At 41.6% G+C, this 72,089-nt stretch overlaps 3 protein-coding genes and 1 long non-coding RNA gene across 4 annotated transcripts in view; 2 read left to right on the forward strand and 2 right to left on the reverse strand.

The window, feature by feature from the left end:
- Positions 1-5,456, reverse strand: part of LOC131308134 (uncharacterized) — a 5,559-nt gene extending 103 nt beyond the window's left edge. The window contains exons 1-2 of the long non-coding RNA XR_009194327.1: positions 4,871-5,456; positions 1-1,097 (exon numbers count right to left, since the gene is read on the reverse strand). The exon at positions 1-1,097 is cut by the window's left edge and continues 103 nt beyond it. This is a non-coding gene — a long non-coding RNA (uncharacterized LOC131308134). The remainder of the gene's footprint in view (positions 1,098-4,870) is intronic.
- Positions 5,457-19,626: 14,170 nt separating this feature from the next.
- Positions 19,627-20,934, reverse strand: LOC131306757 (uncharacterized). The gene is made up of 2 exons (XM_058333179.1): positions 20,154-20,934; positions 19,627-19,997 (listed from the first exon to the last, which is right to left on the reverse strand). The coding sequence occupies exons 1-2, from the start codon at positions 20,932-20,934 to the stop codon at positions 19,627-19,629; spliced, it is 1,152 nt and encodes a 383-aa protein (XP_058189162.1).
- A 21,444-nt stretch (positions 20,935-42,378) lies between these two features.
- Positions 42,379-43,281, forward strand: LOC131306758 (uncharacterized). Its single transcript, XM_058333180.1, has one exon. It carries the CDS (start codon positions 42,379-42,381, stop codon positions 43,279-43,281), a length of 903 nt encoding a protein of 300 aa, XP_058189163.1.
- Positions 43,282-69,050: 25,769 nt separating this feature from the next.
- Positions 69,051-71,124, forward strand: LOC131306759 (uncharacterized). The gene is made up of 4 exons (XM_058333182.1): positions 69,051-69,697; positions 69,785-69,872; positions 70,020-70,340; positions 70,591-71,124. The coding sequence occupies exons 1-4, from the start codon at positions 69,051-69,053 to the stop codon at positions 71,122-71,124; spliced, it is 1,590 nt and encodes a 529-aa protein (XP_058189165.1).
- The last annotated feature ends 965 nt before the right edge of the window (positions 71,125-72,089 follow it).

Genomic DNA, 72,089 nt, shown 5'->3' on the forward strand with positions numbered 1-72,089 from the left:
GCCCAAGATAATATAATATGTTTATTAGATATGAAAGAACAACATAGACTACAAATCCTAAATTCAACCTAGCAATTTTAGATCAATCAATACAATGCAACATAAGTGGACTCCATTCCATCATCTCAATGGTTGCACCTCTAAATCTTCTTCGAGCACCTGAAAAGGAATAGAAGAATGAGATATGTGCAACACATAAAACACAAGTTAGCATAAGTAAACTTCAATTTTAGACTTCTCTAACAAAATTCAGCAATTCAAACCTTAACCAGACAATTGTAACATGTTAAGTAAAAAATCAAAGTTTGTATATTCTAACTTCTAAGTGCAAGATCATATAATAAATCTATAACCCCATACACATCACTTACATCAAACGGCATTGGGTCCAGTTTACAAGAAGATGAATATAATTCACGCAAAATCAAAAGAGCCATAGAATGAATAACTTTTCACTTTCTCCCGACCACGTCATCATCAATGCCCAATAGGCCAAAATGAACATGGTTAAATAATCCCAATTTGTGGATGCTAGTTTAAGCAAATACTTTAACCTCTACATTAGAAAAAGGGCTGAAAACTTCTAGGCATGGCTTATCAAAGGGATTTCTCACAACATGCTATAGCTACATTCCATTCAAGCAATAAAAGGGATTTTCCACAATATGCTATATCTACATTCCATCCAAGCTACCCCAAGTCAGTCTCGTAACAGTTTTTTTCACCTTTTTTATCCCCCTCTCTGAATTGAATCTCAAGTTAAAGACTTCAAAAAATTGAATCAATGAACATTGGTTAAACTAATGATAATGTAACTCCAAGCTGAGATACCTCCAGACATGCTATAGCTACATTCCATTCAAGCAATAAAAGGGATTTCCCACAATATGCTATATCTACATTCCATTCAAGCTACCCCAAGTCAGTCTCATAACAGTTTTTCTCACCTTTTTTATCCCCCTCTCTGAATTGAATCTCAAGTTAAAGACTTCAAAAAATTGAATCAATGAACATTGGTTAAACTAACGATAATGTAACTCTAAACTGAGATACCTCCAGACATAATTAAGTCCAGCTACACAAAATTGGTCCTGGTCCTGCAATATTAGAATAAGTAATTTGTAATTGTGTCTTGAATAATGCGCCACGGAATGGCAGAGATCTGTCTAAGGGAAATAATGTGCAGTATGGTACACCATGTGTGTAATAACTAAGGAGCATGGCTCCCATGTATGGCTTTTATTATTCTGTAATGTGTAAGCCTTATATAAGGCACATTTGTACGCCTGTTATGTCGGTGAAGAAAAATCCAAAAACAGTCCCTTCCTTTTAGTCTCTCTCATGCTCTTCTCTCATTCTTTAAAAAATTACTTATCTTGTCTCCCCTTGGCCTCATACACCAGTCGGTGTATCACCCAAAATTCACCTTGTCCTTTACCAAAAATCCACCTAAATATTTTGCACCCAACATATTTTTGGTATCAGAGCCTAACCCCTTTTCCTTATACTCCATTCCTTTGTCATACTCATGGCATCAACTCAAAATAATGCCATGTTTAACTATGCTTCAAATATGATACCCATATTTGATGGCAAAAGCTACAGTTATTGGAGCATTCAAATGAAAACTCTCTTCGTTTCCCAAGACCTATGGTAAATTGTTGAGGATGGTTTTGCAGTCCCAGAAAGTGTGAGGTCTTGCCAACTTGGACACAAGCCAAACAAAAGGAGTACAAGGAGAACGTGAGAAAAGATGCCAGAGCTTTTCTCAACATACAACAGGGGGTAAGCAAATCTATTCTCCCCAGAATCATTAGTGCAAAATTTTCTAAAGAGGCCTGGGATATTTTGAAATCTGAATTCAAAGGTTCTGAAAAAGTGATCTCCATCAACCTCCAAACTTTATGGTGTGATTTTGATAATCTTGCCATGAAAGAAAATGAGACCATTCGACCATTCTCAACAAAAGTTGCGGAATTAACAAATCAAATTAGAGGTTACGGAGATACCATTGCACACACCATGATGCACAGCAAACATGGTACCTGGACAACAGCTGCAGCAACCACATGACTGGAGACTTGAAGTTCTTTCCTCAAATGGATAGTCAATTTGCTTCCCAAGTCAAAATGGGAGATGGGAAGGAGCATCCAGTAAAAGGCAAAGGAAGGCAAAGGAACCGTTGTCGTAAAAACCAAGGGAGGTAACTCTAAGATAATTGATGATGTCTTATATGTTCCTGGTTTAACTCAAAATTTATTGAGTGTTGGGCAACTAATTCAAAAGGAGTATACTGTAAACTTCAATGGGGATGAGTGCAAGATAAGGGACAAAAATAATTTGTTGGTGGCTAATGTAAAAATGCCACACAACAAAATATTTCCCCTCCCTATGCCCTTGGATGAGAACTGATCGTGGAGGAGAATTCTTATCCAAAGAATTCATAAGCCACTGCAACAATGAAGGAATCAAACGTCAGCTCACAATCCGTTACACTCCTCAACAAAATGGTGTAGCCGAAAGGAAGAACCGTATGATTGTCGAGATGGCGCGGAGCATGCTCAAAGCAAAAGGCCTTCCTAACAATTTATGGGCCGAAGCCGTAAACACGGCAGTTTTCATCCTCAATCGGTCCCCAACAAAAGCAGTCATCAACAAAACTCCTTGTGAAGCTTGGCACAATAGCAAGCCGGTGGTAAATTTTTTAAAAGTCTTTGGATGCATTGCCTACTCTCACGTTCCTTCTCAAAAAAGGGACAAATTTGATGAAAAGGGAGAAAAGTACATTTTCATTGGCTATAGTGATGAATCAAAAGGCTATCGACTTTTTGATCCAAAACTCAACAAGTTGGTGACTTCCAGAGATGTGCACTTTGATGAATTGAAAGCTTGGGAATGGGAAAGCAAAAACTCCTACGAAGCTGAAAATTTTATACAACCAAGCTTTGAAGAACCAGATGAAGGCGAGCCAAGTTCTCCTACCAGTCCAGCTTCACCAATGGATTCACCAAATTTCCAGCAAAGTCCATTTTGAAGAAAGTGACTCAGAATCACCAATAAGGAAGGTACGCCCACTAAGAGAAGTTTATGATGCATGTAATTTTGCATTTTTCTCTTTTGAGCCTCAAAACTTTGAAGATGCAGTAAAAAATGAAGTTTGGAAAAAAGCAATGGATGAAGAAATTTTTTCCATTGTCAAAAATAAAAAATGGGACCTTGTTGAATGTCCTCCGCAAAAAGACGTGGTCGGGCTGAAATGGATTTTTAAAACCAAGCTCAATGAAGACAACTCAATTCAAAAATGCAAAGCCCGTCTTGTTGCAAAAGGCTACTCGCAACAACCCGGAGTTGACTTCAACGAGACATTCGCACCAGTTGCTCGGATGGAGACCATCAGAACAGTCTTGGCATTGGCTACCCAATTGGAGTTGCCAATCTACCTATTGGATGTAAAATCAGCATTTCTTAATGGCGAACTAGACGAAGAAGTGTACGTGGATCAACCTGATGGATATGTGGTGAAAGGAAAAGAAAATATGGTCTATCGACTGCGAAAAGCACTCTATGGTTTAAAACAGGCCTCGCGTGCTTGGAACAGTAAAATAGACAAATATTTTCTCCAAAATGGTTTTCACAGGAGTCCTAGTGAGCCATCATTATATGTCAAAAAGGGAGGTACCAAGGATTTTCTCATTGTATGCCTATAAGTTGATGATTTGATTTTCACTAGCACTAACCTTGCAATGCCAGATGAATTCAAGAAACCTATGATGAGAGAATATGAAATGACTGATCGATCTTGGCTTAATGAAATACTTCCCTGGCTTCCAAGTGAGACAAAAAGAAGGAGAAATCTTTATTTCTCAAGAAAAATACACTGAAGACTTGCTGAAAAGGTTCAAGATGTCGACATGCAAGGCGGTCTCAACACCAATGGCGCTATATGAAAAGTTGCAGCTAGAAGATGGAGCACCGAAAGCTGACCCAACATTGTCCATGTTTCTACTTCCTTAATATTTCTGTAGACAAACATGTATAGTATGCATATATTGACACACCAATGCATACTACCTACTCCAAAATATTCACGTATGCTCTCAGTCGCTTTACTAAGGAAAGAAAAATAAAGAGAGATAATGCAACATACGAAACAAGTTAGGGTTTGAAAGAAAAGAAAAGGCCAAATACCAAACACAATATTAAACAAATTCCACAAACGCACTTGAGTTCCACTAGTTCCCCTAACAATATAAACAGGAATAGATAAACAAGTTGTTAAAACACCACATTATAAAATTACCAATTTTTGGATTTAGAAGTCAAAGAGATCAATGAATCAGTATTACAAAACTCTTTAAATTACAAATAAACCAATAAACCATATACTCATATAGGAACGTGCAGATACATAATAGTACTAAAATTCCCCTCTCGTTTGAGTCTAGAGACTTCACCCTAGGTTTTTGTCTCTACGAGGAACATAAACTTTAAGCCTAGCTCTATATTTTGTTTCTTTTGATGAGAAACCTATGGTTTTTTTTTTGTTTTTCTGCATAATAACGGAAAACACAAATGGGTGCAAACAAGATATATACACACACACGTGGTGAGAGAGTAAGGAGAGCAAACGATTCATGTCGGCAAGCAACTGATTCACCCCCAACCCCAGCAGCATCCACAACGGCACCCCTGTCTTGCTTAATTCTCTCTCTCTCTCTAAAATGGTACTACTCCTATAAATAATGGGGAAATGTGAGACAAAAAAGACCGATTGGGTTGGGCTAAAGAAAAAATTGAGCTGGGCTAAAATTGATTCGGCTACAAACATACGTATGAAATTTTTTATTTTTTTGGTTTTTGAAAACTTTACCTGTGCTACAGCCCACTGTAGTCCCTTGTATGTTCCGCCCTTGGTAGCGAAGGCGTGGTGTGGTCGTCGGAAATCCCTGTAGTAGTCTCGTCGGAAATTGCTGTGGCCGTGGTCGTCGTTAATTATGGAGCTCTCCTTGACTGCGATTAGCAGATGAAAAAAGTTAGGGCAAAAGAAAAGGCATAAGAAACGACGTCAAGACGATGAGAGATTCCTGTGGCCGTGGTTGGCGTTGTGGCTCTCGTTGTCTTCGATTAGCAGCTGAAAAAAGTTAGGGCAAAAGAAAAAGGGGTAGGAGACGATGGAGAGACGATGAAAGAGATAGGAGAACGATGACAGAGATTTGCGGCTTTTGGGCAACATCCCCTCCAGAAAATTAGAACTTCTTTTCGTCCCCCCGCCAATTCTATTTCAGTCGTACTCTTTTTTGGCTTAAAAAATTATTATTTACATCGGGGAGTATTTTGCGGATGCAAAAAAAATCTATTTGCCACGACCTTTTTGCGATGGAGACGTGGCGGACGCAGTTTGATAACATTTGAGACGGGATACAATGCGGACGCAATTAAGTAGCTTGTTGCGACAGCATTTCTTGCCGACGCAAATAAGTCGACGAAAAAAGCATATTCTCTTATAGTGTTCTTCAAAAGATTGAAGAGAGGTTCGCGGGTGGCTGTGAGTTTGAAAATGAACCTGCTGATGAATTGCACTTTTCCCAAAAAACTCCTTACTTTCGTCTTTGTCTTTGGTGGTGATATCTCTATGATAGCCTGTATCTTGGAAGGGTCCACTTCGATTCCTCTTTGAGTGATAAGAAATCCTAGCATCTTTCCAGCGGTTACCCCAAAAGTGCATTTTTTAGGATTAAGACGTAGCTTGTATTACCTAATCCTCTCAAAGAACTTTTGGAGTGCTTCATAGTGTCCTTCCCTTTCCTTTGATTTAACTATCATATCGTCAACATATACCTCCACTTCTTTGTGCATCATGTGGTGCAGTAGTGTTGTCGCCATCCTTTGGTAAGTGGCTCCAGCATTCTTCAACCCGAATGGCATCACTCGGTAATAGTAGGTTCCCCATGGCGTGGTGAAGGTGGTTTTCTCTCTATCTTCAGGAGACATCAGAATCTGATTATACCCATAAAACCCATCCATGAAAGATAGCAATGCATGTCCTGCGGTGTTGTCCACTAGTCCGTCTATGTGCAGTAATGGAAAGTCATCCTTCGGACTGGCCTTGTTGAGATCTCGAAAATCTACACAGACCCTGATTCCCCTAGTTTTCTTTGGTATTGGACGATGTTGGCTACCCACTATGAATATTCGGTGACTTTGAGAAAACCGACGTTGATTTGCTTAGTGACTTCTTCTTTTATCTTGACGACCCAATCAGGGCGCATACGTCTTAGCTTTTGTTTAACTGGTTTTACATCAGGATGGAGGGGAATATTATGCTGAACAATTTCAGCGTCTATTCCAGGCATGTCCTCGTAAGACCAGGGAAAAACATCTTTGTATTCTTCTAGCAAAAGGGCTAGTTTTTCACTTACTTGAGAAGATAGCGTTGCACCAATTTTAACTAGTTTGGGCTCATTTTTAGAGCCTATGTTTGCCGTGATTATTTCCTCAGAAAAAGGTTTGGCGTGCCTCTCTTCTTCTCTCTCAATGAATTCTAGAATTTTTTTGAAATTTCTTCCTCAAAAATTGGATTGTCAGAATCCACACAGTTAATCATAGGCAAAGCGAAATACTCTAAGTCTTCCTTCTCATTGCTAAAATTGTCAAAAGACATTTCAGAGTCAAACTTAAAATAAATGTTATGCCTTGGCGCTTTGGCCGAGCTTTCCTCACTAGACTCAGTAGTTTGAAAAGATGAAAAGCTAGACTCAGACTGGGTTGACTCGGAGTCAGAATTAGAATCGGAACTAAGATTGGAGTCAATGTTTTTTACTTTTTATTTTAGAGTGTGTTCCACGGTCCAATTTGGGTAAGCCCTTTTTGCAGTATCCACAATCAGCTCAGAGCAATCTTTTTCCTCACCAAGGTTGATCATCAGCACTTCACTGTCATCTTGATTCACACTTTCATTATTGTCACCATGTAAGTCTTGGAGAGCCATTTGGTTTGCCACTACCGTTGCATCTTCTAGTCAATTTTTGCTTCATCGCTGTTGTCGGATTTTTGTGTGCCAACAAATCCCCACCTGTTGCCAAACCTATCCGTGATGGGGTGGATCACCCTTATTTCATAATTGGTAACCCCCTCATCGAAGAGTAGGTTTAGCAACACTTCATCTAGTGGATTATTATCAACAGACTCTTCTTCCTTAGCTTCTTCAACTTCGAGGTTGTCGACCTCATCTATTGGCCAGTAGTCGTTAGTAGGTGCATAGGGGTCATAGAAGTAGATTTGGACCCTGCATAGCCCTTCTTCTTCGATTATGTCCTCTACCTCTTTATCTTCGATTGTTCTTGTGAACATGATGTGGTTATCCTCAGAGATAATCATTGTAGGCTTTGGTTGATCCACCAGAGTGGCGTACTTGGAAGGGTCAAGAATCTTGGCAGCAGGATGGAATGGGCCAGACAACTTGGTGACAATTTGAAAGTGCGAATTGAATATGAACAGTGATGCAACCATTTTTACCTGAAATTTTTTCCTTTAGTAGCTTACCCCCCCCCCCCCTTCTTTTGTTTTTATTTCAAAGCCCCTAAGGTTTATCCTGCAAAGGAGAATTTTACAACTTACATATGTACAATGGGTGTGAGGAAGAACCTTTTACAAATAAATGCAAGTAGGTTCCTAGCTTGTAGGTTCCTGTCTTATTTTGAAAATTTCTATGGCTCTCTAACACATGTAAGGTTTGGGTGGTCTCGAGGGTGCTAGGTACAAGTGACTGTGGAGTTTGCTGGAACCCCTAACATAGCCCGTGACATGCCGGGGTATTAGGTGAACTCAAGGAGGTTGCCCACTTCGATGCAAACGATATAAGAATTAAATAAAGAAAGTATTAGTCTTATGTTGAATTTTCTGGTTATAGCTCACAACTCCCCAGCAGAGTCACCAAAAACTGTAGACATCTCCCAAACGGGACATCGCCATACAGATTGATCGCGTTTGTTTGCTTTCCATTTCATAAACCAAGATCATGGATATTCCCATTGCTAGGAACATCGCCACACGATAATGGTTATCATCAAAATAGAGTCGCCACCTAGTTTTAAAAACTAAGAAATAGATAGAGATTCCGGGTATGGGAGCCAAGAACACAATAAGGGGAAGGTGTTAGGCACCCCTCTTTGCCCAGTCATGTGACTGGCTCATAATCATTCAACACAAGATGTATACTTGCTTTATTTAATCCTAACACGTAATTGATTATTAATCTTTAATAGTTGATAAAGTGAGCCAAAATAGTAATGAAAACATGCATCAAAACAGAAAACAAACTGTCCCAGAGAATGGATCCCTCGGCCGGTGAATAGATATCACGGCCGAGGAATCCTTTTGGATTGATGTACCGGCCGAAGGATCGAAGATCTAGCCGATGTTCTTCCTCACACCAGACTAAGCGATTAACAGAAAATCAAAATACTACGATTAATGTATAAAAGCATAAAAGAACCAAAGCATAGGCCCCTGGGCCTCACCACCTTGATCCCTCAGTTGCTTGATTGCTTCGGATTGAGGGCGATTGACGGATTTGCTTCTCGAAAACCCTAGGATTAGGGTTTGTACTTCTAGGGTTTGATCGTCGGATTGCGGTTGCCTTCGGAAGGTTAGGGCTTTTGTAGAGAGAGTATGTGTGCAGAGTTTCGTGGCTAGAGAGGGTGATTGATGATGTGTATTATTGTATTTACGGAACCCTAAGTGCCTCTTTATATAGGCAATTGGTGACTCACTCCAACCAATCAAATGGCGTGAATCAATAAGGAATTATAGGGCAATAAGATCTCTAGACAAATCTATTTTCGTAGCTCGAACGCATCAGAATTTGGCTGTTAGGGTTTTGAGAAAGGATCAAACGTTTAACAGAACATTCCAGAATCTAGAAAAAAGACGATCTGGCGGCCGAGTGATAGATGTGGTAGCCGAGAAATCGATCTGGCTATCGAGAAATCAATCTCTTAGGGAGATTTTCAAACAACATGTTTTACGGGTGAAAGAATGAAGTTGAGGCCGTGAGATCAATGTTACGGCCGATAGATGGATTCTCCTAGGATACTGTATTTCTATCTGAAAGGCTATTTGGCTCTGAATTGGGTTCTCTAAGTGGCTAAAAGTACTCACCAAAAGTCCATGGGTTTACGAGAAGTCAATCAGCAATCATTGTATCCATTCATCATTGGGATGGTCCCCAAGGTGGGACTTGAAATAATCGTTAGGCCAAATTGGGGTGTCTACAGTGGCCTTTGTCAAAACATGTCTAGCGCTGGACATTAAGTCCTTTGCACTGGGGACAAGATTCCTGGGCCAGGTTCAGCTGAACGATTTTCTCTTATTTTCCTCCCTTAATCCCTTGTTCGCGTTAGGGCTCCCATTTCTGCACTTGATTGTGGGGAGTTCTAGTCTCTCTCTCCAGTCGCTCTCTCGACCTATTTCTTTCTCCCGACTGCTCCTCACCGTTCTTCCTTTCCTTTCACAGCCATGGGGCGTCCCATAGTTTGATTGGTTAGGGTAGTGGGAAACCGCAAAGTTTCGGCCTTGTCTTGAAGCTTGATTAGCTCTCCCCTCTTACGGGTACAGATCATGTGACAAGGGGTGCCTAGGGTGATGGTTTGATATGGCATGGTGTCTCTTTTGCACCTTGTGGTCATCCTTTTGAGCCAAATCCTGGGTAGGCTCTCCCTTTTGCTGTCATGTTCTAGTGGTCGGACCACCAGAAGCTTCCGCAGGCTCCCCCTCCCTCCTTCTTCGCGGCGGGTGCCTCGTGCCTAGGGTTCTCCTTTTGAGCACATGTTTGCCCTTGTAGTGTGTAGGAGTACGGATAGCAACCGAGCTTGCGTGCCCAGGTAGCTAACTTGCTTTTCTTTTGACATGTATCTTGGCTCGTGGTTTTCAATGGATATATGAAAATTGCACTTTCTTTTGTTCATTTACTATTATTTGGTTAGAACAACCTTTTGATATCTTGCAATGGCAGTAATCCTAAGACAAATTATTCTGCAACTGTATGCCCTGACTCAGCTAGAAAGAAATGGATAGAAGAATAAAATAATGCCTCTCGAGATTCTGGCGAATTTTATGCCTAAAATCTTGAATTCTTTCATTCTAAAGAAAACAACATTTGTGGCTAGTCACAAATGCATATCACGACTTGTACGAATGGCTGAAAGTTTGGTAGAAATGAATTTGGACATGCCATGAAGGTATTTGAATGGAAAAATGACACCTTTGGTACCAAAAACCCAAACTTCACGTAAACCGATGAAATTGACACTTCCACATAGTCATAAATACATAATGTGACCAGCGTGCGATGCCCAAATGGCCAAAAGTTGCTCAGGAACGAGTTTGGACTTGCTACGGGTTCATTTGAATGGAACTATGGAGTTTTTTATACCAAACCCTTGGATTTTGGTTTGGTCAGACAAAGGACACTGTTGTGAATTCTCATTATCTCATTATCTCATTAAAACATGTTAGGACAGTTGGAAATGAATTTGGAGGCTTAGAAATGGTTTTGAGCATTCAGAACTAAATTCTGCAGAAAATTGCAGATTGGTGTCCAGTGTAAAGCACTTACTTCTTTGCACTGGGGAGTGATGCTCAGTGCCAAGATGTTTCTGAGTTTATTTTGATAGGTTCTACGGCTTCCAACTTATGCATGGTTTTAGGTGGTCTCAAGGGTGCTCCGACGTCAAAGAGTATCAACCGTTTCGTCAGCCCATCATAGGTGACAGTTAGGTGATATCCTTTTAGATATACCTTTTAAGGTATAGGTGACCATGGAGTTTGCTTGAACCCCTGCCGGGATATTAGGTGAACTCAACGAGATTTGTCTGCTTGATGCATATGAAAGGAATTAATTAAAGCAAGCATTGATTTTATGTTGAATTTTCTAGTTATGGCTCTCAAGTCCCCAGCAGAGTCACCAAAACTGTAGACACCTCCCAAAAGGGGCGTCGCCATACAGATATCCTCAAATACTCATTTTCTTTCCAATTGTTGAGATCGTGGATATTCTCATGCCTAGGAACATCTCCACATGATAACAACTTACCACAAAAGAGTCGCCACTTAGTTTATCAAAACTAAGAAAACAAGGCAAATATTTTGGGTACAGGAGCCAAAAGTACGATAAGGGGAAGGTCATAAGCACCCCTCCTCACTCGGTAGTGAGATCGGCCAATAATCATTCAACATACGATTATCGCTTGCTCTAGTTAATTCCAAACAAGTAAACTGGTTTTAGCCTTTAAACAGTTAAAAAGGTGAGCCAGAACAATAAATAAGGCATGCATCACAATAAACAAAAGAATGACAACCTATCCCAGCAAATAGATTCCACGGACGGTGAATAGATGTCACGGCCGTGGGAGCTCACTAGATTGATGTACTGGTGTAGACACCCCAATATGGGCTTCCAAATTAGTTTACTTTCGATTTTGATTCCCCAATGATGAAACAGATCAAGAAAACCTGGGAATGTCGAGTGTTTGAGCTTTGAGTGCTTGCAAAACCCTTGAAACTAATCTAGCCAAAGCCACTTCAAAAGCCAAAAACCCTATTGGCACGCGTTGGTTGAGAGCCTGCGCGCGTAAATCAACTTTATAGGTGTTGGTCAATGGTCAAAGCTTGACCGTTGACCAACGTGTGAGTAGGTGGTACACGCGCGCGCTGCTCCCAAACCCACGCGTGTGGGTCAAGCTGCCAAGTGTGGTCAACAGTCAAAGCTTGACCATTGACCCACGCGCGCCAGCGCACAACCAGCGCACACCAGAGCGCAATGCGCGTGCACCGGTCGAAGCCTGTCCCCATAACCTTTATGGGTTGGTATGCTTAACCACCAAGTAACCTTTAGCCAGCCTCGTGGACTGGCTGAGCTCCTCTCTTTGCAACTCCATACCTACCTCATCTCTCCCTATATATACCCCCCATGGTTCTTCCATTAAAAGGGTTCCAAAATTTCAAAGGTTACAAAATACACACTTTGGGTGACATACAAACCCTAATCTCAAGAGCATAGTTTGTTCTTCCTCCTCCCAACACCTCAATCAAACCTCAAAGCTCAAAGCTCAAGTACTCTTTGAAACTCAATCTACGTATAGCATACCTACTGTTTTCTGTTCTGATCCCTGAGGGGGGCTGGCAGGGCCAAGGCTGGTAATCAATACTAGTCTTGGTCCTAAAGCTGATAGAGTTTTAAAAACCGTAGTGGTAAGAACTAGCGCGCGCCAGGGTGCCATGCGCGCGCGCCGGTCCATAGTACGCGTGCGCCACTCTGTGGCTGCACAAGCATGTCGGCGTAGGGATTGGTGTATTGCTGTTTTTATGCATTTCTTTCCATATTCACCACTGCAAGCATGCTAACAACCAGTTTACTGCTTTCTTTTGTTAGAATTGCTAGTTTTAGTTTAATTTGTATATCTGCTGCTGTGGAGTACCTTTGGGATCATTCTGGATCTGTCCCAGAACCCAGAAACATGAAAACCAAACACTGGTTAAATGGCTTAGACTCGAGCGCGCCGAAGCGCCATACACGCGCGCCAGTCTGTCTCTGACCAGTGAGTGGCCTTGTATGGGTAACTTGGCCTTAGGCCGTTATTTTGTCCCCACACTGTTTATGGGTGTTTTGTTAATTTGTAGGGTTTTTCAGCCTTTAAATTGTATATTATAACTCATTGGTTTGTCCTGGGTGTGCACTTGTCCTTCCAGAGCCTAAAGGGTTTGAAAATAAGAGCTGTGGGCTTAGGCTTACTGGCGCGTGCATGTCTTGTAGTAGCGCACGCAGGTCTGATTAGCATGCAGTGACTTGATCAGTGCATAGTGGTTTCCACCTCCACACGTCACTCCAAAACAGCAACCTTCCAGTCTGTTTAAACTCCCACAAGAGTCTATTTTCATCCTATACTAACTGTTCCATGCTATCAATCACATCATACAAATCGTGTTACAGCTTTAATCCCCATTGAACTGTTCCCTCGCCCTAAAATGGCTAAAGAATTGATTAATCAAACAGAACCGCAAACGTTTTCGCAAATGCCTAAGTAGAGACCGATCTCCGGATTGGGCGAGAGGAGTGCCTTAAAACCCTTCCCCTCTCGTAACCTTGCTCCCAAACCCAGATATGGTTATGACGGACTGATGCTTTCACTTTTTCAAATCAAACAGCGCGACAAGTGCTTCGAAATACGGTTAGTTGGGTGTCGAACCTTCAAACCCGAGTGGTGACTCTGTATTCCGAGCACTTGCCATTTGTGTTCGCGCTCCCTCGATTATGGGCCCTGCTTTGGGAGGGAACGGAATCCTTCCTAAGGGCATGCTGCCCACAACCGGCTGTGGGAACGATGTCCTAGCCGGTGTTCTTCCTCACACCAGAACACGAATTCTCAACAGAAGATCAGAATGTTATTATTATGATACAAGGGAAAGAGATAAACTAAACCATAGGACCCTGGGCCTTGCCACCTTGATCCCTTAGTGCTTGATTGCGTCAGATTGAGGGTGATTGACTAACTTTCTTCTCAAAACCCTAGAGTTAGAGTTTGTATTTTGGGGTTTGATCGCTTAGATTGTGGCTACCTACGAGAGTTTAGGGCTTTTGTAGAAAGAGTATAGGAGATGATTTTTACAAAGTATTAGCTCACGAGATGATGTATTGAACGTGTATTTTAGGACCCTAAGAATGGGGTATATATAGGCTTCGGATGACATCGCTCTGACCAATAGGAATGAACGGTTCAAATTGGAAATATAGGGCAACAAGAACTCTGCATGGCAACTCTTTAGGTAGCCCTAAAGCATCGCATTCCAGAATTCTAGATTAATCGATCTAGCGGCCGCTCAATGAATCTCACGGCCGAGTAATTGATCGCTCGGAGAGATTTTCCATAGCCAGATTCCACCAGCGATAGAAAGATGTAGCGGCCGTAGGATCAATGTCACAGCCAGCCAATCAATTAACCCAAAATGCTGCATTCCTATCTCAGAAGGCCAACAATCACTGTGTCGGGGTTCGATTTGACGGGACCTTGTCCTGGGCTAGGGTTCTCCCTCCGCTGATCCGCTCTCCTGCCTTTGGACTTGCAACAAGTCACTAGGGCTAGGATAGCCCAGTGACCCTCCGACGATCAAGTTAGATCTTAGGGGAAGGCGTAGATCTAGGGTTTAGGGAAGAATGGCATACCTCTCAAAGATGAGTATCCCTTTGTATTTATAGACCTAGGTTTACTTGTCCTTCAAGCTAGCGCATGAAGGGTACGCTCGGGTAACCGCCTTGAGTGACGTCGTATATGACGTCGAAACGGTTACGGAGCACATAACCAGATCTGACCACAATGATTACATTTGCCATGTAACCCTTTTGGTCCCTTCTGGCATAACAAACTCTCTGATGAGCTCTTCGGGAACATTCATACAAATACATTGCTCGTTGTCGGCAATTACCGAGGCGGGTACAGAAGGATCGATACCGAACGACTGTCCGGACAATACCTCGTGGTCCGGTTGTACCAACTTGCGGACCGAACCTTCACGAGACCTCGGTTAACGATATCTGTTAAGGTTATCGAGCTCGTAACTGAAGCCACCACACACTGTATCCTAGAGATCACTCGAGAGGGAGACCGAGTTGCTCAAGCCACGTATTAGCTGAAAAGCAAGGCTTGCTACTGGTGGGAGTTAATGGAGATGACTCATATTGTCGCAATAATGACATTTGTTGAATTTGAGCACATATTTCTAGACAATTACTTTCCAACGCAGATGAAACAAGCAAAAGTGCAGGAATTTCAGAACCTGCAGCAAGGTTCGATGATGATAGCTCAGTACACTGCCAAGTTCGAAGAATTGTCTCATTATGCCAAAGCACGACGTTTTGAATGGAGACTCTGCTCATCTCGCACAACGGTGGCTGGTCATGCGTTTCCCACTTATTCTGAAGTGGTGAAATTTGCATTAAGACTAGAGAGAGAAAACATGCACTACAATATAAGGAGGTCGGGACTAGCACTAGAGGGCCATTCAGAACCGGTCAAAACAACAACACCAATTCCGACAACCGTGGACCATACCCTGTGAAACCATTTAACTCGCTACCAAACAATCAACCCTGGAGATCTGTTGGAACGACTTAGGGCCAAGCTCAAGGGCCACCACAAGGAATTGGTTGCGATATCGCAACAGTGCGGTGTTATAACTGCCAAGAATGGGGATATTACCAGAATAAATGCCCACACCTTCAGAAGGAGAAGAACACTGGGGCTGGAGATCAAGCACCAAAAAGATCAATTGAGTATGGTGGCATTAAAGAAGGAGGATGTATTTTTGCGCTCCATGTAGTGGAATTCAATGCCGAACAATGTTTTGAAGAAGAGGGAGAAGAAGAAGAACGTAGTCAGCATAAGTAGAGCTACCCCAGTACTTCTTTATTTGGAATAAATATAATTTAACCATCATCGATTAGACTATGTACCAACGTTGTTAAGTTTCTAACAAAAAAATTACAAAACTATTTAACTGATCCATGGAATCGACATGACGAACCTCGACATTACCTTAGAAATAGATCAACATACAAGTTTTATTTTTATTTTAAGGGAGATAGACGAAACACTTCATTCTGCTGACTCGATGAAACTCAATCCAAGATGGTGAAAGGAGTGCAGAAAAATGAAGAGCACACAACAACACAAAAGGAAGGATGATCGACCTAAAAGAGTTGGAGCCAACTACACCAATCAGAAACAACGTTCTAATTTCGAGGGCAAAAATATTTTAAGGGGATAGGTAGTAACGACCTGAAATTTTGGCCAAATTTTTTTCGAATTAAATTAGACATTTTTTTAATTATTATTTTTAATTATTGTTTTTATCCGATTGTTTTGTTAATTATTAAACTTAACCTATACTTCTTAAACTTAAGAAACCCTAACCCAAGACTAACCTATTGTAACGATCCTAATCTTAGCCAATAAAAAAAAAAAATGAAACGTCTAATTATAATATCTTTATATTTAATTATCATTCTATTAAATTTTCGTGCTATTATGATAGCTAGACATAACTAACATAACCTAATGAAATTTAAGCCATAAAACTAAGTATATACGTACATACATGTATATAATTATTCTCTAGTATTATTATGCAGGTGGAAAAAACCTAGACTAGTTTTCACATATATACACATGCTCATTAGACACATGCATGCATACACACACCATATCCTATTTTCCTCTCCATTTTGCCTCCTTCCTGACAACAAACCTAGTCTAGTACCTAAACCCTTAATTTAAGGAAATAGCCATGATGGCAAATATTTCTATAACGCCCCGAATTTTGGAGACATTATTTAAACATTAAAAAGAGATTTCCGAAAATAGTTTTCCTTTTCGAGGGATTAAAATTTCAAAAGCCTCACCAATTCAAATGACAATACGACATATCGATTACAACTGTACTCTATAAAAATACTTTGTCGTACATTATCAAAATACTTAATTTACAATACAGAGCAACTAAGGGTACATCATCCAGGGTTTTACAAATTCTTCATCGGTCAACGTCACTTTACTTTTTCGTACTACCCTTCTGCTCTGTCTTCAGTACCTAGCGTTCGAGTTACCAAGGCAACATTATACTATGAGCGATGACACTCAGTAGCCAAAACCCACCCGAAATCCATAACTTACAAACAAGGGCATGTACAATACTGTTAAAGTAAGAACAATTAAAGTAGCAAGCTATCAATTTCAATTACTAGCCTTTAAATTTGCGAAATCTAGAATCTCAACCCTTGAGAAACGTCCTCCCATGTTAACCACTAGGACTATGGCCACTCTTGATACCGCTCCCCCTTGCTTGCCCTAAGGGGAGCCCCGATGAAATGGCCTAAGTTATTTACTTAGTCGGAGTTATCGACCGCCTCACAAGGATGAATTCCCCAGGGAACTAACTGTAACCACTGGGCCCACAAGGAACTAACCGTAACCTTTGGAGTATATAGAGCATAACCCAGTACAATAATACATATATATCACCCTTTTATCTCCTATTCAAAAAGAGCAATCACGCAATGCCATAGCCTAAGGTCCTGGCTTCATTTCTCTTCTCCCAAACTGGACTCCATGGATAACCTCCAACAGATCCAGATTCACTGGATAGCCTCTAAGAATCCCATTTAAACATCATTCCTCTGGCCAACCGCCAATCACATCATCTCCTATCTTCGAATTTCCTTTAACTTAAAAATCGTCTATGTGATATTCTATCTACCTACACCAAACCCCAGTGAACCTAATGTCCAATCTACCAGCACAACAACATTTTACATAGTTCAACATTTTCACGAAACATGTTAACAGGCTAACAACAGTTACTTAGCTCGTGCGGTAAAAGCAATCCATGTGATAAATTTTTTTTTGGATAAGCACTTTACTTTTATAAAGCTCAAACTCATGTACAAACTCTAAGGGGCATTCTCCCGAAAAAGAAAGGTCCCAAGAGACAAGCCTCAGCATACCACAAGAGACATTTAAGAAGAAAAAAAAAAGAACCAAACAACTCTATACAAAGAACTCCTATACTAAACAGTGAGGATCAAAAACTCTAGTTGAAAGGCCCCAACTACAACACAACTCTATGTTCTTATGGGATTTCTTAACACCCCTTTTCAAATTCAGCAAATCCCGAATTGTGGTTACAGTCTTGAGGATGACCTGATCTAGAGAAGAAACCTTGTGTTGAAAATTCTGCTGATTCCGCTCCATCCAAAGGTTATAGACACAAGCAGCAAACACACTTTTCAAAAGCCAACTCTTAAGCCCAGACCCTTTAATTGTCTGAATATACCATGCAACCACATCCGGTAAAGAGGAAGGGATTTGATCAGTCAAGCATTTTTTCAAAATAGTCCTCCAAACTGATTGGGAGAATGCACATTGGAAAAACAAGTGTACATGTGACTCCTGGGCATTAGTACATAACACACAACCATCCTCCACACACATACCCCAGCTCAATAATCTATCCCTTGTGCTTAATTTCTGTTGACAAGCTAACCACAACACAAAAGACCATCGAGGAACATTTCTATTGTACCAAACAACACTAGACCAAGGCTGAATAGGTAGCTTAAGCCTGATAGCCTCCCAAGCAGAAAACACAGTAAAACCAGCAGGATGAGGGAGCCACACGACTGAATCCAGCGTATCACAAATTGGTTTAAAATCAAGAGGGGTATGATCCATGATAAATTGAGTGACCCTATTCATTTGTCTAGGTCACCTCCACTCCCCTTCATGGATAATCGAGGAAACCTTAGAATTCAAAGATCTACCAAGATTATAAACAACACTCTCACCAAATTTATGAAAAGAGGGCCAAGAGGATGCCAATTTTCAAGCCACAGAAAAGTATCTTGTCCATTACCAATCAAGTATTTTATCAGAGATTGACCCACACTTCTTAGGGTCAATAGCTTCCTCATAGTCCATGAAGCCTCATTTGGGATGTCCATGGACCACAAACATTGACCTTTGATAAAGTATGTATGAATCCACTTCACTCAAAGGGTATCTGCTTTATTGCAAAGGGCCCAAAGATGCCTAAGCATTGTTGCTTTATTCCATTCCTTAAGCCTTTTGAATCCCAACCCTCCTTCCTCCTTCCTCATAGTCCACGTGATAAAATTTATCATGCAATAACATTACTCATACGATAAAATGAGTCATGCGATAAAGTTAATCATACGATAGGATTAATCATGCGATTAAATTAATCATGCACTAAACTTTAACATGCGCTAATATTTATCCTGCCATAAAATTAATCATGCGATTAAACTAAGATTGAACCGAAACTAATTAACTTTGGGGCTTATAAAATCATTTTCTTATTCACTAGGGTGGATTTATGAGCTACTCAAATATGAAGGACTAAACCGTGGTTATACCAAACAAAATGTTAAAATTCCAGTGGCTTAAGTTTTCGGGAAAAACAGTGGGTTTTCGGCCCGGACTCGACCGGTGACGTCATGTCTGGAAATCATCATACTGCACACTAAAATTAATATAGACACGTTAATATATGTAGGGAGGCGAGTTCGGACTACCTCTTGTCTGGCGAAATGGGATTCAGAGAGATTGGGTGGTGGGCAGGGACATATTCAGGAAATCCCAATAGTGGGGCACCAATTTCTACTACTATGAACAAAAATTTATCGTCAAGCGCAATAATATTAAACCAGACTTCGCAACATGTTCTATAATATTTGCATGCTTCCAAAAGTTCGTAGACATAAGCACAATACTTTCAAAAGTTCCTAAACATAAAAGCACAATGCTTCCAAAAGTTCCTAAACATATATAAGCACAAAAACTAACATATTCATCCATAAGTAGTTCCATTTTTCCATTTGCATTCTCACAGTTGTCCCCGCCGAGTTTTCATATCTTGAAAGTGTTGCATGATTGTTTCATTAGGAATTCCATCAAAAACATCTCTCTCTATGTAGACCACCAAGCTATCATTCAACCATTGATCACTCATCTTGTTCCGCAACCGATTCTTCACAATGTTCATGGCTGAAAATACTCATTCGACCGAAGCGGTTGCAACCGGTAAAAGTAATGCCAAAGTTAAGAGCAAGTAAACTAAAGGATACAGTTTCTCTCTTCCCGTCTCTACCATTTTTTCAGAAAGATCAGTGAGTCCATTCAACCTCAAGAACTCATCACTACTGTACATATCAAAAATGTACATATCTAGTTGATCATAAAGTACCATAAGGTCAACCGGAGAAAATTCTTTTGGACAAAATTCGGCAAGACGAAGCAACTTTTTCTTGTCAAAACTAGAAAAGTAGTTGCGTGGATCCAAACATGCCACACAAAGTAGCAACTCACTGTTAGCCTTGGTCAAATGATCATTCAGTTCTTGAAGTTGCAAGTCAATAACAGTGTATACTATCTCAAATCAATAATGATGCAAGTTTGTTGTTTCTGGAGCATTACGTCTTCCTCGCCCTCGAAGTACAAACTTGTCATCCATATTGGGGATATTAATTTTCTTTATCACACAAAAAGATACAACATCCTCAAGCAAAGATTAATCCCACCCACTGTCCCTCATCATTTGGAGCCTTATCTTGGACATTTGAACCAAAGTCAGAGCATTCACAATTTCTTGATCTTTTTTTCGTAGAGCTAGTGATAACTTCGACGTAATAGCCAAAACCGCTCTCATCAAATGAAGATTGAGTACAAACTCAAAAGATTGCAAATTGTCCATCAATACATTCCACTCTGCTTTTTGGTCTGTGTTGGAACCTTCCTCCGAAATAATTTCAAGAACATGAATCACTGAATCAAACATACCCATCAATCTAACTAAAGTTCTATAATGAGATCCCCAACGTGTATCACCAGGACATTGGAGATTGGTTTCTTGGTTTAAGCCTTGCCCACTTGAAAGCTCTCCAATGCAAAGTGCCTGAACAACTGTTTCTAGTTGTTTCTCCCAAAGAACACCACAACATTTACATGACACACCAACAACAATCACCACTCTATTAACAAAATAAAAAAGCATGCCAATTTGCTCTTGTTTTTTTGCCAAGCCCACAAGAGCCAATTGCAATTGATGTGCAAAGCAATGAACATAATATGCACATGGATTTTCCTTTAGTGTTAGAGCTTTAAGGTCATTAAACTCACCTTGCATATTGCTAGCTCCATCGTACCCTTGTTCCCTCAATCTGGATGTGCTCAACCTAAGTCGACAAAACAAATTCTCCATAGCATCCTTGAGTGACAAAGCATTGGTATTGGCAACATATTGAATACCCAAAAAATGCTCAATGACATTCCCTTTTTTGTCCATGTATCGTATCACAATTGCCATTTGCTCTTTGACTGATACATCACAAGCTTCATCAACTAACACAAAAAATTGTGCATCATCAAGTTCTCTCACAATCACTTTGATAGTTTCACATGTCCGCAACATTTACAATATCCTTTTGGATAGTAGGAGCTACCAATTTAAGATTTTGCGGAGCATTGTCGAATGTAACACCTCTCACTTCTTCATTGTGGTCGGAGAGAAACTTTAGAAGTTCAAGGAAATTTCCTTGGTTACTTGAATCGTCAGACTCATCATTACCATGAAATGGAAGTGGGCCAGAGGATGTGCATATATACTATCATATATGTATCAGTGTATCACAAATTCACATCTCAGTATACAAAATTCCTATGTATCGTCGACATCACCATCCGACCGTCCGACACATAACATACATATGATATAAATATATATTATATATAAATACATACAAAATCTGGTCCAGAAATAGTGACAGTCAGAGAGATTGAGAGAGAGGAGGAGAGAGAGAACTCAGTGGTGGCTTCCTGCTGCCTGGTGGGTTGGGTCGGCCACGGACGACGGCGATCGGTAACGGTGAGTCTTGGGTTGGGTCAGGTGGTCGGTTGGTGCCTATGCTCCTTTTTTTTCTCGAACGAACGAGAGAGAAAACCTGAAAACGTAACCCACTTTTTGTTTCTTTTTGCTTGCTCCCTGTGTCCGTCCGTCCCTGGCGGTGGGTCGGAGCTCGGGTCATCGGATCAAACACACGGCAACGGGGCTCTGTTGGTGGCCAGTTTGAGATTGTTTCCCGGACTGTCTTGCACCTGATACCAGAGCTTGAACGAGGAGATTTTTCGGGCTGTTTTGGAGAGAAAATGAAGCTGTGTTTTGGAGTTGGAATAGAGCTGATTTCAGAGCTCAAATGGATTGATTAAAAGGTGGGTTTCGGTTGGAGAGTGTTCGGTGGTGGAGGCTGGAGGTGGTGATGGTGGTTTGGACTGGAGGTTGTGCTGGCTACCTCTTCTCTCTCTCTCTCTCCTCTGCCGTGTGTGTGTTGGTCAAAGAAGAAAAAGAAGGAAAGAAGAAAATCTTACCTGGGAAGGAGAAGAAATGTTGGTGGGGTGGTGTATATAAAATGGGTTTGGATAGCATGGGAGGTAATACCTCCTGGGCAAAAATGATGTGTCAAATTGGGAGAGAAAAGAGGAATAAAAGGTGGGATTTGGCTCTCTCCAATCTCAGCCGAAAATTTACAAAATGGGGGAGGGTTTGCTCCGGTGCAACACATGCATACACTAGGAAAATCACTTGCCGGATATACATGCACACAATCGATTACGAAATAAAATTTGGTGTGACGTTGAAAATAATTTTTCGCATTAAATAAACTAACGAGCAAAATAATATTTTTGGTTTTGATATTTATTAGAAATACCGGGTCTTTACAACCTATCCCCTTAAAATATTTTCGTCCTCGAAATTAGAACTATCAGTTGAAAAAAAAAGTGGGTAGTTTGCATAAATCGAGTCTTCTTGTTCCCATGTTGACTATTCGATTCCTCAATGTCGCCAAGAATTTTTGACTCGGTTTGCATGTTCTTCTCTCATCGATCAAAAATTTGTGCAGGTTGCTCCTCAAAAGTTGTGTCTTCGTAAACATCCCCAGTTGAGAATGTGAGCAATGTGGGCCCTCTACTCCCACAACATGTACGAAAGGAATACATTGCGAACCATAGCGATTTGCGGCAGCTCTGCTAATCGATAAATGACCTCTCGGATTCTCTACAGAATCTCAAACAGCTAGTTGCAACTCAGCGAGAGCTTTCCTTTCATTCCATAAAATGATACCACATTCTGGCTTGATCTCTAGGAAGAAAATAAAATACGTTAAAGGCAAACGGTCTAGTCTTCTTGTCGGCGTGGCTCTTTATTGGCTTTGAGAGATCAGGAGTCGTCAATGTATCGCCTTTCTCGGTTAACTCTTGAAAGTTTGGTACTTATCTCTTAGAAGGTGGGTACTCTTCTCCGAAAGAAACGAGAGGATTACAAGAATTTTCAAGAGGTTCAAACATGAGTCAAATGTTCAAAGGTCAAAGCACCAAAAAGAAAGTACGAACAGATTCTCTTCTGCGAGTCGAAGTACTAGTAGTTTGAGTTGAGTTGGAACACGAGGACAACGAGAATTAAGTTAACCGAAGTCAAACTCAATGATGATTTGAAATTGGAGGATTTCATCATTGGAATAGTGTTGATGAAAGTTTAACATACGAATGAAACACACAAACGCTTGGGCTTTCAATCATTGCAATGGAATAAAAAAAGGGTTCTTATAAAAAAAAATATAGATCTACTGCGATAGGTTTTGAAAAGATTATGAGGTCCAACAATGAAACCGAACTAGATATTTGTTTTGCACCCCATCAACCAAGTGCGTTTCAAGCATCTAACTTCGGTTATTTAAAAGAAGGGAAAAAAAAAATGGAAACGAGTTAAGAGTAAACAATGACTTTCGAGTCCAAAAATAGAAAAAATCATTAGTAGAACAATGATTGAATCTTACTAGCTCAAGACATGATATAAAGCTCAAGGAAAGTAAAGCATAACAACAATATGTGCGTCAAAGGACTTGACAACTTCAACATTGAAAATCGAGCTAGGTTTGCAAATTTAGAGTTTTGAAAGGTCCAAAGAACATTCCATTGTGATATCAAAAGAATTTGAAAGTTGTGAGTGGTCTCTATACAACTAGAACCAAAAATTATTTAAAACCGCTGAGAGCGCACTAGATGAAGTTAGACGATGATTTCACTAAGCACATAGTTTGCGAGGGATTAGGAAGGTTATGCTCATATATAATTGAGTAAACTGTTGGCTTCACAAGCAATCTAATCAACTAGAGAAAAGTTGAGACAAGATGAATTTTAGGGATACCCAACTCCCACAAGAAAATGTCACAAGAATTTGATGTTTGAAATATACAAAGAGTTCAATGATTTGGGATTTAATCGAATTTGTAGCTCCAACAATGAAGAGTCACAACGAAGGTGATTTTAAGAAGAGTCAAGAGAGATTGAATAACAACGAGAGGTTAGAAAACAATCGATCGAATGAGAAAGGGAATTTGATGAATAATCGTCAATAACTCTTCTATCTCCCTTCAAAGAGTAGGACTACCATTGTAGAATGAATTTTTGCCTCTCTGATAGCAGCTACTAATGGTGCGAAGAGTGGGTAGTCGATCCATGTCCAAAATCATCTACTCAAGAATAGTGCCACAAATAGAGTCCACGTTTCAGTTGCTTGATCACGTATCACTAGTGGTTGACCTTTCCCTAGATCGGGTAAGAGGCCAAATAATGCATACCACCTTTTTCTCTGATGTTTGAGAATTCCAACAGCTTCTCAATTTGCTTAACAACGATTCCCCTCTCATTGGGGTGGGCTCTCTGTAGGACGTAGGTAGTCAACATTTGCAGAATTGTGATTACATTGTGCTCGTATTCCTCGATCTACTAGCTTGAGGGGTGTACAACTCTTAAGGTTTGGGTGTCGGTGCATCTACGACGGTGATCGCTCGAACAAGTTGCAAAATCTCGAGGTTACTCAGTATCACATTGAGCTTCGTGTTGCATTGACCTCGACATTGATGATGTGGGCGGCAATGACGTTGGCATTAGCGTTCATGCAAAGTTAGGGTTAGGGGTTTGTAATTACGGATTCATAGTAAGGATTTTTGTAACGCCCCCAATTGTGGGTACGTTAATGAGGCATTTATTACATAATAAAGAGAGTCTGGCTTATTATTACATCATAAATACGTCATAAGTAAATGGTACATTTATTCAACAAGGAAGGAAACTAGGGTTTCTAATACTCTCTGCTTGCTCTTCCATCCTAGCAAGCTCCTCTGCTCCAAAAGCTTCCACGATGAACTGTTCGTCTTGAACATCTACAAGGTCTGACACATTATACCAGCGTCGCCACCGATATAATATGTCAGGGTCACAAAAGGTAACACCATGAGCTACAAAAGCTCAGCAGAACAATCCCATACCCGCTAACCCATAACTTACAAACAACAGGTTATACAATCATCGATTTCCACATGATACATGTATACACAGCTAACAATGACACATCCATATTCGTTAATCAACTATCGTTGGTGTCCAAGATTTTTTTGAGTTTCTCCTACGCGACGTGTCATAGACCGCGTCATCATTTTCATATACCGTTCAACCTTTCCAAAATCATTTTTGAACACACCCAACCTTGGTTCTGCCGTTCCGGGTTCCCGAGTATTCTCATAATGGTTCCGCCGCACCGGGTTCCCATTGGCACACAATTGCATTGGCTCCTCTCCGCGGATAACCAAGCCACAATTCAAAACCCTCGGTTCCGCCGCTCCGGGTTCCCGAGTATCCCACAATGGTTCCGCCGCTCCGGGTTCCCATTTGGGTTTTCGAAAATTCATCCCTCGGTTCTGCTGCTCCGGGTTCCCGAGTATCTCCACAATGATTCCGCCGCTCCGGGTTCTCATTGGGATTTTCACAAATCTTTCTTTTACACACGCACACACACAACTCACATTATGCAACCAAAATCGGTCATAATGTAGTTTCAAAATATTTCCTTCCTCGGAATACATTTCCTTTCATTAATCACACCCTAGGTGCCATGTTTCTACTTTCTCGGTTCTCGTGTCTCGTTTACATGCAAAGACTCCACGGTAAGACAAAAGTAAGCATGAAACATTCTAACAAGATCATCCAATTCTATAATATACCACAAGTAACACAATCGATTCATGTATACAAACTCATACTCCTTGAAATATCAAAATACGAATACTTCGATTCACATGGTAACGTTTTAACTTTCGAAAACCGTTCTTTCTTAGAAATTCAAAACTACAACGTTATACATGAGTAAGTAAGTAAGTAAGTAAGGATTTCCTTACCGTTCTTCTAGGCGGTAGTAACGGCTTACGGACGGTAATCGGCGGTCGGACGGAGTAACTTCCTACGGGAGCTTCCGGTAGCTTCGATAGAGAAAGGTTTCTCTCGAAACTTGACCTTGGCTATTACTACTACTACTTTTGGATCGAAGGGTAGTCGGGTGGCGGTTTAGTGGCGGTCTTGGATGAGTTTCTTGAAGAACACAAGAAGAACTCAAGAACAAGAAGAACAAAGAATTTCTAGAGAGAGAAGTTGTAGAATGGAAAGGTGTGAGTTGAATGGCATGGAGGTGGCTCTATTTATAGCCAAAACTTTGGCCCTCTCTCCTCTCTCAAGGCCCCCCCCCCCCCCCCCCCCCCCCCCCTCTCCCCATCTCTCAATTTTTGACACTTGTCATGCAATCTTGGAAGATCAAAGCCTAACCCTAGGCTTGCATGGCTAAGATTTGTACCAAGGATTTGGTTATGGAAGATTTTGGAAGATTTGATGGAGAGAAAGGATAAATTGTACAAGATTTGGTCTTTAAAACAAACCAAGAAAGGACAATTGGGAGGTAGATTTTGGCTGGGAAGAATATTTACCCATGGATTTGAAAGGATGAAGAAGATCATGGTGGTACAACCCAATCTTTCTTTCTTCTCCCTCTCTCTCTCTCCCCCTCCCTCTCTCTCTCTCTCTCTCTCTCTTTCTCTCTCTCAAGTACGCTACATATATATATATATATATATATATATACACATATAATAACATAAAAGTACAAAAGTATAAGATTTTCAAATCCAAATACCCTATTAAAGAATTACAATTAGGCACATGCCTCATTAAACTAATAGATAGAGTACATTTAGGAAATCTAGGGCCTATATATAATATTGTATATGCACACATGCCTATATATACATAGGTACAAAAAAAAATCAATTAAATATAAGGCCTAAGATTTCCCCATAAAAAAATAATATAGGTACTAGTACTATAATATTAAATAAGGTACTAAAAATCTAGGGATTAGATATACTCCAATATTTTAATGCATAAAATCACATGGGAATCCAAATCTTGATTATTTAATAAAACCTTGTACCTTGTTGGAAGATTGGGGCTATTACCCAATGGATAATAATTCCCCTAATGGTTAATAACCACTGGATAATAGAGGGGTGGGAGAATACCCAATAAACAATGCATATATGTACTTTGCACATGTGTTGAAAACATATATAATACTATACTATATTTATGTACTAATCCACATATTTTAATAGGAGGCCTATTGTCCAATGGACAAAGATTACCCTAATATCTATTGACCAATGGGTAAAGGCAAAAGGTTCAAAAGGTTCATCTAGTAACTGGGTGAGTTTGGTTGCTCGGTTCCTCCAAGTAGTCGGTTGGAATCTAATTTGATTGGCCCCGAAGGACTAGAATCTAATTACGACGGACTACAGAAAGTAAAAATAAGTAATTCAAATAAAATTCAAATATTTAACGAAATTTTTACCTTCCAAAAATCAGGGCTGTTACAATTTTGAAATTGCAAGAATAGAAGAAAATTTGAAATTTCATATAGAACGATGTGCATTGTATTATATATATATATATATATATATATATATATATATTTAAAATGAGAAAGACAATTAAAAGTAGCTATGTAGAAAGTACCACATATCTATGCAGAAAGTGCACATGGCTAGACTCGTTCTCACTACAGTTAGCTCTAACTACTCGTCATACATGCAAGACTTAAGTTTTCTCACGGTACGTTCTCACAATGGCCCTAACCTTTCCAATCAATCGCTGATCGTAGTCTAAACGGGGAAGGAAAATCCTCTTTCAGCTTGTACTCAATCTTCTAGGTAGCCTCTTTGTCAACCTCAGTCTCTTCTCCCACGCTTATCAAGGTCTTCATCTTTGAACTGCCACTTTTTTGACTTCGTTGATCGGCTCTATATATACAATGGAAGCAAGTTCTTCTATCTCTTTCTTAGGATTGTGGGCTTCAGTACTTTGATGGAATTGATTTGAGCGACGGCTACTAACATTATTATATGCCACTTCTTAAAATAGAATCGTATAGTAGCTAAGATAATAGATGTGTTTCACGCTTAACTACCTAGGATAACACTCTTGGAAAGTGATCTACCCAATCTACCTGATAAGCACCCAAGATTGTATAATCTTGGTGCTTAAAGTCCTCTAATTTGCAGCGTTTCAATCCTTAATTCATCATTTTTAGTCCATTTTGCACGTAAGGTTTTTTTTTGTTTAGTTTCAGGTTAAACGTTGAATTAAGGCAATTTTTGTTGCTAAGGATCGCTCTCGGAAGCATCCAAGAGTCAAAGGCTATGTGGCGGCTACCCTCCAAGTCCCAACGGGTGTGTTTTATTGAGTGGCGAGAGGTGATCGGGTTGTCACGGGCCATTTGGTACAAGGGCAAGCTTGAAATAGTTTTCTGCTGACCTTGTACCGGTACTGTGAATTGCCCAGTACCGGTTCCCACTGTCCAGAGTTGGGATTTTTCAGCATTTTTGAAGACCTTGTACCAATACTAGGAGTTGGCCAGTACCGGTTCAGCCTGCAGAAAAATCCACGTTTTTGCTACTTTTTCAACCTTCCACTTTTGGGATATTTTCTACTTTTGGCTACTTTTAGGATATGTTTGAGATACTTTGTGAGAGAGAAGAGGCCACCTTGTTTTTAGAACTCCATTAAAAGCTACCAAGCTTTTGTCTTAATTCCGTCAAGAACTCCTTAAGGTATTTGTTGTTTGTTAATTTCTCATTTATTAAAGTTGCTTGTACGGACTAGATCCTTACTAATATCAAATTTATTTTCATTTTCGTTGGTTAAACATGTTCACCATTTCTAGCATGAATTCTAGTCTTTTCAATATGTGTGAGTAGTCGTTAGGCTAAGTCTTGGGGTAATCTTTCTCGAGGACTTAGGCGGTTTTTTGGTTCTCAAACCTTTGGGCTTAAAAGCATGGTTTTCGGAATAGGGCTTAACTTGCATTTTTGGTCTAAACAAGGGGTGTTAACTCCTTGGTAAGGAGCTTAGTCAAGCGGTCTTGGCAAGTGGCTCCACCGAGGACTCGTGGCCTCCTATGTGTTCGATTAATTTGCCAAACAAGATATGTAACGCCCCCAATTTTCGGGTACATTAAATAGACAATTTTATTGCAACTTCAAAATAGAGTCCGGCTCATTATTACATCACAACCTCTGTAAGAGTACTTTCATTACACAAGGGAAGGAAAACTAAGGTTCCTAACTACAGCTCCGCCTGTTCTTCCATCTTAGCCAGCTCTTCGGCTCCAAAAGCCTCCAAGGTGTACTATTCATCTTGATCATCTACAAGGTCTGATACACTATACCAGCGTCGCCACTGATATAATATGTCAGGGTCACCAAAGGTAACACCGTGAGCTACAAAAGCTCAGCAGAACAATCCCATACCCGCTAACCATAACTTACAACAATAGATCATATACAACAGACAGTAACAATAACACATCCACATTCGCTATTCAAACTATCGTTGGTGTTCATGATTTTTTGAGTTTCTCCTACGCGACTCATCGTAGACTGTGTCACCATTTTTCATATACCGATCAACATTTCCAAAATCATTTTTCCAGACACCCAACCTCGGTTCCGCCGTTTCGGGTTCCCGAGTATCCTCACAATGGTTCCGCCGCACCGGGTTCCCATTGGCACACAAAACTTGCATTGGCTCCTCTCCGCAGATAACCAAGCCACATTACCAATGAAGCTACCACGTCCGGCCCCATTGGCAATCTTCACAATGGGCTACCATGTCAGGCCACATTGCGGTTTTCACAAACATTAAATCACCTCCAATGAGACTACCACGTCCGGTCCCATGGCAGCACACACCACACAATGAGCTACCAAGTCCGGCCACATTATGGTTTTCAAAATCCTTACACACAATGGGCTACCACGTTCGGCCACATCGCGGTATCAAAACACATATTTTCATTAACCTCACCCTAGGTGTCATGTTTCTAACTTTCTCGATTTTCTTGTCTCGTTTTCATGCATAGACTCCGCGGTAGGACTTTTCACAAAAGTAATCATAAATCATTCATTGTAATCTTGAAACTAAACTTGCAAGATCATCCAACTCTATATTAATCATCATGCTCAAACCACAACTTAAAGCATAACGCCACATGTACGGACGCCTTTGGAGTGAAAATCACTTATGCTTTATCACACCACAAGTAATACAAGCAATTCATGTATGCATGCTCATAACCATCTTAAAGATTGAAATACGAATACTTCTATCAACGATAAGTCTTATCTTTCGGAAGCCGTTCTTTCTTCCTTTTTGGCAAGTTCTAAACAACATATGTTTATTGAAGTAAAAGTTCCTTATTCAACACGTTCATACCATCATTAGCAAAACGAATTAGTTTACCATCATGTATTCTAAACATAATGACGATAGATAACCTTATCTACTTAAAAATACTTCAAGTTATACTTTGAACTAAGGAGTAGAGACATCCTATTTTTCAACATATGGTTCTACACTATACTTGGGTTTAGTGGACGAGGGACTCTACAAGATCGTAATTTCATTTCAAGATTTTAGTAAAACGAGCTTGCTAACTATTTCTAACACATTAACTTGCCTTATCTTAAGCAAAAATAACTAAAGTTATACTAGGGAGAATGAGTAGAGATTAATCTACCTTGATCCGAAACTAGTCGGGGCCGAATAAGCTAGTTGGAAAATTCGACGGGTGGTGAAACTCGCAAATTTGGACCAAACTTTGAATGGCAATAACTTGATCAATCTTTGGCCGAATATGATCGTTCTTGGGTCGAAATCAAAGCTCTAGAAGCTCTCTACAACTTTTGTGAAGGAAGTTGATCCTAGAAACTACTTTAGGTAGGAGAAAATTGGTGATAAAGGAAGAGACAGTGTGCTGTCTGGAACTGGAAATCCGAGATTTTTACTGAACTTCGGATGTCAGTATCTTTGTCATTTCTTGACCGATTAGCGTGGTTCTTGGGTCTAACTTGAAGGTCTCGAAGTGTTCTACAACTTTCCCGAAGGGAGTTGGTTCTAAGAACTACTTTAAGCAGGAGAAAAATGAGGATTTGCAAAGGGCAGTAGGCTGTCTGGAAAACGAAAATGGTTTCTAGAGAGAAGTGAGAGCAAAGGAGTGAAGGTGTAAGAATGGCTTGGAATGGCCTTGTATTTATAGGCAAGGCATGTCCCTCTCTCTCTCTCAACCGAAAATTCTCTCTTTCTCTCTCTCTCTCTCTCTCTCTCTCTCTCTCTCTATCTCATCTTTTCCTCACTTTTAAATCTTGATTGAAAGCTTGATGGGTTAGATTTTGGTACTTTGGATTGGATTTGGAAGGATTTTGTGTAAGAAGATCAAATCTCTCCCATATCTCTCCCTCTCTTTCTCGGCCCATCTCTCTCTCTCTCTCTCTCTCTCATGTACTAGTACGTATATATATATATATATATATATATATGCACAAGTAAATATATATAAGTACATGCAATCTATTAAATCCTCTTTTACAACAAACCAACAAGATAGCGTAAAGATTTCCTAATAATCTAATAAGCACATGCTCCATTTAGAATATTATATTAGGGTACCTAGTTCATATATTTAATAACACAAGGGTACTAAGTACACACACACACACACACACACATATATATATATATATATACATATATATATATATAGGTACATTTAAGTACTATACAATCTAGTAAGATTTTCTAATAAACTAATCAAATAACCACATGTTCCTATGACATTATTATATTTGTGTGCTTATGAAATCTAGGGTAACAAATCTACATGGTACATCTATATACATATCTTTAAGTATATAAGCACATGAAAAATCTAGGAAATGAATTATTTAGTAAATCCTAGTACTTGTTGGAAGATTGACCCTATTATCCAATGGATAGTATTTTCCCTAGCGGTTATGGACCAAAGGTTAAAGAAGTAAAGTAATCTATACTTGAATTATATATGCATGTACTTTAGGCATGTGTATATACCTATATATAACTGTATCTTTGTACTTTAACAAATCTATCAAAAGATCTTGGATGAAAAATCTATTGTCCAATGGATAAAAGTTTTCCTAACTTTTATCGTCCAATGGGTAATGGTTAAAAGGTAACTAAATGGATTGGTAGTTAGGTTCTTCCAATTAATTGGTTAGAATCTAACTATGCTTTGCGAAGTAGGATTTCTAGCCAAGAAATATAAATTTTAAGGACAAAAATTTAAAACGGATTATAGAAATTTAAAAGCAATTTTAAAAGTAAATCCAAGTAATTTCAAATAAAATTCAAATATTTAACGAAATTTTTATTTACCAAAAATCAGGGTAGTTACAAGATGGTTCTCCTCCGATTAATCACATCTTTTTATAAACATAGTCTTTAAAGCCAAATCTTTTGACCGTGAGCACAAGGTCGTGACTCTCGCTTGAGTTATAATCGAGAACCGATAGCGGCCTTTGTCAAGGGAAAGACGATCCCTAGACTTGCCTCTTTTAGTTCATAAAGCACATTTCTAGTCTTTTCCTTAGTTTCCACTTTCAAAGCAAAACTAAGTTGGCCGTCTTAAACACCGCAATCCACCATATAAAACCTAGAATCCGATTAAGCTATTTTCGATTTTTTGTGGCTACGATCCCGGACTTTTTGGTTATTATGCTATCGATGACCTAGCCTTGCGCTTGGAGTTTTCCAACCTTATATTTGAAGGCGAGGTTGCGGAGCTAAGCATTTTTGGCGCCGTTGCCAGGGATTTCATAATATAGCTTATTTGGAGGTTCGACAAACCACTGTAAGTACTCCATTTATTTTTCTTTGTGTAATTTGAACTCAACTTAGCGGATACCTCTAACCGAGCCACCAATTCGACTTGAGTTCTAACCTCCGTTAAGGCCAATGGCAGACCAACCGGCAGCTCGTACTTTGCATGATTACCCAACTCCGGAAAGAGGTCCGCAAGTGTCACCGATAGCCGTTCCAAATTGCACTGCTGTCAATGCGTTTTCTTTCAAGCCAAAATATCACCGGGTTATACCAGAGTTTCGGGGGCGTGAACTTGAGGATCCTTATGCTTACATTCGGGAATTTAAGACCATTGTTAGCACCTTTGTGACAGGGCCGGGGCAATTAGACCAAGCTCGCCTGAAGTCATTCTCTTTCTCGCTCAAAGACAAGGCCAAGCAATGGTTCCACTCTTTGAAGCCCCAATCTTTGCTCATGTGGGGGGAAGTGCAAGATGTGTTCACCACAAAGTTCTTCCCGGTTAGTCGAACCAAGCTTCTCATGGACCAAATTCAAAATTTTAAGTAAAAAGATGGGGAGGTCTTTTACAAGTATTGGGAACGGTATAAGGATTTACTTGCAGCTGTCCCACATCATAATTTTTCCATGTACTTGGTGATTAATTATTTCTATTTGGGTTGTGATTGGGAGTCCAAGTAGCTCCTTGATACAATGGGAAGCGGTGATTTTATGGGGAAGGATCCCGATGCCGCTTGGGAATTTTTAGATGCTTTGGCAGAGAGGGCTCAAACATAGCAATACATAGATCCGGGTGAGCAAGCAATGAGAAATCAAGGCCTAAGTGGCTCCGGCAAGTTTTCAGTGAGCGAGCATAATGGTCTCGAGACAAGGTTAGACAAGTTATCGACAAAGTTGGACAAAATGAAGTTGGACGTGGTCCAAGTGAAAGAAGTGAAGGAAGTTTGACAAGTGGAAGAAGTGTGTGTCATTTGTGAGACCGTGGGTCATTCTACCGATAATTGCCATACTATCCCTGCCCTTTGGCACCATTTTAGTCAACTTCCTCCGGAAGATGTGTGTGCATTGAACCAACGTTAGGATCCGTACTCCAATACTTACAATCCGGGGTTGCGGTCCAATCCAGCTTTCCGTTGGGGAAATCAGAATGAAGCGGGCACTTTGTCAACTTCTCGAGCTCCCCCTCCCATTCAGAATCTCACACTTGGCAACAACCTCAGCTTCAAGGCCTGCCATAGTTTCCTATAATTCAAGGCCTACCGGGATTTATTCCATCCGGCCAATTTCAAGGACAAAACCAGTTTCAGCAACAACAAACACCTCCTCCGCGATGATCTTTGGAGGATACTATGAATGCGTTCTGTCAAATGCAAACCACTACCAATGAGCAGACGGCTCAAGCTATGAACGACATTCGTAATCAAGTGGACATATTGACGACCGCAATTGGTGTGTTACAACAAGAGAGAGGGAAGCTTCCTACTCAACCTTTGGCAAATCCACAAGGTCAACATTTGATTGGTAGCTCTTCGGTGACTTTCCTCGAGCAAGCCAAGGCCATTATTTCGTTGAGAAGTGGGAAGACGGTTGATAATGCTCAAGTGGAGCCACCAATCATGCCAATCTTGCTACCATTTCCGACACCATCAAAGCCGACAACACCAAATGGGGAATCTCCCAAGCCAGCTCCTATGGAAGAAGAGAAAGGGAAGACAAAAGAGAGTGATGTCCCATAAGCCTTCACTGTTCCCGCACCATATCCCAACCGGTTAAGGACGCCGGCCAAACCCAATTTGAACACCAACATCTATGACGTGCTCAAGCAAGTGACGGTTAACCTTCCCTTGCTCGACGCTTGTATGCCAAGTTTCTTAAAGACTTATGTACAGTTATGGGTACCACTTATATTGTCGTAAGTGTATAGGTGTAAGTATGGACTTTAGTAAAAGTCTATGTAGAAACAGTATGAAGCAGGAAAAACCAATTATATGTAATACTATTCAGTGATGTAAGTTATGACGCAAGCTACTCCTCCTTATGCCTATAAAAGGAGGGCTTTACCTACTGTAATAACCACGTTAGTACAAGTCAGTGTAAATCAGCGTGTTTTCTACAATACATCTCCCTGTGGTGTTCTCTCTTTGATGGTGTTCTCTCTTTGATCCTAACCTATTTTGTGTTTGTACCCACTTCGTGTCTGTCCAATTTGGTATCAGAACCATGGTGTCTATTCTAGCTTAAACCGCTTCTAGGAACTTCTTTTCCAAAACCACTTCAAATCTTTTCTAAAAGAAAAATTGAAGCGTATGCTTTGTGGTTGCCTTTCAAAGGATCCTCCACATCAGAAACTTCATTAACTATTTTGATTAAAGAATTTTGTATCAGTGGGTTAAAAGTACCGTGAGACTTTGGCTTTTGAGCAGTGTGTCTCAGTTTAACTACCCTAGTATACAGAATTTTATTAATTAAAATTAGTTAAAGATCTCATATTGGAAAAGAAAAGATTTGTTGTATGAGGAAACGAAGAACCCATATTTTTATCTAAAGAATGAATTATCTGTTTTCTTCTCATTCCTCTGCCACCTTATCTCTTGTTTCGTCACAATCATCCACCAGTAGAAATTCCTCCACCTCTTCTCCTAATCTTGAGTACCTGTATGAATTTGAATATCTTCCTGATGATAGTAAGGTTCCTCTTACTGATCTCCCTTTCCTAAACCCATTTAATGCCTTTGTTAGACCTCAAACCTCTGTAAAAAAGACCGTCACCCAACTCTTCTCCACAAAATGACCAACTTTTGTAAAATAGTATGTCCAAGCCTCCCAGTTTGATCAATGTTTCATAGCAGCTACAGAAGCTAAACAACTTTTACCCTTGGAAATCCCAGTTGATTTGCCTCTCCTTTGGCAACAACAAGGATTTACTCACCTTCACTTTGGAGCAATCAAACTGGCTATCACTTTCCATGGCAGAAAAGGTTTACCTGTTACTTCTAGACTTGCTCTGGTAGACACTAGGTTTATACAGTATCAGCACACATGTATTGCTATAGTCCAAACCACGTTAAATGCTGGAACTGTGGTCTTTACCTTTTACCCCAATTTCAACATGCCACTAGTAGATCCTCATCTGCTAACAGCTCTGAAGGTGCAAGTTCAAATTGGTGGTGCCTCCCAAATTTCTACCACATATGCAGCAACCCTTCACTATCAAATGGCCTATCGCCTTTAAAACCATGCCCTAGACATGTCATTGTTGGGATTTTTAGTCCTTCGCCGCAACGGAAGCACGCCACAAAATTAAACAAGCACAAGAAAAAATAAAGAACACAAGATTTCCGTGGTTCGGTCTCAATACCTACTCCACAAACAAAAGAGAAATTCCACTATATTGATCGAGTATAATGAGAGAAAAAATATTAATCCCCAAGCCCACGCTCACTAATATTTTTTATCTCTCCCTCACTCTCACAATATATTTTTTCTCTCTTGCTTTCACCAATTGTGTATCTCTCACACACATTGCATATATCTCATACCAAACCAAGGTATATATACATGCAAACTATAACAGCCGTATGGAAGGAAACCAATATATTGCATGGCTAACCAATTTGGTATTTCTCTGATTCTCTTTTCCTAATTAGACTTGGACTTGGTCTCCAAGCTTCACCAAGATTCCAATCTTTAAGGAAACCACTCCCAAATCAAACACCACCCTTGGTAGATTTTCATGCCAATAGCAATTCCTTGCTCACTGCCAAATCACGTGAATACATCTTCCAAACCATAGGAAAATTATCCAACGTGGGTGAAGCACAACAGTCATTTCCTTCCTCCACAGATGAAGCCCTTTTTCTAACTGTCAATGCACCTCACCAAGCTTCCTGTGTCCATGTTCCACATCAGATTTTCCGTCCTGAGCTTCTCAAGCTACTCCTAGAGTCTTGGGTTACAGCTTATGAGAAAAACCAACAAAAGCCCATGCCAGTTCAATCCTCAAATCCAACTTTCATCCCAAAACCTGATGGTACAGTGGAGATTTCATTCCCAAGAGAAGTCTCATCCTCATCCTCCACCCATCATGTCATTTTTCTCTCGAGAATTGACATGTTCGTAGATGGTTCTAGACCTGGCCCTCCAGTTAAATATTTTCAACCCAATGGCCTTCCAGTCTTCTATTTCAAAAATCCAGAAACAGGTCATTGTTATTCTGATGCCTGTGACTGTCATGAGTGTCTAGAAGACAGTCTTCTAGAAGATGAAGAAGACTTTGAAAATCCATGTCCCATATGTCCTCTGTCACCTTCCACTCCTTGTAAATCTCCACCTCCTCCTCAACCCCCATCTAATAATGGTCCTTCTGCTCAACCCAGTTCACCTCATCCTATTCCTAGACTGAAGCAGATTTTCCTCCTTTGGAGTTTCATAATTCTCAAGAAAGAACGACCCATTGTCATAAAATTCTAGACTTTACTACCATTCTCCCTGATGGTAGCACCAAAGCAGTGTCAGCAGCGGAAGCAACAATAAATTGGCAGTCAGCAAATTCTCTAGCTCAAAACAAAATTCTCTAGAGAATTGCTAGCTCTCAACAAAATTTGGAGAATACTTTCCATAAGAAGTTATCATCTTTGGAACTTCTTATCAGAGATTTGCAATAAAAAATTCAAAATATTCATCAGGAACTTCTCCAAATGGCATATGCCAACCAAGCATTTTCAACAGCATTTTACCAAAAGGATGCTGAAATGAAGCATCTAAAGAATCAACTTCAATCTCTCCAAGCTCAACAGTATTCTCAGCAAAAAAGCCCATTTGACATGTTTTCCTATTCCTTTCAAGAAAGTTTTTTTGGGTATCCTCAAATGTCTCAGCCCTTACCGATAAACCCTATCTTAGGATTTGGTGAGTCCAATATCTTTGGGAGCTCGTCAGCTTTTCTTCCTCCACCAAAAAGACCATCTCTACCAAAACTTCCTTTCCCAAAGCCCCAGATAAAACCTATCCGACCTCCAACAATTCCGTCTCCACCATCTACATCTTCCTCTACTCCAACTACCTCCACTCCTTCTAAACCATCTGATCCAAATTCAAAGTCACCCCAGTTAATGGTTCAGTCAACTTCTAACCCTTCAAAAAATCCAATCTCCACTCTCCTACATACCTTAGCCACTATACCAGAAACCCCATCTCCTGAGCCAACCATTGAGTTTGATTCGGATACTGAATCCATTGACTCTATGCCAATTCCTCATGTTTTCATGATGAACCCAGAACATTCTCCAGAGGAACATGTTGAAGATCCTATTATTGAAGAAGGTCTTGAGTTTGACACACCTCCAGAAATTCCAACCTTTGATTCCTTCTCACATTCCAATATCCATACCCATGGTTTCTCCTTTGATAACATTCCCCCATCAAAATGGTTGGATAAGCTTTATGAGATTCATGGTTGGTGCACTGCTGCTATGCTCTCTCCAAATGCTACACTAAGTATTGTCATTACTAAGTGTACAACAAAATTCCATGGTCGTCTTTGTCAATGGTACATGGCTCTTGGTGAACACCGACAGCTGCAGCTTAAATAATTGCCAACCCTTGATCAATTCATCTCAGTCTTGCATACTGAGTTTCTTGGAGATCATAACAACACAAAAGAGTTTGTTCAAGAGGAATATCTCAGCATGAAGTGTTGTTCACTTAAAAGAAAAGATCTGGAGATTCATTATGATCGTATGCCTCAAAGATTTTATCTTCTCAACAGCATGGATGTTGTCAACCTAAAGCAAGCTTTTCTCAATTCCCTTCCTGAACCATTGGGAAATGAGACAACAAGATTACTTCAAACAAAAGGCTTGACACTGAATGCAACATCTCTTGGCGGTATTTACCAGCACTCCTTGATTGCATTGGAAAAACTGTGCAATCACCAGAAATTCCTCAGAACTCTTGAGGAATAGGGACAACTTCTTGGCAAAGCATGTGACCGGCCAGACCTATCTATAAAGTGTAAAGACAAAAAGTCCACTTGCCGTCCTTCATACTGGAAGTCCAAATACTTTCAGAAATGGAAGTTCTAGTCTCCTGGCAAGTTTCCAAAGTTTTCAAAATCTAGCAAGTTGTCACGCCAGAAAAATGGAAATTTTTCAAGAAGAAAAAGTTCAGAGGGCAACGAAAGTCTGATCGCTGCTACATATGCAGAAAGAAAGGGCACTATGCCAAACAGTGTCCAAATAAAGCAGTAAGGGACAAAATGATTAGCTCTTTGAATCTCATTGATGATGATCTTGAAAATGCCGATGTCGAATCTCTATTTTCTATTGATAATGAAGCAACAGCTGAAGCAATCCTTGCATTCACTTTTGATGATTCATCAGAATTAGATGATTCTTCTGATGATTCTGACTGATTCCCCTATGAAATCCAAACATTTGAGTTCTCAAACATCATGGTAGCTCAACCCTTAGCCAAGGTCAAAATCTTACTTGGAAAGTATGAGAAACCTATACCAGTTATCGCTTTCTTTGATACCGGTGTAGCAGCCTCCATTCTCAACCCAGCAATCCTCCCCAGATCCGACTGGCAATCATGTTTCAGACCCTTCATAACAGCCAATGGAGAAACTTTTGTCATCACTCTGATCAATAAGACTATTACCATCCAACTTTTCCCTGGATACACCATAAAACAACAAGTCTATGGTTCTGATCTCCCAGGGAAAGATTTATTGTTAGGCTTTGATATTCTCCAATATTTCAGCAGAGTCTCCTGGCTCAAAAAAGGCTTGAAATACAAAAACTACTTGTTACCCTGGACCATTCAAACAAATCTCTTTTCCATAAAAAATTTCTCCTCCATCAAAGAAGCCATCATCCAAACTTCTTGTGCTGAATCCCATTCCCAGTTTCTCACCAAATGTTCCAACCTACTATGGAAAAACCCAGAATTCTTTATTTCTCTTCCCTTTAAGAAAAATGAAGACATCAACCCCATTAAAGCTACCCATCATGGAATGAACCCAGAACACTACCAGTTTGCTCTTCAAGAACTCCAGCAACTCAAGTCAAAAGGTTTGATTGAGCCCACAACTTCTCAGTGGGCATGTGAAGCATTTTATGTAAACAAAAGGACAGAGTAGATAAGAGGAAAGCTTTGCCTGTTTATCAATTACCAGCCTCTTAATCATTTTCTGCAAGATAACAAATTCCCTCCTCCTTGGCAAAGTGTTCTTTTGCAAACTTGCCTAAAACTCAAATTTTCTCAAAATTTGACTTGAAAGCAGGTTTCTGGCAGCTGGGCATCCATCCAGATGATCATCCCAAAACTGGTTTTTGCATTCCAGATCACCACTTTTAGTGGTCAGTCATGCCTTTTGGATTAAAAACAGCTCCATCATTATTTCAAAAGGCCATGATTCGGGTATTTTCTCCCATTCTGTCCTCAGCACTAGTCTACATTGATGATATTCTACTCTTTTCTCCAGATATTGAGTCTCATGCTATCTTACTACAAACTTTCCATTCCCTAGTCCAAACCCATGGTATCATGCTCTCAAAGAAAAAAATGCTTCTCGCTCAACCAGAAATTGATTTTTTAGGGATGCATATCTCTAAAGGTCAATATACCCTCCAGCCTCATATAGCCTCTCAGCTTGACCATTTTCCAGATGAAAATCTCACAGTCAAACAAGTTCAACAGTTCATTGGGATTGTTAACTTTATGGTTGATTTCATTCCCAACCTTGCCCAATACCATACTCCTCTCTCAGCTCTACTAAAGAAAATCCCTCCTCCTTGGTCAACCCTTTGTACCAAAGCTGTCAAAGACCTCAAAGCCATAGCCAAAATTCTTCCTCCATTAACCATACCTTCAGATGGGAAAAGAGTACTTCAGACAGATGCCTCTGATCTATATTGGGGAGCAGTTCTTTTAGAAGAAAACACAGATCAAAAACACAGAATTTGTGGATTCAAGAGTGGTGCATTCTCTCCAGCAGAAATTCATTACCACTCTACTTACAAAGAAATTCTAGCAATTAAAAGGAGCATTGAGAAGTTTGAATTTCATCTAATCGGTCATCATTTTCTAATTGAGACTGGTATGATGAGTTTCCCCAGCATGCTCAAGTTCAAACAGAAGCACCTTCCAAAGGCACAGTTGCTTAGATGGGCAGATTGGTTTTCCAATTGGAGTTTTGATGTTGTTCACGTAAAAGGAAAAACAAATGCCCTCCCTAATTTTCTGTCAAGACTCAAAAAGAAAATCAACCAGTTTTCAAAAACAAAACCACATTTGTTTATTCCTAGTTGTTTCCCAATGATTTCCTGTTTCCATCCAGTTAATCTTCCTGTCCACATTTAGTGTCATATTTTGGAGTTAACCCTTCTTTCTAGGTGTGTCCAAATGTGTCAAAACCTTCAACATCTCTGCATTTTCAAGTATGGTCTTGATGAAGGTCCCATAGGAGGTTTACCTTTCCATCCTGTCTATCCCTTTCTCACTCAGTTTGAAGTATATGACCACAATGTCTTTTATTTCAAAAGGGAAGCCTATCTTCTCTTATGGTATTTAGTAGATGTTTATACTATAAGTGTCAGTTTTAATAGATCAGCAGTATTGGTTTATCTGGCACATGCGGCATTCAATTAGGTCCATTCTCCAGAGGATTTCTTTTTGAAATTCCTCTTACTCTTCGGAAGCATATCTTTCTGGCAACAGAAGATCAGACAAATCCCTAACAGTGCAGGCGAAAATCTCCAATTTGCTTTTCGGACAAGTCGCAACAACAAATGTCTCCCTTATCCAGATGGTTCTATCACTTGGCGGAAGGAGTATCACACTATATTCCTCTCTGCATATCCAGAGCCTCAGAGAATCCAGATCAATAGTGGAAATTATCTTGTCATGACTCAAACACTATGTTCACTCAATGGATTAACACCTGCAGAAGTTCCCTCATCTCTCCTCCATTATGAATCTGCAAACTGGAAATTCAATGATACTTATCCAGAAGAATTGCGCCAAAATATCCGCTATCTTTTGGAACCGTATTACTTGACTGACAGAACTGAAGACTATTCTAGAGAGAGTGCTTCAGATGATCCAGAGTAACAACCATGTGCTCATGCCAACTATCTCTTTTGTGCGATGTAATATAAAGTAAAAGTAGTGCTCATGTCATCCTTTTCGGAAGGGGTAAAATGTGTGTCACAAGTCTTGTGAATAGTAATGATCAATTATGTAGTCTTGTGAACAGTAATGTTCAATTATAGGTACCACTTGTATTGTCGTAAGTGTATAGGTGTAAGTATGGGCTTTAGTAAAAGTCTATGTAGAAACAATATGAAGCAGGAAAAACCAATTATATGTAATTCTATTCAGTGATGTAAGTTATGACACAAGCTACCCCTCCTTACGCCTATAAAAGGAGGGCTCTACCTACTGTAATAACCAAGTTAGTACAAGTCAGTGTAAATCAGTGTGTTCTTTATAATACATCTCTTTAATGGTGTTCTCTCTTTGATCCTAACCTACTTTGTGTTTGTACCCACTTCGTGTCTGTCCAATTACTCACAAACGCAAGCTCCAAGTGCAAAAGAAGGTATTTTTGACCGAGCAAGTGAGCTCGCTCTTTCAGTCGACCCTTCCGCCTAAGTATAATGATCCGGGGTGTCCTATGATATCCATCACCATTGGGGGCAAGGTCGTGGAAAAAGCTCTCCTTGATTTCGGCGCAAGTGTTAATCTCTTACTGTTCTCGGTGTATGAGCAACTTGGTTTGGGGGAAATGAAGCCAACTCGGGTAACTTTGCAATTGGCGGATAGGAGTATCCAAGTTCCAAAGGGGATGGTGGAAGATGTGCTTGTTCAAGTCGACCAATTTGTGTACCCGGTTGACTTCGTGGTTTTAGACACATGTCCAGTGCTGGCGGCTCAGGCTTTCGTTCCAGTTATTCTCGGGCGACCATTTTTAGCAACATCCGATGCCATGATCCACTGCTGGGATGGTCGACTTAACATGAGTTTTGGTAACATGAAGATGCAAGTCAACATGTTCCACATAGGGAGCCAAATGGGAGATGACGATGATGTATGCGGGGTTAGCATGATTGATTCACTTGTTCAAGACCATGTCGATGAGTTCATTTGCAAGGATGAGTTGGAATTAGCAATTACGTCTGAAGAGGCCGATTTTCTAGATTCCCCCGAGGTTGCGTATTTTTGCTCCTTGCTAGATGAGGAGGAAGCGTGTGGCATAACCCCGTGGATTCCAAAATTTGAGGAATTACCTCCGATTGAGAAGCGAGCTGTTCCATCTTGTGTGGAACACCCGACGCTCGAACTAAAACCACTACCGGATACACTCAAGTATGTTTATCTTGGCGATAGCCAAACATACCCGGTGGTGATCTCTTCCAGCTTAAGCGAACTTCAAGAGTTTGAATTGCTAGCTTTGTTAAGGAAGCATTCAAAGGCTATTGGGTGGTCCATAGCCAATATCAAAGGCATCAATGCATCCCTTTGCTCTCATAACATTTACATGGAGGATGATGTCAAGCCATCATGCCAACCTCAATGACATTTGAACCTGATCATGAAGGACGTCTTGCGAGCGAAAGTGCTCAAGTTATTGGATGTCGGCATCATTTACCCGATAGCGGATTCTAAGTGGGTTAGCCCGATCCAAGTGGTACCTAAGAAGTCCGGGGTGACGATTGTGAGAAACGACAAGGATGAACTCATTCCAAAGCGTATCCAAACCAGACGGAGTGTATGTATTGACTACCAGAAATTAAATGCTAGTACAAGGAAAGACCATTTTCCTCTTCCATTCATAGATCAAATTTTGGAAAGGGTGGCTGGCCACAAGTTCTATTGTTTCCTAGATGGGTACTCCGGTTACAATCAGATTGAGGTGGCCATGGAAGATCAAGAGAAGACTGCATTCACGTGCCCATTCGGGACCTTTGCTTATCGTCGTATGCCGTTCGGGCTTTGCAATGCCCTCGGTACCTTCTCGAGGTGTATTATGGGTCTTTTTAGTGACATGGTGGAGAAAATTATGGAGGTGTTCATGGATGACTTTTCCATTTTTGGTGATTCTTTTTAGGCGTGTCTTACCAACTTGGGGCTAGTGTTAGCCTGGTGTGAGGAAAAGAACTTGGTGCTAAATTGGGAGAAATGTCACTTCATGGTGACCGAAGGCATTGTTCTCGGCCACATTGTATCCTCAAGGGCATTGAAGTAGATAGAGCCAAGATTGACTTGATTGGGAACCTCCCTACTCTAAGATGCTTGAAGGACATCCGTTCTTTCTTGGGACATGCCAATTTTTGTCGGCGGTTTATCAAGGATTTCAGTGCCATTGCCCGGCCATTGTGCTATTTGCTAGCCAAAGATGTCCCTTTTGAGTGGACACCGGCTTGTGAGGTCACCTTTACCAAATTAAAGTCAAGTCTTACCTCTCCACCTATTGTGCGGTCTCCAGATTGAGAGTTGCCATTTGAGCTTATGTGTGATGCTAGTGACTACGCCGTCGGGGCTGTTTTGGGCCAACGCAAAGGGAAAGAGCCGTATGTCATTTATTATGCAAGCAAGATGCTAACAAGGCCCAAATGAACTATTCAACTACTGAGAAGGAGTTACTTGCCATAGTCTTTGCATTGGACAAGTTTCGGTCTTACTTAGTGGGAGCTCCAATCACCGTTTACACTGATCATTCTACCCTTAAGTACCTTTTCACGAAGCAAGATGCCAAAGTGAGATTGATTCGGTGGATTTTACTCCTGCAAAAGTTTGACCTCACAATTAAGGATAAGAAAGGCGTCGAGAATGTGGTGGCTGACCATTTGTCTCGATTAGAGTTCGAAGACCACACTTCTCATATTCCTATCGGTGATTCTTTTCCCGATGAACAATTGTTTGGAATCTCCATAGCTCCATAGTACACGGATATAGTTAACTACTTAGTGACGGATTTGACTCCGGTTCATTGGAATTCGTAAGAAAAGCATCATTTTTTAGCGGAGGTGAAACGGTTCTCTTTTGATGACCCATACCTTTTCAAGTATTACGCTAACCAACTTGTCCATCGTTGTGTTGCCGACTCCGAGCAACAAAGCGTGATCAAATTTTGCCACACAGAGGCTTGTGGTGGCCATTTCTCTTTCAAAAAGACCGCCGCAAAGATTTTGCAATGCGGGTTCTATTGGCCAAACTTGTACAAGGATACCTTTGCCTATTGCCAGGGTTGTCCTCGTTGTCAGCTTTTGGGGTGTGTGATGCAACGCAATGAGATGCCGCTTACTCCTATCTTGATCATTGAAGTTTTCGATTGCTGGGGCATCGACTTCATGGGGCCTTTTCCATCGTCCTTTGGGTACCTCTACATTTTGTTGGCGGTTGATTACGTCTCCAAATGGGTAAAGGCTATTCCTACGCGCACCAACAATCATTCTGTTGTGGTCGAATTTTTTAGGGACAACATTTTATCCAGATTTGGGATGCCGAGGGCTATCATTAGTGAACAAGGGTCTCATTTTTGCCACCGGTCCATTGCCGCTCTTATGAAGAAGTACGCCATTGTGCACAAAGTTTCAACTGCCTACCATCCTCAAATGAATGGCTAGGCGGAGTAGCGAATCGGGAAATTAAGAATATCTTGGAGAAGACGGTGAACCCTACCCGTAAGGATTGGTCAACTCGTTTGGTCGACGCTTTGTGGGCTTATCGTACTGCGTACAAGATGATTTAGGGCATGTCTCCCTACTGACTTGTTTATGGAAAAGCTTGCCACTTGCCAGTGGAGCTCGAGCACAAGGCGTATTGGGCAATCAAGAAGCTCAATTTCAATATACCCCTTGCCAGTGTCCGCCGTAAGCTCCAACTGACGGAGCTCGAGGAGATGAGGTATGACGCTTATGACCATTCTAGTGCTTACAAGTCTAAAGTCAAAGCAAGGCATGATAAGAAAATTGTGGTTAAAAACTTTGAACCAGGGAAAAAAGTTTTATTGTATAATTCTCGTTTGCATCTTCACCCAGGTAAATTGAGCTCATGCTGGGCCGGTCCTTATGTTGTCAAAACTGTTTTCCCTCACGGTGCAAAAGAGGTTGAAAGCATGAGTAATGGTTCAACTTTTAAGGAGAATGGTCAACGGCTTAAGTCTTTCCTTGGTGGCTTCGAAGTTGGCAAGCCTGATGAGGATTTGGTCAATCCAGTTTACACGGATGGTCAGTCGGTGTAGTTTTGAGTTACTTTAATTTGCACGGGGAGCGAAAGCGTAACCGCTGAACTTAACTGTTTGTCGGACCCGGCCCCCGGGTAGGAGGTACCCACCATTGACTTGGGTATATATAGCTCCGCACGCCGCTATTAAAAAAAGGATCGTGTGCCTAGCTTCGGTTAGTAAGGGCAATTTTAATATCAGTGACATAGGACTTTTATTAGTTTTTCTGATAGGAGTTATTCACAGTGCACCACTCATGTCTTCCAGATTAGCCCCAACGAGGGCAGTATAGATCATAGGTTCGGCCTTGATATTCCCATGCTCCACTACTGCACTTGGCTCTATCTTGTACCTGCTGGTTACGATCTTAGGGGACGCTGGACTTAATTGTTTGGTGGAGTCCAGCTATGACTTGGACGCTCCAAGCTCTAATATTAAATCTTTCTATGCTTGTACATTTGTAAATATTGTTTTTTTTTTGTTTTTTGCATGTTTATTATGTTTCGGGATTCCCTCATTAGAAGATTTCACCAATGCATCATTGTATCGGGCTTTAATTAGTTCTCTTTGTAGTAGTTTACCATTAATGATCCATGCTTTCCGGATATGTCCCTATCGGGAGCAATTTAGGTCTTTGGGTGAGACTTGATATTCCCGTGCTTTGGCGCTAGGCACTGTCTCATCTCACTTTGTTTCGATCATAGGGAATGCTGGCTTAATTGCTTAGTGAGGTCAAGCGATGAATTTTACTTTAGGCATGATGTAAGAAATTTGACGGTCTAGTATAGCCACCTGTGTTTTACCTCGCCGGTACGACACGGGAAGAAAAGTATGACTCGTGAGATTGTGTGAAAATCAGGTGGTGTCTTTGATGTTCATTTGTATATATTTGTCTCTGTTGGCGCCCGGATAACACAAACCGGGCAGTTCTAATGACATTTGGCTCTTAGTACGTAGTTCAAGCTTAAGTCTTTTACAGGGTGAACATGCTACCACACCAGGCTTGGTGGATTGGATCTACAGTTGGACTGATTAAGGCATTCAGAAGCCCTAAGCATGGGTGCAATTATGTGTCGCGGTTGTTAGTCCAACAAAGCTTTGGCCATGATCCCATGTGACTAGCTGTGGTTCCTTTGGAAAAGGTGAAGGAGTCGACCTTGAAAGTTGTTCGAATAACGAAAGGAGCCGGTGACGAAAAAGCCTCCAACTTGGTCGAGGTATAAGGGGGTTGACATTCCCCCGGTGGTACATTCTTTTGTCCCTTTCCTTACTGTTGTTCTTCATGCTATAAGGGCATAGCATTTCTTAAGTTGGGGGGAGGGATATATATATGATATATATGTTTTATGCTTTTCGTATTATTTTTCATTTTTAGTAGAACAATTCTTCCGTTAGTACAAAATTTTGTGGATTAAAACAACTTGGTACATGCTTATTGTTTCTTAACTGGCAAGAGTTTGGTGTTTTGATCTTAAGTGATTTAGTACATTTCAACTCATAAGCATGATTAAGGATGAGCAATTAGGTGTTGATTATGTTTTGAGCAAGTTTTACCATATCCCGTTCATTTTTCATCGTAAATTCTTGGGTTAGGTAAATAATCTCTTGTCATGCCTAAATGTGTTTGATATCGTTGTTGAATCATTTTGGAATCTATGGCATACTTAGAAAGTGATACAAGGCATTCTTTGTCTAATTAAACCACAAATGTGTCCCCTTGTCCTATTTCGTATCCTAGTCCGCATCCTACCGTTTGTTTAATAACTTAGGGAGCCGGAGTATGGAGGGTTGTTGGGAATGGTGTTCTACTGCTGAGAGGTGTTCGGGGGATGTTTGAAAGGCGTTGGGAATGAGCGGAAGTCAAACCGTTGAAGTGGGTAAAAGTTCAGAATTTCAGAAGGCCCGTACCGGTACTGTGAATTGCCCAGTACCGGTTCCCACTTGGCAGAACTTGGAATCAAAAATTCATAACCCCGAACCGATATTGGGATTCGGCCAGTACCAGTACATGCTGTCCAGAGTTTTTAAAAAAAATTGGGCTTGTTTGTTTTCTCTCTCCTACCCACTATATAAACCAAAACCCATCCTTTCCTCACACCTCACGACCCAGAGAAATGGCAACCCTAACTCTCTACCCTGTTCTCTCTCAAATCCTCATGAAATCACTCAAAATCTCCCTCAAACCTCCAAGAATCTTCACAATCCCATTCAATCTTCAAGATTTAGGGGAGGAAATCAAGGTTTCAAGACTAGGTTTCTCACTCTCAGCCCGAAATCCATCATCAATGAGGTAATCTATAAACCCCTACTCTTCTTCACGGAGTTTCCTAGTTTTCTGCCGTGATTCTCCATGTTAATCCACCAAAGTGAAGGGTTTTCAAGTTTCATGAGGAGTATTGCAAGATTTTGAACCTTAGATCCCTAAATCCCAAGGGTATTCCAAAATTTCTCTCTCCCTATCCCCATATCTCGAATTCCCCCATATGTTCAACACACTCATCACTTTACACCTTTGTCCAACACACCAAGACCCTAATTCTGAAAAACCAATCAGATTCCTAACCTAAATTTTTGAATTTCTGCTCAGTGAATTGGATTAGGGGGTTTATTTCCTGCTACTATTATTGATTGGATTGTATTGGGGTAAACTTCCGCTACTGTGCTATCGGAGTTTGCATTGTCGTGGGCTGCAATTTACTGCAGTTTCAGGTGTTCGACTAAAGTTTGGGGGTTGCTCTGTTTTGCTTTGTTGTTGCTCTGTTTTGAGGTTTTGTTGATTAAAAGATGGGGAGATCAAAGAAACTTTTGGGGGATGCAATTAAGTCAGTCGATAGTTTCGGTAAAACGTCTTACTTAAAATGTGCCGACCTGGAGAAAATTGCCGAGCGGGCAGAGAGGAATGAGGAGGAAAATAGGAAGAGAAAAAGAGAGAAAAAAGATGAGGAAAAAAAGAAATGGGAGAAGGAGTTGAATGGTCAGAACTATACTTGTGAGCGTCAAGTGGATCACACGAAGATGGGAATTCACCCGATCATTGATATCATCAACCAACGAGGTTTACACTTTTTTTCGATCCAATCAAAGGCTTTAAACCAAAGTTGGTGTTTGATTTTTATGCTAATATGGAAGTGGATGAATCAAACGAGAAAATAACGTCTCGCTTGGGGAAGAAAACTATGCTCATAACCCCGATCGTCATAGCCAAGTATTTGAAGAACTACCAATGTCCCCCCCTCCCATTCGATCACTTACCCTGACCGCAGATGGTCTAAGTCCGAGGAGGAAATTCAAAATGCCCTAACCGATAAACCATTGAAACTTGACCGTTTTGTCCATGGCAAGTTATGTAAGGACCCGTAATTTCGGAAATTATTTAAAGGTTTATTAATATTAGAAACTGAGGAAAATGTGAAATATGTGTTTATGAGATTTGGGGTCAATGTGAAAGGATTGTTAGTGGAGGGAGTGCAAGTGTGAGTTATGTGTGTGTGTGAGTATATACAGGTGTGTGTAGGAGTAGGGGATTAAAATCCCAACTCCATTGTCTCTCTCCATCTCCTGACCTTTCCCTCTCTTTCGGCTCCTCTTCTCTCTCTCTCCCTCTCCCTTTTGCTTCCAACCAAAACCCACTCAAACAAACCTCCATTTTACTTTCTCTACACGGTTTTGAGCTTGAATTTTGTGGGTCGAGCTCAGGGAAGGATGAACTAGTTGATTTCCAATTTTTTCGGAGTCTAGGACTTGGGAAGTCTTGGGGTTTTTCTCTCCAAACTCGAGGTAGGGATTTCTTGCTATAGGTATATGTTTATGAGTTGATTTTGCACCTAAATCGTGCCTTTGGTCATTGTTGATGTTGTTGTGGTTGTTGTTGTGTTGAACCCCATTAAAATCTGCAGAACATCTACTCGAAATGAATTGTTATCGATACCATTTGCATTGTTATCAATACCTTGTGTTCGACAACCCAGAAAATCATATGTTATCGATACCTTTCGTCCTTGTTATCGACACCCTTGCATCTGGAACACTTCTTGGTCAAATGGTATCGATACAATTTTGCTAGGTATCGATACCTTTGGCTTAGGGACAGTTTTTCAGCTTTGTTCTAAACTTCATCTTTTTGAACCCTGATCACTTCTAACACCTCTAAAACACCTTTAAACCATCTCTAAGCTTGGTTACTTGTCCTTGGATGATTCGTTGATCATTTCCACTCTCTAAATAATCGTTAAGTGTCATCTTAGTTTCGTTGTAAATGAGAAATGTACTGTAAAGCTGGTTAGGGGTACCGTAGGCTATATGGGGTGTCGTAGTGAGTATTATGGGTAGATGTGAGCATGTCTAGTAGGATCTCTTGCCCTCTTGATTCGTTGAACTATTAGTTCCCAATGGCGTTCGTTATCTAAGGTTTAAATATCGATACAGGCGGGTCGTACGTCATATAGTTACTATGGGTTGGTAGGTTACTTAGAGTATGGTGACATACGTGGGGAATGTAAGGGGTGGATGTGAACTTGTCTGGTGGTCCAAATGATGTTAAGATGATATAATAACTTGTGTCCTCACGACTTGTCGAATCTTTCAATTCTTTTGGCACTCGTCCTATGAGGTTCAAGCGTAGAAACAAATGGATAGAGTATTGTAGGATTATATATATATGGGCTTAGTACGTTATGTAGGATGCGGATATGTATATTAATGAAATGGCATGAACATGTATATTTGTGGAGTTATGTAATGGTTGACTGAAGTCTTGTGGTACAACCGATAGATTGATGATGAAGTTAATTATGAAATGATGACGGCTATGAAAAGTGTAAGAGGTGACCCAAGTGGTCGTTATTGAGGGAATAGACTCGGGGTGACCCTGCGCTCGAGGGAAATAGACCCGAGGTGACCCAAGTGATTACTATTGAGGGAATAGACTTGGGGTGACCCTGCGCTCGAGGGAAATAGACCCGAGTTGACCCAAGCGATTTATGTTATTAAGGGAATAGACTTGAGGTGACCCTACGGTCGAGGGAAATAGACCCGAGGTGACCCAAGTGATTATTGATGGGAAATACTTGATTAAAAGAAAGGAAAGGTTTGTGATGAAGGGATTTGATGATGATGACTGTAGACATGAGAAAGATTGTAGTATCCTATGAAGAATGATAAGATGATTTAGAATTGGTTATATCTAACATGGATTGACATGAGTTTATTAATGTATCTAGTTTGAAAAGTAAGTAATCAGTGACATTTATGTGAAGTCTAGAATCCTTTGGCTATACAGTGCAGTTCGTTGGTAATCAATCGTACTTTGGTCATATCTGTCAATACTCACTCATTCATGGTGCATGATTCATCACATTTTCATATAGTTTGAGCATAGAATTCTCTACTGGGCGCGTGGTGTGCTCAACCCTTCATTATTTCAGGTACAACACAGGAGCACAAGCATGGAGTGCATGCGGACATCTCGATCAAAAGCTATTTTCAAGAGTTGTTCTAGTATTTTTGTAAAATAAACAATATTGTATTGTATCATTTATTTTTGGAATGTTGTAACTATTAATCAGGTTTATCTAAATTTGGGAATTGTAATGTCTTTTGGGGTATTATTTATATTATCGCGAGGATTTCAATTATCCAAAGTTATTAATATTTGCGTTGGAAATCGAGGGCGTGACAAGTTATTTGAGAAGTATCGGGTGATCAATAAGGTGGTACATTATAATCTTTGTCCCCACAGCTCGGAGAAGCATCCACGCAAGGAGGATGGGGAGATTATCTTTGTTTTTGGTTCTAGTGAGGAGGTGGTAGATTGGGCTTTGTTTATTTGGAGGGCGATGGTGAAGTTTAGAAAGCGGTCGGGCCCATCAAAGCCTAATATTCCTTTCCCAGCTATGGTGACCGCTCTTTGTGAGGATCGAAGAGTATTAGTTCCAGAAAGGCTTTTTCCCGGAACCACTGGTCCTATTACGGGTGGCTCATTGGAGAAGAGCAAGTCACTATCTCAGCCACCTCTCCCCGACACTTTTGGTTTCCCTATGCCTACCGCTAGGACTCAATCTGGGAGGATTGAGGAATATATGGGAATCATGGCTACTCAGCTCCAGTCAGTGCAAGAGAAGCAGAAAAAGCTTGAGACTCAGATGTGTCATACAAGGAGATACGTATCAACTATAAAGAGAGCGATGTTGTGGGTAGCAGCTAAATGTGGGAGAGAGGGTGATGTGTATGTTCCCACCGAGGCCGATATGAGAGAATCCACTCCCAAGGAACCGGAGAGAGAGCATGGGGTTGGAACTAGTGGCAATGGTGAGTCAAGTACTCGAAGGCGGGGCAAGGAACACGTGGTTGAGGAGGAGGAAGATGATGATGAGTATGAGGATGACGATTAGAGTCAGTGGTTTAGTTTTGGAAAATCCCTCTACTTGGTCGGGGTGCTTGGTGGTTTACAGCCCACCTATCCTATCTTGTTTTCCGTTTTAGTAGTTGAATTCGTAAATAATAGTTTTAGGAAGTTTTTGTTAGGGCCGGTATGTGGCCGTTGACTTGGTAGTTTAGTGTTGGTGGCGGCCAAGCGTAGAAAAACCAAGCTAGCATATAGCCATTACCCATTTTTGCTAACCGTTCTTTTGATTAAACCAAGGTCATTACAAGCTTTAAAGTCCTTAGTTGATCTTTCATACGATTTCATTCCAATTTGATTCAACGTTTGGATGTTGGCATGTTTAGTTTATGGCATATTTCTTTTCGGTAAATTCTTGGTTGTATAGTTAAGTTTTCTTTCTAATGGTGCTCTCCACTTATATATGGCTTGGCATTTTTGTTCACCACGCCTATTTCCGAGCATTTTTTGTGGGATATGGTTTTTTTTGCATATAAAGGTTGTTGGAAGTGTCGTATCCAACTTTTGATTTTGGATATGCCTGTTGGATGATTGTTAATTACTTACTTAGCGTTTAGTTGCTCATCTAATTTCCTGCTGGTAGTTGTTGTGGAATAAATGGTTTGGTTTTTAAACTCTTGCACGTTAGTTATGTTGGAGCATGTGCAACAGTTGCTTTGCCAGAAGGATTGCTTAGTTTTCCTTTATTTTGTGCCTTATCGTTGCTAGGGGCTAGCAACGTTCAAGTTGGGGGCGTGATAAGCACCCAAGATTATATAATCTTGGTGCTTAAAGTCCAATAATTTGTATAGTTTCAATCCTTAAGTTATCATTTTTAGTCCATTTTGCACGTAAGGTTGTTTTTTGTTTAGTTTCAAGTTAAACGTTGAATTACGGCGATTTCTGTTGCTAAGGATCGCTCTTAGAAGCATCCAAGTTGTCCAAGGCCGTGTGGTAGCTACCCTCCAAGTCCCAACGGGTGTTTGATTGAGTGGCGAGAGGTGATCGGGTTGTCACGGGCCATTTGGTACAAGGGCAAGCTTGAAACAGTTTTCTGCCGACCTTGTACCGGTAATGTGAATTGCCCAGTACAGGTTCCCACTGTCTAGAGTTGGGATTTTTCAGCATTTTTGAAGACCTTGTACCAGTACTGGTAGTTGGCCAGTACCGGTTCAGCCTGCAGAAAAATCCACGTTTTTGCTACTTTTTCAACCTTCCACTCTTGGGATATTTTCTACTTTTGGCTACGTTTAGGATATTTTTGAAATACTTTGTGAGAGAGAAGATGCCACCTTGTATAAATAGGGCCGCCCTATCTCTTCTTTATCTCTCTCTCATTCAATACAACTTCAAGTCTTTTAAGTTTTTAGAACTCCATTAAAAGCTACCAAGCTTTTGTGTTAATTCCATCAAGAACTCCTTAAGGTATTTGTTGTTTGTTAATTTCTCGTTTATTAAAGTTTCTTGTACAGGCTAGATCCTTACTAATATCAAATTTATTTTCATTTTTGTCGGTTAAACATGTTCATCATTTCTAGCATGAATTCTAGTCTTTTCAATATGTGTGAGTAGTCGTTTGTCTAAGTCTTGGGGTAATCTTTCCCGAGGACTTTGGTGGTTTTTTGGTTCTCAAACCTTTGGGCTTAAAAGCATGATTTTCGGAATAGGGCTTAACTTGCATTTTTGGCCCCACCAAGGGGTGTTAACTCCTTGGTAAGGAGCTTAGTCAAGCGGTCTTGGCAAGCGGCTCACCGAGGGCTCGTGGCCTCCTATGTGTTCGATTAATTTGCCAAACAAGATGGTTCACCTCTGATTAATCACAACTTTTTATAAACGTAGTCTTTAAAGCCAAATCTTTTGAGCATGAGCACGCGATCGTGACTCTCGCTTGAGTTATAATCGAGAATCGATAGCGGCCTTTGTCAAGGGAAAGACGATCCCTAGACTTGCCTCTTTTAGTTCATAAAGCACATTTCTAGTCTTTTCCTTAGTTTCCACTTTCAAAGCAAAACCAAGTTGACCCGTCTTAAATGCCGCAATCCACCATATAAAACCTACAATCCGATTAAGCTATTTTCGATTCTCTGTGGGTACGATCCCGGACTTTTCTGTTATTATGCTATCGACGACCTAGCCCTACGCTTGGGGTTTTCCAACCTTATATTTGAAGGTGAGGTTGCGGAGCTAAGCACTACCCAAGGTCGAGGGTTTGAACCTAAAGCTCTGATATCATTTGTAACGTCCTGAATTTTGGAGACATTATTTAAACATTAAAAAGAAATTTCTGAAAATAGTTTTCTTTTTTGAGGGATTAAAATTTTAAAAGCCTCACCAATTCAAATGACAATACGACATATCGATTACGACTATACTCTATAAAAATACTTTGTCGTACGTTTTAAAAATACTTAATTTACAATACAGAGCAACTAAGAGTACATCATCCAGGGTTTGACAAATACTTCATTGATCAACGTCACTTTACTTTTTCGTACTACCCTTTTGCTCCATCTTCAGTACCTGGTGTTCGAGTTACTAGGGCAACATAGTACCATGAGCGATGACGCTCAGTAGCCAAAATCCACCCGAAACCCATAACTTACAAACAAGGGCACGTACAATACTGTTAAAGTAAGAACAATTAAAGTAGCAAGCAATCAATTTCAATTACTAGCCTTTAACTTAGTGAAATCTAGAATCTCAACCCTTGAGAAACATCCTCCCACATTAACCACTAGGACTATGGCCACTCGTGATACCGCTCCTCTTTGCTTGCCCTAACTGGGAGCCCCGATGAAACGGGCTAAGTTATTTACTTAGTTGGAGTCATCGGCCGCCTCGCAAGGATGAATTCCCCAGGGAACTAACCGTAACCACTGGGCCCACAAGGAACTAACCGTAACCTTGGGAGTATATAGACCATAACCTGGTACTATAATACATATCACCTTTTTATCTCCTATTCAAAAAGAGCGATCACGCAATGCCATATCGTAAGGTTTCGAATCGACAATCAACTGCCATACCCTGGCTTCATTTCTCTCCTCCCAAACTAGACTCTGTGGATAATCTCCAAGAAATCTGGATTCACTGGATAACCTCCAAGCTAGAATCCCATTTAAACATCATTTCTCTGGCAAATTGCCAATCACATCATCTCCTATCTTCCGATTTCCTTTAACTTAAAAATCGTCTATGTGATCTTCTATCTACGTACACCAAACCCCAATGAACCTAATGTCCAATCTACCAGTACAACAACATTTTACACAGTTCAACATTTTCACGAAACATGTTAACAGGCTAACAACAGTTGCTCGTGCGATAAAAGCAAACCACGTGATAAAATTTATCTTGGGATAACATTACTCATGCAATAAGATGAGTCATGAGATAAAGTTAACCATATGATTGGATTATTCATGCGCTAAACTTTATCATGCACTAAGATTTATCATGCCATAAAATTAATCATGAGATGAAACTAAGATTGAACCTAAATTAATTAACTTTGGGGCTTATAATATCATTTTCTTATTCACTAGGGTGGATTTATGAGCTACCCAAATATGAACGACTAAACCGTGGTTATACCAAACAAAATGTTCAAATTCCAGTGGCTTAAGTTTTCGGGAAAAACAGTGGGTTTTCGGCCCGGGCTCGACCGGTGACGTTGGGTCCGGAAATCATCATCCGGACACTAAAATTAATATAGACACGATAATACTCCCTCTGTCCAGATTTAATAGTCGTTTTTTGGAGTTCGTGCCATTTTTCAATCGATTATATCTTCCAATTTACAATGTTTTACATGATTTCAAAAATATTGTATTATAGAACTAATCGAGATCTATCAAACAAGATCCATATTCTATATGAAATTAATTACGGATTCAAAGCTATAACTCATTTTTTTGCCGGTTAGAATAGAACTAGGGACAATTAAATCCGGACGGAGGGAGTATGTGTAGGGAGGCGAGTTCGGACTACTTCTTGTCCGGCGAAACGGGATTCGGAGAGATTTGGCGGTGGGTTGGAGCTCGGCTCATCAGATCAAACACACGGCAATGGGGCTCTGTCGGTAGCGGGCTTGAGACTGTTTTCCCAAACTGTCCTGTAGCTGATACCAGAGCTTGAACGAGGAGATTTTTTGGGCTGTTTTGGAGAGAAAACGAAGCTATGTTTTGGAGCCAGAATGGAGTTGGAATGGGGCTGATTTTAGAGCTCAAATGGATTGATTAATGTCGAATATCGGCTCGATTTTGGAGTTTGCAGCCTCCATGGTCTGAACCAAGGTCTTGGTGGTCCAGACCAGTGCTTGTTGTGCGTCTCTGGAGCAATCTATTATTTTGGCCCGTGGCCTGGTCCAGACCAGTTTGTCTGGACGAACCTCAGCACCTTCGGGTGTCCGGACCCCGTCCGGACGAACTTCAGCCGATTGTTCCAGATTGATTGTCGCTCTCTGATATTTTGGCCTGGACCGCTGTACACTGTACACTTGGTCCAGACCAGCGGACACGCGGAACAGCGCGTTTGACTTCTTTTTTTAGGGTTTTTTGGGGGCTCCAAAGCCCAATATGGTTAGGACTTGTTAGGCAACTTATCTTTGGGTACAAATACACTTGTTATGCCTCATTGTTGGTGTGAGAGCAAATATTAGGCATTTGATTAGGGCTTGAGAGAGTTGCCGCTTTGTTTTGGCTTTTCGTAGGAGAGTCCTGCAGACTTCTTCTTTGTAGCTCTTTGAGCATTCGTATTTAATTAATGAAGCCATCGATCGACTGCCTGTGGACTAAGCTTACATCCCAAAGTAAGACTGAACCATGTATATCTGTGTGTCTCTCTCTCCATTTGTTTGATTTTTCTCTCCTTCTCTCATGTTTGGTTTGATTAGTTTGGTTTGCTTCATACATCTATTTTTCTTCGATTCAATATTCATAATCACCGTCTGTTTGTTCGGCTTCCGCGCAACAAATTGGTATCAGAGCGTAGGTTTTCGACCTAGGCTTTGATTTGTTCCGCTTGATTCTTTGGATTTTTGGTTTGGTGATTTAGGAAAATTGGATTGAAAATGTCTAAGGAGTCATCCATGAAATTGGTACCAACCGGGTCCGGCACCGGTTACGTGGTGATTTCTTTGGTTTCCTATGCTAAATTTGAAGTTGAAAAATTTGATGGAACGAACAACTTTGGTATGTGGTAGTGTGAAGTTTTGGACGTTTTGGTTCAACAAGGGTTGGATTTTGCTTTGGAGGACATGAGCGATAAGGATTGGGATAAGTTTAATCGTCAGGCTTGTGGTTTCATTCAACTATGTCTCACAAATGATCTAAAGTATTTTGTTATGCGGGAGACGAAGGCGAAGGATCTTCGGAAGAAGCTCGAGGATAAGTTCATGACCAAGAGCGTAGAGAACTGCCTCTACTTGAAGAAGAAGCTCTTCCGTTTCCAGTTCCGTGCAGGTAGTTCTATGAACGACCACTTGTCCGATTTTAATAAAATACTTGTTGATCTTCAGAATTTGGATGCCAATATTCTCGACGAGGATAAGGCTTTGATTTTGTTGAATTCTCTTCCTACTTCGTATGATCACCTTGTTACTACTTTGTTATGTGGTAAGGAAGAAATTCATTTTGAGGATGTGTCAAATTCTCTAGTTAATAATGAGTATCGTTTAAGAGATAAGCAGACCCATCAGGACACATTCAGTCAGGGTTTGGTTGTAGGGAATATGACTCGGCCCCAATCCAGTAAAGTTCCCTCTTTTGCGAATAGAATGGGTATTGCAAAAGACAAGTGTGCTTATTGTCACAACAAAGGTCATTGGAAAAGGGATTGTCCTGTCTTAAAGAGTAAGAAGGATTCCAATTCCAATTATGCTTATGAAGAGGATGATGATTTGAAAGCTTTGGTGAGTCTCATGCCTGTTAGCCACTCGAGGCAGTCGAAGTTGATTTTGGATTCTGGTTGTGGCTGTCATGTGTGTCCCAATAGGCATTGGTTCTCTTGCTTCAAGGAGTTAGATGGTGGTGATGTTCTTGTGGGTAATGGCCATGCTTGCAAGACTTTAGGGAAAGGTACAATCAGCTTGGTTATGCATGATGGATTCATTTGGACATTGGATAACGTTTGGTATGTACGGAGCATGAAATATAATCTCATCTCTGGGTGCCTTAGAATCCGCAGGTTCGGTGATCACTTTGAAGAGTGGAGCTCTAAAGGTTTTATTTGGCAATATGGTTGTGATGGAGGGCGTTAGGCGCAATAATTTGTATTTTCTTGAAGGAAGTATAGTGTTGGGTGGAGCAGCCACTGGCGCTTTGGATGTTGGAGAATCTGTCCTGGATACTACCGCTTTGGTGCACGAATGCTTTGATGATTTGGGGAAGCAATCTAGGGTTCGTTTTGGGGAGCATTGTGTTTTGGAGAAGCAACTTAGAGTCAAGTTCGGCATGGCAGTCGACCGTTTCATTGGAGCACTTGACTTTGTTTGGGGGTCTGTTTTGGTGAATGTTGATTCTCTTGAAGGTACGTATCAATCTGGTTTGTTAGTCGATTTTCATTCTCGTTGCTATTTGATCTATACTTCGGATTTTGGTTTTGGGAATTTGTTTGGGTTATTTTTCTGCTGCTGGAGATAGATCATCTGAAGACTAATTTGGGTTTCAACGACAAGTTGAAATATTGGTATTTGGTATTTAGGACTGCAGATTCGAAGACTTTGGTTTATGGGGTTAAGTTCAAACATGGTTTGGACTTAATCTGCCTTCCACTTGTTTGAGCGCCCTTCGGGGTGCACGCACCTTAGGGTGCGGGTTTAAGGCAACTGTGAAGACGGTTTGGTTCTTTTGCGTCTTAGGGTTGGCACTTGGTTTGGCTAGGTTCTTTGGTTTGGTTTTGGATTTGGATTTGGCTATCGAAACTTGGAATTTGGAGATGTTGCAACATTGTTTTTGGTTCTGAAGATTGCTCGAAGCTTCAGAAATTGGTTTGGGATTGTTCCGATGCTTGTTTTTGGTTTGGGTTCATATGCAAATAGGTTTGGTTTGTTCGTTGAGGACTTGGTTGCTTCCTTGGGTTTGATTCGCCCTCGATTTGACTTTGGTTTTGGCTTCACTTTGTATTTGGGTTTGGATATCTTGCCGAGGTGGAGATTTGTGGAATTACGGCTTGATTTTGGAGTTCACAGCCTCCATGGTCCGAACCAAGGTCTTGGTTGTCTGGACCAATGCTTGCCACGCGTTTTTTGAGCAATCTGTTATTTTGGCCCGCGGCCTGGTCCGGACCAGTTCGTCCGGACGAACCTCATCACCTTCGGGCATCCAGAACCCGTCTTGACTTCAAACTTCAGCCGATTATTCCAGATTTGATCGTCGCTCTCTGATATTTTGGTCCGGACCACCGTACACTTGGTCCGGACAAGCGGGCATGCAGAACAGCGCGTTTGACTTCTTTTTTTATATGGTTAGGACTTGTTAGGCAACTTATCTTTTGGTATAAATATACTTGTTATGCCTCATTGTTGGTGTGAGAGCAAATATTAGGCATTTGATTAGGGTTTGAGAGAGTTGCCTTCTTGTTTTGGCTTTTGGTGGGAGAGTTCTGCAGACTTCTTTTTTGTAGCACTTTGAGCATTCGTATTTGATTAATGAAGCCATCGATTGACAGCCAGTGGACTAGGCTTAGATCGCAAAGTAAGACCGAACCATGTATTTCTGTGTGTCTCTCTCTCCTTCTGGTTTATTCTCTCTCCTTCTCTCACGTTTGGTTTGATTAGTTTGGTTTGCTTTATACATCTACTTTTCTTCAATTCAATATTCATAATCACCATCTGTTTGTTCGGCTTTCGCGCAACCAACTGGTATCAGAGCGTAGGTTTTTTACCTAGGCTTCGATTTGTTCCACTTGATTCTTTGAATTGTTGGTTTGGTGATTTAGGAAAATAGGATTGAAGATGTCTGAGGAGTCGTCCAAGAAATTGGTACCAACCAGGTCCGGCACCGATTACGTGGTGAGGTCTTTGGTTTCCAATGCTAAATTTGAAGTTGAAAAATTTGATGGAACGAACAACTTTGGTATGTGGTAGTGTGAAGTTTTCAACGTTTTTGTTCAACAAGGGTTGGATTTTGCTTTGGAGGACAAACCGGAGGACATGAGCGATAAGGATTGGGATAAGTTTAATCGTCAGGCTTGTGGTTCCATTCGACTATGTCTCACAAATGATCTAAAGTATTTTGTTGTGCGGGAGACAAAGGCGAAGGATCTTTGGAAGAAGCTCAAGGATAAGTTCATGACCACGAGTGTAGAGAATTGCATCTACATGAAGAAGAAGCTCTTTCGTTTCTAGTTCCGTGCAGGTAGTTCTATGAACGAGCACTTGTCCGATTTTAATAAAATACTTGCTGATCTTCAGAATTTGGATCCCAATATTGTCGACGAGGATAAGGCTTTGATTTTGTTGAATTCTCTTCCTACTTCGTATGATCACCTTGTTACTACTTTGTTATGTGGTAAGGAAGAAATTCATTTTGAGGATGTGTCGAATTCTCTAGTTAATAATGAGTATCGTTTAAGAGATAAGATGACCCATCAGGACACATTTAGTCAGGGTTTGGTTGTAGGGAATAAGACTCGGTCCCAATCGAGTAAAGTTCCCTCTTTTGCGAATAGAACGGGTATTGCAAAAGACGAGTGTGCTTATTGTCACAACAAAGGTCATTGGAAAAGGGATTGTCCTGTCTTAAAGAGTAAGAAGGACTCCAATTCCAATTATGCTTCTGAAGAGGATGATGATTTGAAAGCTTTGGTGAGTCTCATGCATGTTAGCCACTCGAGGGAGTCGAAGTGGATTTTGGATTCTGGTTTTGGCTGTCATGTGTGTCCCAATAGGGATTGGTTCTCTAGCTTCAAGGAGTTTGATGGCGGTGATGTTCTTGTGGGTAATGGCTATGCTTGCAAGACATTATGGATAGGTACAATCAGCTTGGTTATGCATGATGGATTCATTCGGACATTGGATAACGTTCGTGTGTACTGGGCGTTAAATATAATCTCATCTCTGGGTGCCTTAGAGTCCGCAGGTTCGGTGATCACTTTGAAGAGTGGAGCTCTAAAGGTTTCATTTGGCAATATGGTTGTGATGGAGGGCGTTACGCGCAATAATCAGTATTTTCTTGAAAGAAGTATAGTGTTGGGTGGAGCAACCACTGGCGCTTTGAATATTGGAGAATCTGTTCTGGATACTACCGCTTTGGTGCACGAATGCTTTGATGATTTGGGGAATCAATCTGGGGTTCGTTTTGGAGAGCATTGTGTTTTGGAGAAGCCACTTACAGTCAAGTTCGGCATGGCAGTCGACCGCTTCATTGGAGCACATGACTTTGTTTGGGGGTCTGTTTTGGTGAATGTTGATTCTCTTGAAGGTACGTATCAATCTGGTTTGTTAGTCGATTTTAATTCTCGCAGCTATTGGATCTATACTTCGGATTTTGGTTTTGGGAATTTGTTTGGGTATTTTTCTGCTGCTGGAAATAGATCATCTGAAGACTTACTTGGGTTTCAATGACAAGTTGAAATATTGGTATTTGGTATTTAGGACTGCAGATTCGAAGACTTTGGTTTATAGTGTTAAGTTCAAACATGGTTTGGACTTAATTTGCCTTCCACTTGTTTGAGCGCCCTTCAGGGTGCACGCACCTTAGGGCGCGGGTTAAAGGCAACCTTGAAGATGGTTTGGTTCTTTTGCGTCTTGGGGTTGGCTCTTGGTTTGGCTAGGTTCGTCGGTTTGGTTTTGGATTTGGATTTTGATATCGGAACTTGGAATTTGGAGATGTTGCAACATTGTTTTTGGTTATGAAGATTGTTCGAAGCTTCAGAAATTGGTTTAGGATTGTTCCGATGCTTGTTTCTGGTTTGGGTTCATCTGCAGTATCGGTTTGGTTTGTTCGTTGAGGACTTGGTTGCTTCCTTGGGTTTGATTCATCGTCTCTTTGACTCTCTTTTGGTTTGAGCTTTTTGAGAGAGTTTGGTTTGTGGCAGTTCGATTTGACATTGGTTTTGGCTTCACTTGGTATTTGGGTTTCGATATCTAGCCGAGGTGGAGATTTGTCGAATTTCGGCTCGATTTTGGAGTTCGTAGACTCCATGGTCCGAACCAAGGTCTTGGTTGTCCGGACCAGAGCTTGTTACGCGTTTTTGGAGCAATCTGTTATTTTTGGCCAGCGGTGTTGTCCAGAGCAGTTCGTCCCGATGAACCTCAGCACCTTCGGGCATTCGGAACCCGCCCTGACTACGTCCGGACGAAATTGGGCCGATTATTCCAGATTTGATTGTCGCTCTCTGATATTTTGGTCCGGACCGCCGTACACTTGGTTTGGACCAGCAGGCAAGCGGAACAGCGCGTTTGACTTTTTTTTTAAGGATTTTTTGGGGGCTCCAAAGCCCAATATGGTTAGGTCTTGTTAGGCAACTTATCTTTGGGTATAAATATACTTGTAATGCCTCATTGTTGGTGTGAGAGCAAATATTAGGCATTTGATTAGGGTTTGAGAGAGTTGCCTCCTTGTTTTGGCTTTTGGTAGGAGAGTTCTGCAGACTTCTTCTTTGTAGCTCTTTGAGCATTCGTATTTGATTAATGAAGCCATCGATCGACTGCCTGTGGACTAGGCTTACATCCCAAAGTAAGATCGAACCACGTATATCTGTGTGTCTCTCTCTCCTTTTGTTTGATTTCTCTCACCTTCTTTCACGTTTGGTTTGATTAGTTTGGTTTGCTTCATACATCTATTTTTCTTCGATTCAATATTCATTATCTCCGTCTGCTTGTTCGGCTTCCACGCAACAAATTGGTATCAGAGCGTAGGTTTTCGACCTAGGCTTCGATTTGTTCCACTTGATTCTTTGGATTTTTGGTTTGGTGATTTAGGAAAATTGGATTGAAGATGTCTGAGGAGTCGTCCAAGAAATTGGTACCATCCGGGTCCAGCACTGGTTACGCGGTGAGGTATTTGGTTTTCTATGCTAAATTTGAACTTTTCAAAATTTGATGGAATGAACAACTTTGGTATGTGGTAGTGTGAAGTTTTGGACATTTTGGTTCAACTAGGGTTGGATTTTGCTTTGGAGGACAAACCGGAGGACATGAGCGATAAGGATTGGGATAAGTTTAATCATTAGGCTTGTGGTTCCATTCGACTATGTCTTGCAAAAGATCAAAAGTATTTTGTTATGCGGGAGACGAAGGCGAAAGATCTTTAGAAGAAGCTCGAGGATAAGTTCATGACCAAGAGCGTAGAGAACCACCTGTACTTGAAGAAGAAGCTCTTCCGTTTCCAGTTCCGTGCAGGTAGTATTATGAACAAGCACTTCTCCGATTTTAATAAAATACTTGCTGATCTTCAGAATTTGGATGCCAATATTCTCGACGAGGATAAGGCTTTGATTTTGTTGAATTCTCTAGTTAATAATGAGTGTCGTTTAAGAGATAAGCAGACCCATCAGGACACATTCAGTCAGGGTTTGGTTGTAGGGAATAATACTCGGCCAATCGAGTAAAGTTCCCTCTTTTTGCGAATACAATGGCTATTGCAAAAGACGAGTGTGCTTATTGTCACAACAAAGGTCGTTGGAAAAGGGATTGTCCTGTCTTAAGGAGTAAGAAGGACTCCAATTCCAATTATGCTTTTGAAGATGATGATGATTTGAAAGCTTTGGTGAGTCTCATGCCTGTTAGCTACTCGAGGGATTCGAAGTGGATTTTTTCTTCTGGTTGTGGCTGTCATGTGTGTCCCAATAGGGATTGGTTCTCTAGCTTCAAGGAATTTGATGGCGGTGATGATCTTATGGGTAATGGTCATGCTTGCAAGACTTTAGGGATAGGTACAATCAACTTGGTTATGCATGATGGATTGATTTGGACATTGGATAACGTTCGGTATGTACCAAGCGTGAAATATAATCTCATCTTTGGGTGCCTTAGAGTCCGCAGGTTCGGTGATCAATTTGAAGGGTGGAGCTCTAAAGGTTTCATTTGGCAATATGGTTGTGATGGAGTGCATTAGGCGCAATAATCTGTATTTTCTTGAAAGAAGTATAGTGTTGGGTGGAGCAGCCACTGGCGCTTTGGATATTGGAGAATCTGTTCTGGATACTATCGCTTTGGTGCACAAATGCTTTGATGATTTGGGAAAGCAATCTGGGGTTCGTTTTGGGGAGCATTGTGTTTTGGAGAAGCAACTTAGAGTCAAGTTCGGCATGGTAGTCAACCGTTTCATTGGAGCACTTGACTTTGTTTGGGGGTTTGTTTTGGTGAATGTTGATTCTTTTGAAGGTACGTATCAATCTGGTTTGTTAGTCGATGTTCATTCTCACTGCTATTGGATCTATACTTCAGATTTTGGTTTTGGGTTTGATTGGGTATTTTCTGCTGGTGGAGATAGATCATCTGAAGATTAACTTGGGTTTCAACGACAATTAGAAATATTGGTTGTAGTAGACCGAATCTAATGGTCCAAGCCCGTTGGGGAACAGGCCGAGGTCAAGCCCATCTATCGTCAAGGTGACGGCACAGACGACTTAGTCAAGCTCGGCAAACCGTCTTAAAGAAAGCTTTCATCCTTAGCCACCTTTGAGGAGTCTCTTCAGGTTCGGCCACCCCTTGTAAGGCGGCTCCATTTGACTTCCCCTTCATGTTGTCTGCCAGGGTCTGCTAGATATGGGCTCGGCCAACCGCTGAGTCACGTGCTCCCTCACATGATGAAGCGGTTACGCCAAGGGATAATGACGAGAGCACGTGGGGGCTGCCAGCTCACGCACGAAACGGTTACCAGCTCTACTCAGTGACATCGAGGCAGCGTCACCTAAACCGTGCAAGGCACATGCCCGTGCTTGGGGAACAAGTCAAGGAGGCCCTATAAATACTGAAGGAATAACCCTAAAGAGGTACATACACTCAACCCTGCAAAAAACCCTAGTTTCTTTCCTCTCTCTAAACACATACTTATCCTCGTGCTGGAGGGCCTTGCTGGGCAACCCCGGCCAGGTCTTAGTCGTGCGTTCACTGTGTAGGTGAGGAATAGAAGGCTAGGTAGTCCCCCAGCAAGTGGAGGAGGAACTCGAATCGAGGATCGCGGACCACACAATTGGTGAACCCGAAGTGAAGGCACGCAACTTCTGACTCAAACAGCTCCAATCTCCTTCAATCCACCCCCCTCCTCCCAACAACAACCATTGATCCATCCACCATGGGCGGAGATCTGACTGACATCGCCACCTCAGGAGCAAAAGACGCCAGTGGAAACACAATCCCTCCACCATTCTCTGATAGGCATATGTCCATCTCAATCCCCCTTAACTTCGGACTATCCCCAGTAGCGGACGACGTAACGACGGCCTATATCCGCTTGCTACAATGTCGCGACGATGAGAGAGACAACGAACTGGCTGCTCTGAGGGCAGAAGTGGCCCAAATGAAACACTAAATGCATCAGGACGCCGCTCTTGCCACATCCAGATCTGCTGGAGGCGGCAGGCGGTGAAGACAAACACCGCCTCTAACACCCCCCGCCCGCCCCCCCCCACCACTGGAGCATCCTCACGAAAAAGGCCATCATGGCTCCGTCAAAGATCGCCTTGGTTTCACGCCAAACATGGGCGAAGCAAGAGAGATAATCCTCTATAAGCGGCCTACAACATCTGGAACACGTCGCTCAAAGAGCCGCCGTGATCGCACCGACACAAGGGACACCGAGTCGTTCACAAGCACATACTCGACTGGTCGCACAGAGTTCTCTCTCACAACGGTTTCCCACCATAGCCGAGATTCCGTACAAACCAGGCGCCATGTCTCTGAACGTCTCGGAGAGATCCCACCAGAAAACTTAGACAATGGAAGACAAGCCCGGCGGAATAGGGAAGGCGAACAGATCAAAGGACCGAGCAACGACGCCAGGAACCGACGGAACGGAGAAAAATCTGTCGACGGCCCACATCGAACAGAAGATTTGCGCGAAAAACTACGGCACAGAGCCCGCGAGAAATCACCTGGCAAAGAATCCAAAAGAACGAAGACAAAAGGGCACGACAAACCGCCGCGCCCAGGCTTTGAGCGACAACTGAAGGACCTTGGCGTCTCCCCCTTCACATCCCACATAATCAACACGACAGCTGAGACTAACTTCCATCTGCCGAAATTCACAAAGTTCGACCCAACCACGTGCGAAGCTTATACCCACCTAATACACTTCCGCCAAACCATTGAATTGTGCACCACAAAGGACGAAATCAAATGCAAAGCGTTCCCATCTAGCCTCGGCTCCCTTGGGCTCCAGTGGTTCAACAAGCTGCCCATTGGATCCATACGGAACCTCGCCGACCTCGAACGCACCTTCAACACTTGTTTCATCACAAGCAATAGGACTACCAAAGAGCCTGAGTCACTATCCCAGATGAGGAAGCTCCCCGCAAAACCATTCAGACAGTATGCCGAGCGCTACTGGCAACTTTTCAATGAGATCCATGGAATTGACGAGTACTGGGCTCTGCGAACCTTCAAAAACGGCTTGGAAACTGGCAGCAAGATCCTAGACGAACTTGCCATCCGTCCACCCCATGGCATGGGCGAATTGATGCGCATGGTAGAACCATTCTACGCTCTTGAAGAATTTTACACAAATCGAGCGGCTCAGGGGATACTGAACCCGATTACCCTACCCCCAGTGCCCATGACATAGCTACCTGCACCAATCATAACCCATCAGTCCCAGCAAAAGAAACACGTCAAAAACATCAAGGAAGGGAAGAAACGTCTGCCAAAGGTGCACGACTATGTGGCTGAAACCACATACTTGAAGGAGCCCATCTGGTCTTTCCTAAAAGAGATAATGAGGCAACCATGGTTCGAATGGCCAACAGGGAAGCTCGGCACTGACACTGGCCAAGAAGATCAAAGCTCAAGGAAAAAGTGCTCGCATCATAACGAACTCGGTCACTACACAACGGCATGCGCACCATACAAAGCACTATTGGAGCGTCTGGCAACCCAAGGCCATCTCGATCAGTACATCGATCGAACCAAAACACCCACCCGTCAACCTGCTGGAAATCCCAACCCAAATGAGCCGCGGCCGACAATACACGTTATTCATGGCCCCGTGACAAAGGAATCTGAAACTTACCTTCGTGCCGACCTCAATCGCGCATCCACTTCCAAGCAAGTACTCGCGGTAGGACCTGGATCCAAATGTCCACGTCCAGAAGAATTACCCAAATGGACAATAACTTTTACTGAGCGCAATCTTGAGCATGTGCAAACCCCACACTCCGATGCCCTCGTTGTAACTGTCCAAATTGGAGTCCATGACGTCAAGCGCATTCTAATCGATCAGGGAAGCTCGGCGGAGGTCATGTACTATGACTTGTTCAAAAAGCTTGATCTCCCATAGTCGGCTTTGCAACCCGCCGAAGGACCCCTCATCGGATTCAACAAAGCACCTGTCTGGCCACTTGGTCGAATCTTCCTGCCAGTTGTCGTTGGCTTGAAACGTTGAGCGTCGAATTCATCGTCGTCAACGTACCAAGCCCATATGACGCAATTCTTGGCCTGAACTTGGCTGCACGGCATGCAAGCAATCGCCTCAACCTACCACTAGGTCGTTCGCTTCATCGGCACCAATGGGAGACAGGAAGATCTACGAGGTGACCAAATAGCCTCGAAAAAATGCTACGTCTCAGCCGTCCACAACTCCACCAAAGCCAAGCAAGTGCAATGGGTCGAAGTCCCAGACATTGCCGTGTTTGATGACATCGGCCAGAAAGCCGAAGACAAAGCAGAAGAGGACCTCGTCCAAATGCCCATCAACGAGGATGGCTCCCGATTCTTCTTACTCAGCTCTTCCATCAGCGAAGCCGACCGTGAAGAAATATTCCAATACCTCAAGAAAAACATAGAAGTTTTTGCTTGGACCCCCAACGAGATGCCGGGGGTCGATCCCAATTTTATCAGTCACTCTCTTAACATAAAGAAAGATGCCAAGCCTGTCATCCAGAGTCGCGACGTTCTACAGCCGAACACGCTGACGCCGTCGTTGAAGATGTCAAACGTTTGCTGGAAGCCAATGCCATCCAAGAAGTACAATACCCAACATGGTTGTCCAACACAGTGGTCGTTAAAAAGAAAAACGGCAAATGGCAAGTTTGCGTGGATTATACCAATCTCAACGACACTTGTCCAAAGGATTGGTTCCCACTCCCCAAGATTGATCAACTTGTGGACGCAACGGCAGGCCATGCTCGGTTAAGCTTCTTAGACGCCTACCGTGGCTACCACCAAATTGCCATGGACCCCGACGACATGGAAAAAACTGCTTTTATTACACCATATGGCATCTTTTGCTACCGAGTCATGCCCTTTGGGCTCAAGAATTCAGGTGCCACATTCAACAGAGCCATATTCAAGATGTTGTAAGAACAAATTGGCCACACCGTGGAAGCCTACATTGACGACCTCGTTGTCAAGAGCAAGAAGGAATCCAACCACCTGCAAGACTTGGCGGAAGTCTTTAAAATCCTTAAACTACACAAACTACGACTAAACCCTAAAAAGTGCGCGTTCGGCGTGAGCGCGGGGAAATTCCTTGGACACCTGGTCACCCGACATGGTATTAAGGCTAACCCTATCCAGACAAAGGCTGTTAAGGACTTGCGCCCACCAAGGACAATCAAGGAAGTACAAAGGCTAACTGGGATGGTAGCGGCTCTGAACCGGTTTATCAGCAAATCCTCAGACAAATGCTACGCATTCTTCCATGCCTTGAAAGGCAAGAGTCGACGCAATTTTGAATGGACCATGGATTGCGACTCCGCCTTGACCGAACTCAAAGAATACTTAAGCTCGGTCCCTATACTCTTGAAACCAAAGGAGTACGAGACCTTGTATCTATACCTTGCCGTCTCCGCCCACGCAGTCAGTTCAGCATTGGTACGGCGAGTTGGCACAGACGACTTGCCCATCTACTTCACAAGCAAAACACTCCTCCTAGTGCAAACACGATATCTACCACTTGAGAAATTGGCACTCGCTCTCGTCTCGGCAGCCAGGAAACTCTTCCCCTACTTCCAATCCTACACCATAACTATCTTAACAGAGCACCCTCTAAAAAGCCTCTTCCGCAAGGCTGATCTCTCCAACCGGGTCTCCAAATGGGCAGTCGAATTAGCAAACTTCGACATCTGTTTCGAGCCACGAACGGCGATAAAAGGTCAAATTCTTGCCGACTTCATCGTAGAATTAACACTGGAAGATACGAAAACTCTCAACACCCCTGCTCCTCAACCTATCACAAAATTAACAAAAGTACTAATGCCTTGGAAACTCTTTCAAGGCGACAGCTGGTGACTACATGTCGACGGGGCTTCCAACAGCAACGGAGCCGGAGCAGGAGTTGTCTTAGTTTCCCCTTGTGGCACACTTCATGAAAGCTCTCTAAGTATCGACTTCCCCGCCATCAATAATGAAGCTGAATACGAAGCCCTCCTTGCTGGCTTACTCTCCGCAGTTGCGATGAAAGTTTTCGATCTTGTTGTCTATTGTGACTCCTAACTCATAGTTAACCAAGTACTTTGGGACTATGAGGCTCGGGACCCCCGATTATCAAAATACCAGGCAACGGCAACCGAACTTCTCACGCACTTCAAAAATTTCAAAATCGAACAGATCAACCACGAAGACAACGCGCATGCAGACGCACTCGCTGGCCTTGCCTTAGCTTCTACGGCCTCCAAATTCAGGACTATTAACTTCGGAAGTATCGACCACCCAAGCTTTGACACCACTCCAAAGGTCCTCAACGTCGAACTCGCTCCAAGCTGGATGGACAAGATCATTGCATTTCTCAAGCATGACACTTTACCAGTAGACAAAATGGAAGCTTACTGCATCAAGAACAAAGTTGCTTACTACTGGTTCTCCGAAAGTGGCCAACTCTACAGGAAATCTTTCTCGGGCCCTTATCTCCTCGTTGTCCACCCAACCCAGGTACTCGATATTCTCACCGAGCTTCACTCAGGTAGCTACGGTTGCCACTCTGGCGGCCGTTCGCTCTGCCAACGGGCAATAAGTCAAGGATACTTTTGGAAGAACATGAAGAAAGACTGCGACGAAGTCGTCCGCAAATGCCGACCATGCCAACTTTTCTCCCCTATCCCAAAGCAACTAGCCCAGAATCTTTCCCCCATCATAAGTCCTTGGCCCTTTGCACAATGGGGGGCTTGATATTGTGGGAAAGCTACCAACGGCCCCTGGAGGCTTCAAATTTCTGATCACGGCAACGGATTACTTCTCAAAATGGGTAGAAGCTGAACCTCTGCCAACAATCACCGAAGCCGACGTAAGAAGATTCGTCTGGAGAAACATCGTCACTAGATTCGGTGTTCCCTACGCCATTGTCTCAGACAACAGAAGCCAATTCGTCAGCAAAGACTTAACCAGTCTCTGTGTCGAATTTAGCATACGCTTCTTTAACTCTACTTCAGCTTACCCCCAAGGAAATGGCCAAGCTGAGGCCACAAACAAGACCGTCTGTGCCGGGATCAAGCGTCGGCTACACTCCAAGAGAGGAAAATGGGTTGAGGAACTGCCACATGTTCTTTGGGCCTACCACTCTACCCCGAGGCGCTCAACAGGCCAAACGCCCTTCTCAATGGCGTTCGGCATGGAGGCCGTAATCCCACTAAAGTCCAGGTTCCCCATTCTGAGAATAGAGAACTTCGATCCAAAGACTAATGACGAAGCCGTGGAACAGGAACTGATCTTGGCATAAGAGAAGCGCGACAACGCTCAGTTAAAGCTCGCCGAGTACCAACAGCAAGTAGCAAGAGGCTACAACCGAAGTGTTCGAACCAAGACCTTCAAGCCAGACGACTTGGTTTGGCGAAAGGTGGTGCAAGCCATCAAGAAGCAGAAATTCAAACCCAACTGGGAGGGTCCCTTTCGTGTTGTCAAAATTGCTAGTGAATGTGCTTATGTACTAGAAGACATGAATGGAAAAACCCTCACCAACCCATGGAATGCACAGAACTTGAAGAAGGCATACATGTGACAAACATTTTCCAAGAATGGCTTCGGCCTCATTTTCTACTTTATTTTAATTCTACCTTATTTTAATTTCCGTATGGCTTTGGCCCTTAAGTTTTCATTTCCCTCATGTACTCCCCATGTTTATCAATACAAAAGAAACATCTTGTTTGGCAATTGATGTCTCTGCATTTTTAGCTTGATTTCACAAACATTCACTCATGGTAAACTCTGCCACAAACAAGCATTGACTTCGGTCACACCCACAAACGACTTTTATGCCCCTGCTTCGGCCACCAACGCTGCCCAAAAGAAGCAAAATCAGGACATATGGTCCACCGAGCCTAAAGACACACGTTACGGCTGGAATTTGGCTTCGGTATGGCTTGGCAAGACATCAAGGTTGGCCAACACCCAGGTTATACTCACGCTTTGGTGAGCAAACCACCCACAAACATTCAAAATCTCTAACCCTTCATACCTTGGCCATCGGATGGCATCCCAGCCAAGCCCCAGCCACAGGTAGGGGGAACTTATCAACATATTACCCAAAGCTCAGCGACCTATCAATAATAGTTGACGACTCTACTTTGGTCCAGGCTCGGCAATTATCCCACTATATGTCAAACAAATTCCTACTTCGGCCAGTATTCAGTTACTTAACCGAACCAAGACCAAAGTGGGGGCTACGGATAGCTACCATTCAAACAG

The sequence above is a fragment of the Rhododendron vialii genome, chromosome 11a (assembly GCF_030253575.1).
Source record: "Rhododendron vialii isolate Sample 1 chromosome 11a, ASM3025357v1".
Taxonomy (NCBI): Eukaryota; Viridiplantae; Streptophyta; class Magnoliopsida; order Ericales; family Ericaceae; genus Rhododendron; species Rhododendron vialii.

Excerpts from the sequence above, each read along its gene's own strand:
- LOC131306757 (XM_058333179.1), bottom strand. The coding sequence starts at position 20,934 with ATGGCAATTGTGATACGATACATGGACAAAAAAGGGAATGTCATTGAG. Across the intron at positions 19,998-20,153 it reads GCTCCAAATGATGAGGGACA|TATACACTGTTATTGACTTG; the intron begins GTGGGTGGGATT and ends GATTTGAGATAG.
- LOC131306758 (XM_058333180.1), top strand. The coding sequence starts at position 42,379 with ATGATATCCATCACCATTGGGGGCAAGGTCGTGGAAAAAGCTCTCCTT.
- LOC131306759 (XM_058333182.1), top strand. The coding sequence starts at position 69,051 with ATGGTAGCGGCTCTGAACCGGTTTATCAGCAAATCCTCAGACAAATGC. Across the intron at positions 69,698-69,784 it reads CTCTTTCAAGGCGACAGCTG|CTCTCTAAGTATCGACTTCC; the intron begins GTGACTACATGT and ends ACTTCATGAAAG. Across the intron at positions 70,341-70,590 it reads TCGTTGTCCACCCAACCCAG|CTACCAACGGCCCCTGGAGG; the intron begins GTACTCGATATT and ends ATTGTGGGAAAG.